This window comes from Enhydra lutris, unplaced genomic scaffold, assembly GCF_002288905.1.
Source record: "Enhydra lutris kenyoni isolate GAN:26980312 unplaced genomic scaffold, ASM228890v2 scaffoldscaffold45, whole genome shotgun sequence".
NCBI classification, from domain to species: Eukaryota; Metazoa; Chordata; class Mammalia; order Carnivora; family Mustelidae; genus Enhydra; species Enhydra lutris.
This window is the reverse complement of record NW_019154129.1, coordinates 7,398,584-7,470,672: the sequence shown is the minus strand read 5'-3', so window position 1 is coordinate 7,470,672 and position 72,089 is coordinate 7,398,584. Positions and strand designations below refer to the sequence as shown.

The window sequence follows — 72,089 nt, the reverse complement described above, 5'->3', positions numbered from 1 at the left end:
AGAGAATCTGAAGCAGACTCCCCACTGAGAGTGGACCGTGATGTAGGGCTTGATCTCACCACCCTGAGATCATGACCTGAGCTGAAATTACCAGTCCAACATTTAGCCAGCTGAGCCACCTGGGCGCCCCTATAATCTTGGCTTCTAATGTTGTACTTTATGCCTACTAAAACTCTCCAAAACACAAAGTAGTGACAATGTGTTTATGTCTTTTTCTAATCTTCTTTTTTTTTAAATTAAGTAGGCTCTACATTCAACGTGGCATTCAAACCCACAACTCAGAAACCAAGAATTGGACATTCTACCAACTGAACAGTTGGAGCCCCGATGTGTATATGTTTTTAAGGTAGGAATGTTGATGGTAGGTTAGGAAAAAGAGAGAATAAACTGGTTTTGGTAGTACCCATTTGGTAATCACCTGAATAGCCCTTTACAAAAAAACAGAAATAAACATCTATTGAGCACCTACTGTGTGTTAAATGCTTTATTAAACACTGTACATGGACTCAACTCATGTAATTTGATTCATGCAATAATTCTGAGGTTACCTTTTTTTTGTCTTTTTCTAAGAGGTTACTTTTTACCATGTTTCTTGTGTTATTGGTAATTTCCACTCGACAGATAAGGAAACTGAGGTATTGGTTAGAGTACAGTCATGAAAATAGAAACCAATGTAGATATTTCAAGCATAATGTTATTTAGTACAGAGAATTAGGGGCTTAAAAGCCTTTTGGGCAGGGGCGAGGGGGTGGAAACCCTATGGAAGGGCTGGAGGAGCTATTGTCACAATGGTTTTCATTTGTGCCATGGCTTCTGCAGTCCAAAAAGTAGGGAAGTTGCCGCTTCTGTCAAAAAAGTTCAGAAAAAACACTGTTGATTGTCACAGCTGCCTTATATCACTGAAGCAGGGTCGGGCAGGGAAGAGAGCCAAAGCTCAAACAAAATACATAGAACAATAATTTATCTTTCTTCTTCCAAACCTCAGGAAGTACATCCGACTTGGCAAAATATCAATGAACCCAGAACACTGGCCATAGGGCATCTGGGAAATGTAGCTCCCAGGATTCCAGGCCAGCCTTGGGAATTGCTGAGAGGAGTAGGAGAAAGAATGCTAGGATTCATTTTCTACTTTTTCCACAACGAGTTTCTACAAAGTTAGCAGCTTAAAACAACACTCAGTTGTGTCATAGTTTTATAAGTCCAAAGCTCAACGGACTCAGCCCATAGAGCATGCAGCTCCTGGCATGGAGCTTACTTTAAAGGGAAGGGAAGAAAAAAAAAAAAAAAAACGCGCAAGATATACTATTACCCTAAATGAAAATGACATTTCTAAAGTCTACTTCTCACTGGTATTAAGTCTAAATTCTCATCTGACTCCAATTCACTTGCCTCCTACACCTTTTCTCTCAGCAACTCTATGTACACCCTTCAACCATATTAGAAATTATTTTCCAAGCAAAAAAAACTTGTGTAAAAAACAACAACAACAACAACAACTTGTGTAAATACTGGCATTGTTTTACATTTTTGCCAATTTCCTTAGTGTTTGACTTCATACAGTTGGATTCGTGTATCTGTTTCTGCGTTTGACATGTTGCAATATCACAGTGACACTTTTCCAGAAGTTTCTGGAAAATTCCAGGAACGCACCTGAGACCAACAGAATGAAAAAGGCAAATAACGTCTATTATTAAAATAATATTAATTTTGCGCACCCCTCAAAATCCCCGGACCACAGTCTGGGAACCCACTGGGTACGTTATTGTGTTCATGGCCGAGTTTTCTGGAATGTATGGCCTCCTCTCATTCTTCTCATAGCCAACAGCTCTTATAAAAGCCCACAGCACTCCCCTCAGCAACCAGAAGGGCTTTATCTCACAACTGACGGTTGAGTTCGTTCCCTGCCTTGAGCACAGAGAGGGCACTCAGAACTGACTGAACACACAGCAATCACTACGCGGGCCAATATGTGCCTCACGAAATCTGACGCAGCCCAAGGTGACAGGATCCCAGGACAATTTAGGAAAACTCAAGAAAACACAACTGGGCTAGGCCCACTCGCCTGGGTCGCAAAATTTAAGGAGTCGCCCCGGAACTCTGTAATCCAGGTAACTGAGATTTTAAAGGCAATATTCTGAAAATTCAAGTCGGTTTTTGCAAACAAAGTTTCCCTGTTCACGACTTTCGGAAAACTTTCCACCGCGTCGCGCGAATCCCTCAGATCAACGGCCCCGGCTCGCGGCGCCACCACCGGGCGAGCGCGGGCGACAGCGGGACAAAGAGGCAGCGTAACCTCCGGCGAGATCTCCGCACCCCGCAGCCGACTGCCACTTACCGGCCGCTTTTCCCCGCCCCCGCCCGGCCCACTCCACCAGGGCGCCCGATTGGCTGGGCCGCCTCAGGTTCACGCTGCCATTGGCCGAGAGGCCGGCGGGGGCGGGCGCGGGTAGACTTACCTCCACAGGTCCTCGCGGGAGCGTTATTGTGCGCGGCGGTTGCTGTGCGTTGAGCTTCTGTTGAGAGAAGCGGCCGGCGCGGCGCCGCCAGAGGTACGTTGGGGCCGGGCGAGAGCCCCGCGCGAGCGGCGGTTGGTCGAGTCGGCGGTTACGCGGCGCCGCGCGCCTGAGGGCCGAAGCCCCGGGACGCCGCGCAAGCAAAGCGGTCGCGGCGGCGGGGCCGACCGAGAGGCGCCCGCAGAGTGGCTCCGGGGCTGCGGCTGGGAAGACGCCCGCGACGGGCGAGAGCACGCGTCCGCGGCGCTTCCCAAGGGGGGCGGTGCGGGGAGCGGCGGCGGCGTGCGCCCCGCGTGGGGGTCGCGGCTGCGAAGGGACACGGCGACGGCCGCCACAGGGTTTTGTCCTTCCGAGTAAGTACCGGATCGGGGCCCGGCCGGACTACTTTTAGCGGCTCCGGGGTTAAGTGGGACCCCGCGCGGCGCTGAGCGGCTGGCTGAAGATCCAGGGGGCGGGAAGGCTGTCGTGGCGCGGGGGGCCCGGGGACAGAGGGGATCCCCAGAGATCCAGGGACCCAGGTCCTGGGGGGGCCCGGCGCGCAGACGTGGGCCGGACACCTGTTGGCGCTTAGGGGCGTTGGGGATGCTGTCGCCGAGTCGTCCTGGAGGTGGCTTTCCCTCTCGGGCCCAAGCTTGAATATAGGTGCGTATCTACTTACGAGACCGTCTTCTCCTTCTGACCGGCTCTCCCTCCCATTTGGGCAAAGTGGGAGGATGTGTGCGGTAGAGGAAGCGTTTAGTTTGCTTTTGTCTCTCCGACTCCAGTCCGACTGTACTTGGAAAATTGACCTCTTCCAGCTTTGCCTGCTACGGGGCCTGAAGACCAAGCTGCGGACGTGGTGAGCCGGCATCTGCCGTGGGCTCCAGGACGAGCTAGCTTTCACTGCCCTAAAGACGTCGCGTGGTCAAGATCTAGAAGAAGGAGGGTGCTCGGTGGCCCTGTAAAGGAAAACGTTGGACGAATTTGCGTCTTGTCCACTGTAAACTTCGTTTACGCCAGCCTGGGATTCCATACACTTACCGTGAGGATTTTGTCCTGTGTTTACTGGTAGCCAGGAACCGATCCGAGACATGGGTATTTGCAAAATGCGGTGAAGAACAGTCAAGACAAAGATAACTTGTGTCACAGGAGAGCTACTGAAAAATGCAAAAATGAAGCCTCCGAATCAAGGAGTAATTACGTCGAGTTCAGCTTTTGTCAAATAAGCCTTCGTAGTTTATCCTTCAGTCCGGCGTTTAGAGACGCTGAGTCTCACCCTAATCAAACTAATCTACTTAATTCTCAGTCTTACCTGCAGATTTGTACAGACCACATCCTAAGACTGACTTCTGCCTCAACAGAAATGCAAGAACAGTGCCCTATCGGAAATGATTTACGTCTCTTAAGAACTGGTGTGTCTACTACATCTGGAATTTTCTGCTCTGTTTGGCTCTCGTACCTCACCTCAGCTCTCAGTTCACTGTATTTCCTTGATCCTTGTATCTTGAATTCCGGTATGAAAATACTGTGTGACCCTCCCATCTTTGTGCATATCCTGTAATTCTCTTTTAGTGGGTGTTTACAGATGTATTTCATTTCATGTAATCAAATTTTAAGTAATATACTGGGTAGTTGTTACCAATAAAAATAAACTTTATAACTTTAAATGTGCAAGAGTGTTCTCATTGAATTGAGTGAGATTACATTAAATATAAAACTATCTTATTTTGTCTCATATTGCACCATTTAAATGCTCTGCTCTCTGAGTCTTTTTTTTTTTTTTTTTTTAAGATTTCATTTGAGAGAAAGAGCACATGAGCAGGTGTGGGGGGGAGTGACAAGCAGACCCCCCACTTAATGCTTGATCCTATGACAGGGAGATCATGACCTGAGCCAGAGTTAAGACTCTTTAACTGACTAAGCCACTCGGGCACCCCTGTTCTAAGAGTCTTAAACCTTGATAGATACCTTTAAAATGCATTACTATAGACTCAGGTACCTAATTTCTTATCATTCTTCAGCTTTACCAATCTCAGTAAGCCAGAAAAATTGTAGTCAGGCTGTATTTGGAGAGAAATAACTGACTCTCTGAGTAGGGCAGATACTCGGATGTAGTTGGCATTTTTGAACTTCTGATTAAATTTCTTGGGATGTAAGGGATGTTCTTATGAACAGATCTTACTAAATTTAACAATTATGTAGATGCACTAAATGTATCTACTAAATACGGTACCATTAAGGTACCTCTGTGACACTGTGTATAGTGCTGCTGATATGAAATAGCTTAGAGATAACTATGGCAAAAGTTGCTGAGGCCTGTTTTGATACTTTAAGGAAAGAATGACCCGGGCTGGCTTTCCAGAAGTTAATTTTTGTAAGTTGGGTATACATTTAAGCAGCATCTTATATAGCTATATGAAAGTCCTCTTCCTGAGGATATAAAAGTAAACACACATCTCTGCCCTTAAAGCTCATCACTAAAAATATATGTTTGTAATAGGGTATTCAGATAAAGTTATTCTCTTGACGGGAAGCTTTTTTAAAGAGGTGATCTTTAAACATGACCTTGAAGGAATGAGGAAAAAGGGAAAACATCGATAGATGACAGTTCTGATAAATTTGAAAACAGTGAAAGGTTTATAGGAAATAATGAGATAAAATTCAATAGCTTCAGGAAAAAGAAAATAAAGGAAAGATAATTCAATCATGCTAGTCTGATTATGTAGAAAATACTTGCCTGAAATAAGTTAAATACTGATTTAGCTACAAATCTGATAAAAAGGTATAGAGAGCTAAATCTCATCTGTAAGTATAGAAATTTGATAATGGTTAGAATTTGTAACGAATAACTAGTGTGAACATATTACTTCAAAATGCTGAGCTATTAAAACAAGTTGCTAAATTAGTTAAAATTGTCTGCCACTGGACATTAAGGAATGCTGACAAGCATCTACTTCATTTCATTATGAGCACTTTATAATGTTTCATTTTATGGTATTCCATTGATAAAAATGTTTAAAAGCAAAATTGTACTAGCACTTAGAAGGTGGCTGATGGCAGCTGGCCCATGGACCACTGAGAGGAGTAAGGATTAGTTCGTGCTCATTATGAGATTATCACCTGGCACATGATCAAGTTTTGTCATTTTGTTGATCATTTATGTACCCCTGAAGATAACCCTGTCTCTTCATAATTGCTTACCTGATTTGTACTTGTGGTACAAGATTTCTTTGTGTCTTCAGATCCTGAGTTTAAATGCTGGCTCCAAACTGTGTTTCCTGGAACAAGTTATATAACGTAGTTCAGGTTGGTTGGTTTTTAAGTTTCACTTTTAGTAAAGGTAAAGTAAAGATCTGGTTCTTGGATTTTTTAAAAATATAACGAGAATTGCCATTTATTTAGTGCTTACATGTATTAAGATTAACTGTCTCAACAAGAAGCATTATGAGAGATTTTATAATGAAGAAAACCAGTCCATCACTAGGAATAGAGAAACTCAAATCAGTATCTACTCAAAGCTTCAAACTGTATAAAGAAAAAAGCACAATGATTAAATCAAAAGAAATAGACAAACCCACAATCAGTGTTTTGAATAGCTGGAAGATTGTGAACAGCACAGCTAAAAACAATCTGAACTTGGCATTTTCATATAACACCACCACACCCAACAGTGTTGAAAGACATGTTCTGCTCAAGTATACGTGGAGCTTTTGGAAAAATTGGCCATGAAGCTAGCCTCAACAAATAAAAGATTGAAATCACTTGGGAGGATATTCTCTGACTACAGTGCAATTAAGCTAACTTCCAACAAAAAATATAAATGGGAATCTGCAATTGCCTGGATATTAATGTTTTAAATAATTCACAAGTGATAGAAGGAATTGTAATGGAAATGGGAAAATAGTTTGAACCAAATATTAAAATTGAGGTAGGGTTTATCAAAAGGTATAGAATTCAACTAAAGCAGAAGTAGAGGAAAATTTTACAGCTTTAAATGCAAAGTGAGAAGGGGAAAGGAACTGAAAGTTAAAGATCTGCGTTTTCATCTCAAGCTGGAAAAGGAACAACAAATCAAGCCTGAAGAAAATGGAATTAAAATGCCAAAAGGAAATGATGAACACTAAGTACAACAGAAAGTCAGAAAAGCCAGAAGTCAGTGCTTTAAAAACACTGATTCAATGGATAAGTTTCCAGTAAGAATGATGAAGAAATCATTAATATCGAGATTAAAAAGATCACTACACAAAGCTCAGAGAAGCTTGGCTGGCTACAAGGGCAAAGAAGGAGCAGTGGGAGCAACAACAGCGGACAGAGTCCCTGTGCCAGGCAGCCATGGGCCAGAGTGACTTTAGCCTCCTGGACCACTGGTGCCAGGCTTGCCGCAAAACCAACTTCCAGGGCCAGTGGGTGCCCTGGAATGGGTCCTTCACTCACCGTTCTGACATCTGCCCGGATGCGCTTAGAAGCTGGTGCAGGTGCTGAAACAGCTGGAAGCTGAGCCTGGCCTGAGCTGCCATCACCCCCATACATTTTCTAAAAAGCAAAGTACTACAGATCTTGCAAGTGTTACAAATATAATTAGAGAATACAATGAAGAACTTCATAAATTTGAAATTCTGTTGAAAGAGAAAAACAACTAAAGGTAACAAAGAGATGTAGAAAATATGAATGGCCCTGTGTCTATTTTTAAAAATTCAATTATTACTGAAAAGCTTTATCATCGCTAAGTTAACTCCAAATCCAGATGGCATTATGGTCAATTATTTCTCACCTTTAAGGAAGAAGTAATACCATTTGCAAACAAACTGAAAGAATTTCCAGTTTTATGGAGCCACCATACATAACCTTGGTGTCAAAACATGATAAAGGAAAATTATAGGCTCTTCTCTCATAATACTGATACAAAATTCCAAACAAAATTCAATTGAATTGAATTAAAAATTGAATCCAGAACATGGGAGAGTATCTAGGAATAAGCTACATTAATATTTTAAAATATCAACATGATGCAAATTAATAGAAAAAAATGAGATTATGTGCTCTTCTAAATACATATGAAAAGACATTTGATTAACTTGAAAACACAATCATGGTAAAATCTTAACTGGGAATGAAAGGATAATTATTAATAGAATAAAGTGTATCTCTAAAAATTATTACAAAAATCATATTTAGTGGTGATATAATGAAATACCACACCTTACCCAAGTTTGGTAATGAGAGAAGCATGTGCACTAACAGCATACCTACTCATATACTGGAGGTTCTAAATGTAGGAAGACAAGAAAAGAAAAAAATAAGGATTAGCAAGAAAAATCATGACATTGCCTTCATAGAAAATTCAAACAAGTGAATCTGATGACTTAATTGGAGATGTGATCAGTTAAAACAGTGCTTATATTTCTCTGTAATAGGCAGACGTGAAATTTTAAGAATGTTTTATTCATTTGAGAGAATGAATTTGTAAGAAGAGTACAAGTAGGGAGGATAAAAGGGAGAGGAAGAGGCAGACTCTGCGCTGAGCGGGAATCTCAGTCCAGTGCTTGATTTGATCCCAGGACCCCAGAATCATGACCTGAGCCCAAGGCAGATGCTAAACCAACTGAGCCACCCAGGTACCCCATAAGTATGAAATTTTAAAATGCCACTTATAAAGCATTTTAAGCTGATACCTAGGGCATTAAAGGAAGGAATAGAGGATCAAAAGATACAAGGCATATAAAGTAAAATGTAGACATAAATTTAACTATCAGTAATGTCGAATGTGAATGGATTAAACGATCTAGTCACATAGACATTTTCAGACTGGAGGAAAAACATCCAAGTATGTGCTGTCTACAGGAGATACACCTTAGTTTGAAAAATACAAATATGTTGAAAGTGAGAGGATAGAAAAAGATCTGTCATACAAAGAGGAACCATAAGAAAGAGTGGTTATACTGATGTCAAACAAAATAGACTTTAGAATAAAAATTTTACTAAAGGTAAAGAGGGATGTTTTATAATAAAAGGACTAGTCCCTTGGGGCGTCTGGGTGGCTCAGAGGGCTCTGCTTTCAGCTCAGGTCATGGTCTCAGAGTTATGGGATGGAGCTCTGCATCGGGCTCTCTGCTCAGCATGGAGCCTGCTTCCCTCTCTCTCTCTGCCTGCCTCTCTGCCTACTTGTGATCTCGCTCTCTCGGTATGTATATATATGTGTGTGTGTGTGTGTGTGTGTGTGTGTGTGTGTGTGTGTGTGTGTGTGTGTGTGTGTGTATAGGACTAGTCCCCGAGGAAGTTGTAACGATTACATATATGTCCATATATGTGTGTATGTATACGTTATATATACATATATATATAATAACAGCACCAAAATACATAAATACATAAAGCAAATATTGACAAGAATTGAAGAGAGAAATAAACAATTCAGTAATAATGGTTGGTGACTTCAACGCTTTCATAATGGATAGAAAACTAGGCAGGAGATCAGTAAAGACTTGAGTAACACTGCGAACCAAGTAGACCTAGGAGACATCATGCAGTCAAAATAACAGCAGAAAACACATTGTTCTCATGTACGTAGAACATTCTCCGATATAGATATACTAAGCCATAAAACAAACCTCAGCAAATTTAAAAGGATTGAAATCAATGAAGTACATTCTCTGATTACAGTGGAATGAAATTAAGATTCAGTGCCAAGAAGAAATTTGAGAAATTCACAACTGTACCTAAATTAAAGAACTCCTAAGTAACCTATGGGTCAAAGAAACTCCTCAAGAGAAATTAGAAAATACTTAATGACATAACATCCCAAGACTTTGAAGTGAAATTAAAGCAATTGTTTGAATGAAATTTGTAGTCAGGGAGCCAGGGTGGTTCAGTCGGTTGAATGTCCAATTCTTGGTTTCAGCTCAGGTCTTAATCTCAGGATCGTGAGATTGGGGCCCAGCAACAGCTCCACATTCAGCAGGGAATCTGCTTGAGATGCTCTTTCTCCCTCTCCCCTACTTGTGTGTGCTCACGCTCTCTCTCGCTCTCAAATATTTTTTTTCTTAAACAGGAAACTTGTAGTGATGGACACCTATTTTAAAAAAGAAAGTCTCGGGGTACCTGGGGGGTTGAGTGTCCAACTCAGTCTCAGCTCTGGTATTGATCTCAGGGTTTTGAATTCAAGCCCAGCATGGGGCTCCTACTTTAAAAAGGATAAATAATAAAGAAATAAGATCTCAAGTCAATAACCTGACCTTTAGTCTTAATACAAAAAGAAGAGCAAACTAAACCCAAGTCAGAAGAATGAAGGAAATAACAAAGATTACAGCAGAAAGTAATAAAATTAAGAAAGAAAGAAAAAAAAACAGAGAAAATCAAGGAACAAAAAAGTTGTTTTTCAAAAAGACTGACAAACCTTTACCTAGACTGAATATGAAAGAGACTCAAATAACTGAAATCAGGAATGACAGAGGGAGTATTACTACCATCCTTCCAGAAGTTTAAAAAAATAAATTGATGAGAATACTATAGAACAATTCACTTCATACCAATCAAATAAATGGTTGAAATAGACAAATTTCTAAAGAGACCCAAATGAACAAAACTGACCCAAGAAGAAATAGAAAATCTGAACAAGCCTATAACAAGTATAGGAACTGAATTAGAACACAGAAAAGGCCAGTATCAGATGGCTATATTGTTGAATTCTACAAAACATAAAAAATACCAATTCTTTTTTTAAAAATATTTTATTTATTTATTTGACAGAGAGAGAGATCACAAGTAGGCAGAGAGGCAGGCGGCGGGGGCGGGGGGGAGTATGCTCCCCACTGAGCAGAGAGCCTGATGTGGGGCTCAATCCCAGGACCCTGAGATCATGACCTGAGCCGAAGGCAGACGCTTAACCCACTGAGCCACCGAGGTGCCCCCAAAATACCAATTCTTTGCAATTTTTTTTTTTTTTAAGAAACAGAGAGGAAGAAACACTTCCCTAATCATTCTGTGAGGCCAGGAGGCCAGTACTCTTCTGAAAACAAAATCAAAGACCTCACAAGAAAACTGCAGAACAGTATCTCTTACGAATATAGATGTAAGAATCCCCAGCAAAATACTAAAAAATTCAATCCAGCAACCCAGGAAAAGGATTATACACCATGACTATGAGATATTTATCCCAGGAATATGTTATTGGCTGTTCTATCTTCTGAATGGATTGACCCTTTTATCAATATATAATGTCCTCCTTTGTCACATGTAAAAGTTCTTGACTACAAATCTATTTTGTCTGATATTATTATAGCTACCCCACTTCTCTTTCAGTTGCTGTTTGCCTGGAATATCTATTTTTATCTATTTTCAATCTACTTGTGTCTTTAGATCTCAGCTGAGTCTCTTAGACAGCATATAGTGGGATCATGGTTGTTGTTTTCTAATCTGTTTTGTCAAACTAGCTCTGCTTTTTTAAAAAAGATTTTATTTATTTATTTATTTATTTAGAGAGAAAGGTGGGTGGAGCCAAGTGAGAGGAAGAGGGAGAGAAGAGTCCCAAGCAGACTCTCTGCTGGCCCAACCTGGGACTCGATCATGAGCCTGTGATCATGACTTTATCCCAGGAATGCAAGGCTGATTTCCCATCCAAAAATATATTAATGTAATCTACCATATCAATAGAATAGAAAACAGAGCCATATGATTTTGTTAATAGATGCTAAAATATTTTCTAACAAAATACAACGCTCCTTTACAATAAAAACATTAAACAAAGTAGAGATAGTTGGGAAATTCCTTATCCTGAAAGGTTATCTGTGAAAAATCCAAAGCTAACGCCATACAGAATGGTTAAAGACTAAAGATTTTCCCCCTAAGTTAGAACAGGACAAGGATGTCAACTTTTGCCACCTCTGTTATTATACTGGAGTTTCTGGTCAGAATAGGCAAGAAAAATTAAATATAAGGCATCAAGACTGGGAAAGAAGAAATAAAACTACCAACATGTGACAGGCTCTTATTTGTAGATAATCCTAAGGAACACCCCCCCCCCAAAAAAAGCTAGAGATAAAAATAAGGTCAACAATGTTGCATGCAAGATGAATATACAGTTTTCTATTGTATTTCCATGTATTTGAAATGAAAAACCCAAAAATGAAATCAAGAAAAATAGTTTCATTTACAACAGTATCAAAAAGAAGTGCAAAACTCTAAATACTACAATACACCTTTGAAAGAACTACATACCAGGGTAAATGGAAAGACTTCCTTGTTCTTGGATCAAAGTACTTGATAAAACTGAGGTAGCCATACACCCTAAATTGATCTATCTAGGTTCAACAAATCCCTATCAAAGTCGAGTAGGCTTCTTTGCAGAAATTGTTAATCTGATCCTGAAATTCACATACATATTTAAGGAACTCAGAATAGCCCAAACAATCCTCAAAAACAAAGTTGAGGACTGATATCCTAAATTTAAAACTAAACAGAAAGCTACAGTAATTGAAACCTACATATCAGTGGGATAAAACTGAGAATCCTGAAGTAAACCTTAAGATTTAAATTAATTGGTCTTGACAATAGTGCCACAACAATTCACAGGGGGACAGAGTAGCCTTTTCATATGGTGCTGGAACAACTGTCCACATATAAAACAATAAATGGATGATCTTCACACTATTTATAATTAAAATGGATCAAAGCTATAAGCCTTGAGACAGGAGTAATCTTCATGACCTTGGATTAAGCAGTGGTTTCTTAGATGTGACTCCAAAAGCTCAAGCTACAAATACAGAACTAGGGCACCTGGGTGGCAGTCAGTTAAGCCTCTGATCCTTGGTTTCGCCTTAGGTTGTAATCTCAGTGTCATGAGACAGAGCCATTTGTTGGTCTCCACACTCAGCTCAGAGCTCCTTAAGACTCTCTCTTCCTCTGTACCCTCCCTAAGATAAATAAGTAAATCTTCTAAAAAACTAAAAACTGTAATTTTTCAAGGCATATGACCAAGAAGTAGAAAAGACCCACAGAATGTGAGAAAAGGTTTGCAAATCATAAGTGAAAAGGGACTGAAATCTAGAACATATATATAATTCTTACAAGTCAATAATAAAAAGGCAAATAATTCAGTTTTAAAGTGGGCAAATGATCTGAATAAATAAGACAAGTGGCCAATAAGCAGCATCATAAACCATCAAGGAAATGCTTATCAAAATGACAATGACATACCACATCATTCTCACCAAGATGACTCTTTTGGAAAGACATAATAATGAGTGTTGGTGAAGAGATTAAAACAAAATCCCTCATACACTCCTGTTGTGAATGTAAATTGGTCCAGATGTTTTTGAAAACAGTTGTTCCTCAGAAGGCTAAATAAGGAGTTACAGTATGATTCAGCAGTTCCATATAGGCATGTAACCAAGAGAAATGATCACACAGAAACTTACAAGTGAATGTTTATAGCAGATTCATTAATAATAGCCTGTTTTGGCTCTGAAGTAGATTTAAATATCCAAAATTATTCTTGGAAGTATATCTAACATAAAAGTAAGGTAAAATCTGAGATGTAAAGTTCAAATCCTTTTTGTTTACTTAAGTAATTTCTATACCCGATGTGGTGATCCAACTCACAACCCAGAGACTGAGTCACGTGCTTTTCTGACTGAACTAGCCAGGTATCCCTTGAACACTTTAAGATAATATATATTTAAATAATCTTGGTTTACTCTTCAGTAGTTACTGAAACATTGGCTGAATGCTTTTTTTTTTTTTTAAGATTTTATTTATTTATTTGAGAGAGAGAGAGAGAGAGCATGAGAGGAGAGAGGTCAGCAGGAGAAGCAGACTCCCTGCTGAACAGGGAGCCTGATGTGGGACTTGATCCCAGGACTCCAGGATCATGACCTGAGCCGAAGGCAGTCACTTAACCAACTGAGTCACCCAGGTGCCCTGGCTGAAATGCTTTTAGAAAACTTCTAAATATACTAGAATTCATGGAATCGTGAAGCATATGTAGACTGTATAAAAAGGACATTTTCATGTTTGGGTAAAATGTGGAGATAACAACCAATAGAAAGTAAATATAATAGCAAAAAGCTATGAAAATTATAAGGCATAACACCAAGTATAAGTTAAAGCGTTAGTGGCAATATTAAATGTAAATGGATTAAATTCTATTAAAAGATTCCTTGGGCTAAAATATTTTCAATAACTTACAAGAGACCTCTAAAATTGATGGGATGGACAACAGTATGGTCAGCAAGATTTACATCATCAGATAAATGAAAGATAACATTTTTAAAGTTCAAAATTAACAGGATACGGTCTAACAATTAATTATACACATGAGGGCAAAATGAAATTAGATCCCTTCCTCTCGGTATATTTTGAAATCAATTCTAGATGGATTAAGGACTTAAATTATGAAAGACAGATCTTTAAAACTTGAGAAAATATAGAGGACTTCTCTTTCCTACCTTGTGCTGCTGGACAGTACCATGATTCTAAAGATCTGTGTGAAATGTTGCTTATTTGACAGCAAAGGATTCAAGCTGGTTGGAGAGAGTCAGAAGTTCTGATGATAGCAGGGATCCCCAGTTAGACTGTCTTTTTCTTTTTATTCTCCCAATAATAAATTTCACTAAACCTCTCTACAATATGTCAACTGTCATTTGCCTTTTAGGCAGTTACCAGTATTTAACTTCCCTTTTACTGGAAGTTTTACTTATTTTTCCCTAAGCATACCAATGCAGAGGTTTTCCAAGTGAAAGACCTCTCCATAATGCCCTGAGTTTTACCAACTAACAAGTTGTACGCTGTTATGACCAATTTTCTCATGTTTATAAACTTAAAAATAATTCTTTCTGAGCAAGTACTCCTATCAGAGATTCACTCATGTCTGCTTTTATGTATTTTTTATAATTGCACATCCATGGTGCAAGTCTGTGTCCTGAGATAACTTAGATCAGAAGGCTTCTGTACCACCAGTCGGCCTCACTATTTCACATATTACCTAGGGGTGGGGAAGGATTTCTCTAGAGAGATTAAACTTTAGCCATTAAAGAAAAAAAAGAAATCTCTCTATATTAAAATTGGGAAGATCCAAAGACAAGCCACAAATGAGAGAAGATACTTGTAACTCATACAACAAATGATTGACAGAGGATTATTATTCATAATAAGTTCTCTTAAAAAGTAAATTAGAAAAGATAACCCAATCAAAAACAAAATAAGCAAGATAAAACCAGGAATTTAGCAGATAAGGAAATATGTATAGCCAATAAACATAGGAAGATGCTACTAGTTAGGGAAATGCAAATTAAGACTGTGAGATATGTATCTATATCCAAGTAGATTTGTAAAAATTCAGTCTGGCAACACCAAAGCCTTGAGAGCATGTGGATAGTGGTAACTCAAACATTGCCCATAGGGATGTAAACTGATCACCTGCTTTGGAAAATAATTTATCTTGAGAATTTAAACATTTGTGTATCTTATTGCTACCCAACAAATCCACTCAAAAAATGTTTGTAGACTTGCTCCTTGAAACAGTAGTCATAGCAGTAATGTTAGTAACACTTACTGTTATTACTATCAGCGTCAAGTGGTGACAGCTATGTTGAGTCTATACTTTCACGATTTGAAATGTTAGTAAGAAAAAGAAAACTGAAGTGACTCAAATATACTTTATAGAGAACGAGATAAGTAACTTTTTTTATATTGGCCCAATGGATCATTATGATGCCATTAACATTGTATGAATTACTGCAATACACAATTTTATGAATGAGTCTGGGGATATGTGTGAAGACATGTTAGAAAACTCTATAGTTTGCTCAAAAGTAAGCAGAATAAAACTTGATTGTTTACACATCACATTTATAATGAAACTAATGTAAAACGTAATAGAAGTATAAACTCAAAACTCTTGATCTGGGCTTAGGTCTTGATCTCAGGGTCATGAGTTCAAGCCCTTCATTGGGCTCCACACTGCTGGTCATGGAGCATACTTAAAAAGAAAAAAATTAATCAGCCATGCCAGAAGAAAAACTTAGTTTGTTCATTCTCTCTATGGGAAATACTGCAAAAATTGTGTTCATGAAGAGGCAATCAAATATGTAGTCCTAGAGGGAAAAACCTTATATTGAGTCAGGCCTTAATTAATGAAGGTATGCTATTTTTTGGATTTTGTGATTTTAATACATGACAGGTCTGTTTTTCTTTTTCGGAGTTAGGCTACAAGCCCAGCATGGCGCCCAACACAGGGCTTGAACTCATGACCTTGAGTTAGAGTGTCAGTGCTTACTAGCTGAGTCACCCAGGCACTCCTAGACATGACAGACAGGTTTCTAAAATTTGAATTTGTTGTGATTTTTTTTTTCTTGTTCTAAATAAATATTCACCTCAATTTCAGGTCTCACAAATCTTAGAACTGTTCCTGATCAAATGACATGGTAAATTAAAAGGATATATAGTAAAGGAAAGCTTCAAGTAAGATATAGTGATAAATGAAAAAATTATTCAGGTAGCCTTTGACTGGGTTATTTGTGCCTTCAAAGGTCCTAGATTCTGTCTTTTCAGTTTAGTAACTTCTCTATAGTTTGTTAGATAACTGGCCTATTATGCCTGTACCTATGTATTTTTTTCTTTTTTTGTTGTTTTTATTATGCCTTTGATTGCCTTGTAACTTTATTTCCTTTAAACCATTTACCTACCTAGCTACAGCTTAGTTCAGACTTGATATAAACAGTAAAATATTTTTCTCTGCCATGTAGATTTTTATTAAATTATGAAAAATAATTAAAAGCTAAATTAGCTTTCTTGTTGTGTATCTTTAAGCTCTCATTTTATACTCCTAACTATTGGGAATTACGCCTGCAGTACCATTTATTTTGGAAATTTGAACATTAGGAAAGCTTTATGAAGGTGCCACTAGGTGTAGAAAATGCAAAACTCTTCACAAAACCTTGAGTTTTGTTTTTATGAAGAAATGCAGTTAAATCTTTAGGTTATGTAAGGTATGGCCTGCTTGGATAACTGAAACCAGACTTTAATGGTTATGGCAGTGAGGTGATAAAAAACGTGGCCAGATAAAATTAAAGGCTTAGTATCAAGTAGAGGCTTACTGGTGATATAAAGTTTGAATTTATATAGAATAGATTTATAGAAAAAATTAAAATTACTTGTACATTTTCAGTGACCCATGAAAATGGATGTAATTTTCAAGAAAAATAATTATCTAAATCTCTAGAAATAATCTGAACATTAATATTACAAATAAATAGGCTTTTGTCTGTTAGAGAAGTGCACTTAAATGTGGCATTTTAAATTCTAGGGTATAAAAGATGGCAAGTCCAGATAGAAGTAAGCGGAAGATACTAAAAGCCAAAAAAACAATGCCTGCAAGTTGCCGGAAGCAAGCAGAGATGCTGAGTAAGTCAAAGAATGCCGAAGCACTGAAAACAGCAAACGGGAATAATGTGTCAAGTGGTAATCAGAATTCAAGTACTGGTGTCATAAACAGCAAATGTGGACATTCTGAAAATGATGCTTCTTTATTGGACTCTAACAAAAATTCAGTATGCTCAGAGAAAAGTAAAGCATCTTCTCAAAAAGTAAGGAAACCACTAGAAATTGTTGATTCAGGAACAAGATTGGAATACACTGAAGAACAAGTTGTGTGCCCTTACCAAAAGCCAAGTAAAACAGTAGAATCTTCCAAGAAACTCTTTACCCAAAAGGCAAAAGATTCACAAAACACTTCTGAAAATGATACTGAATGTCAGACAGATGTAACAAAATCCTGTTTTGAACAACACAAAGAAGACTGTAATCTGAAATCCATTTGCTGTCCATCCAACGTATTGAGTGGTATGGTTCAAATGCCCAAAACTACGGTAAACAATACTTTGGATGATAAGAGAATTGACAAGATAGTTTCCTATTTAGAAACAAATTCCAATTCTGAGTCGTGTGATAAAAGACAACGTGACATTTTAAGTTCAGATACCCGTTTTGTGTCTGTTGATAAAATACCCAAGTTGGTGAATTCAGTCCTTTCCAGTAACTGTGCTACCGACATTTTGAAAAGTGAAGAATCCCGTAGAACCTGTCATTCCAACATTTCAAATTGTGAAAGTATAGACTCAACACGGCTGTCAGCACTTGACGCTGATAGTAATAACAGTAAGTGTATACTTAAGCATATTTTGGGGAAACTAAAATAGTCATAGTCAACTTTCCTTTTGGGTTCTTTTTTTTTTTAGCCTCAGATATAGAAACCATAGAGTATATAAAGCCAGGAAAAAAGTAAATGATGACAATAATCGTTTTAGAGTGTCTTGTTTCCAAACCGTTTAGGGTGAGGAGGGGGAAATGGTATCCTCCGTATCTGAAGGGAAGTAAATTCTGCCAAAGAAAGATTCAGTCGTTTTCCCTTGAGAGTACAGAAAATCAAAACATGACTTACGGCAATTGTTTGATTTATTTCATCTACATGTCTTCTTATTTTGAAGGTTTATTTATTATATTAATAAGGAGGCGAGCTGAAAGAGTGTTTTTTTAATTATTAGTAAACTCATTTCTTTCCATAGAATTGACCTGTATCATATGCCAAGTGTAAGCTGATAGATAATATGTATATTTATATACGTAAACATACATACATGTAGGCTTGGAGTGACAGAAACATCAAATAGTTAACCAATGAAATTCTAGAGTTATAAAATCATTAAAATAGCAAAAATAAATTTCAAAGAATATTTTTTGTAAGTTAATGATATAAGAAAAAACATTTCATGGGATAAATTTTATTTGTGTTCTTGTCTAGGCTACATAGTGATTATTTAATAAGATAGATTTAAAATTGCTTAAAAATAACAGCATCACCTATTAAAAATATGTCAGACTGCCTAAGTAACTGTATAAAAATAACGTGAGAACACTTAAGTAACTAGAGGTCTAAGTGCTATAAGTTATTCAGTTTTTGTCAGAATTAAATAGGTATTAAATAAAGTTGAAAGGGAGGTGTATCTGATACCAGAATCCTACCTATGAACCTAAGATAATAATTTTTGTTAAGGTTAGGTTTATCACAGTTTTTTAGACAATTACATTTCTTAAAAATGCTGCCTTGGTCACATTTTAGTTTTTCTATTTCCTTAGAGAGTCCCTGGATTAGAGAAGTCCCGATTCCTTCCTTAGAAGGAATATTTTTACTTTCTGATCTTTTCATTTCCCCAAGGCCATAATCAAAAGAAGAGGATGTTTTCAGAAAACAAAGAAAGTGTTAAGCGCGTGAAAACTTCAGAGCAAATTAATGAAAATATTTGTGTAGCTCTGGAAAAGCAAACAGCATTGCTGGAACAGGTAAAACATTGGTGCTTATATATTTGCTTCAGAAACTTCTGATTAGTATAAAATGATTAAAGTTCATAGACCTCCATGATGATTTAGTACAGAAGATTTTCACTTGGTGCAAAGGTGATACATACATGAAAACTGAATCAACCGATAGAGGTATTAAAGAAAGATAATTGTTTACATTACCAACACATATACAGAGTAACCTAGAGAATCATGTCAAGTAGAGTGCTATAGTAGAAAGAGAATGGACTTTTTAGTCACTATTACATTGAAATCTCCCAGAAAGTCAGACACTTCATGACCTGAAGCTTTGCTGAATAATTCAATCTCTTTTGTTCTGGTCTTGGGGTCCTCTGATCTGCCGCTACAGCCGTTTTGTGTATCTCATCACAACTGACCTCTACTTCATAGACTCAGACAACCCAGAAGTCCAGCTGCATTCGGACTTACTTGCCCTAACTTCCGGGTTTACAGAGAGAGGTTGGATTTTCTGATACTTCACTTTATAGCATCATCAAATGCACATTTTGCTTTCATTTTGCCCTATTTTATTTCATTGTCAGACAACCTCCCATGTTTGATCAACTCTTGAGTTTAAGTGTAATGAACTTCAATTTTAATAGGTCCTGTAATGACCTGTTTTAATGATCATGTTTTGCTATTTTACTACCACTAGAATTATTCAACTGAAAGTTATTACGTGGTAGATTAATGTCTTATCAACATTATATAATGGACTTAAATGTCTGAAGCCAAACTTCCTGCTGTTTTAGAAACAGAAACACTACTGTTTTCTAAAGCAGACCCCATTATAGTTATATAGTTACATATTATATGAATATGTATTCACATAATAATTAAATGGAAACCTTTTTGAAAGAGTCATGCAGAACCAGCATGGAAGGTGAGTCAGCAGTTTTTCCCTTTCTACTTTGTCTTTTCTTCCAGGAAGACCAAAGAAAACACTTAATTTAAAAAGATGTAAATATTCTGTTATTGGCAGGAAAGGGGTAGCAGAATTATGGTGAGCATAGATTTAGCTTAAGAAAGAAGTTGGGGATTCCAGCTGTGTCTTATTCCCACTGATTAGTAGTTGAATTTAGAAATAAATTCTGATAGGGACATAAAGACAACATTTAATCTTTGAGTATTTTGGTGTCACCGGCGTGGAAAAATCACTCTTTTCATTCGTTACTATAATCTGTCTCACAAAACACTTGGTCTGAGTTGACAGAGAAAATGGTCCCTCCAACGAGGCTTAAGGAATGTGGTTTATTTTGTTTTCTCAACCACCACCTTCCCCGTCCACGAAGTTTCTCACACATTCCTCAGAGACATCTTGGTTTTTAGCTAATTACTATGGTTTTACCTATCTCCAAATAGCTAGCTTCCCATCATTTGATATTTTAATTCCTATGCAGTTAACTCTCTAAACCACATCTATTTGGGTTTGGTTTTGTTTTGTGGTTTTAATCCCAGTGGAATAGGGCCTACCATTCTGACATTATTGTTCCCTGAGAGAGTCCCAGAGCCGCTGACTCTTCTTTTTTAAGGTTTTTATAAGGATCTTGGCCTCATTGATTCCAATTAAATTACTGAAGTGGAGGAGTTTTTCTTGTAAAGTCCACGTTACTCACTCTACCCACCATCTTAGAAAGTTGAGGCAGATTGAAAATATATACTTGCTAGTCTTTCTCCAATCTTTAGGCTACTTTCACTGCCAACGGCAGATTGTACCTAGGATTTCCATCAGCTACCATAATTTTGGACACAGTACCATCAGCAGAAGACATATATGAGGTATTTGGTGGAGGTTATTGTGTCTTCCTTCTTTATGAGTAACACTGCCACTAAATGAGAACACATGTCCACTCTAACCAAAAGTAACAACCTATGAATGGAGATTTAGTCCTCTTAAATAACCAAGTTTTAAGAGTCTGCCTCCATCTGAATCACCCGGAGTACTTACTTATTTAAATTGTGGTTTATTGAGCTCACTAATAGTTGAAGACTGTTGTTTTAGGCTACTCTTTTCTCAAACTTACCTAATAAAAATTTCTGGTGGTACCTGTTAATTAGACAGCTTTCTCGGCCTTTTTCCAGGAAATTCTGTTTGGTGAATCCAGGCTAGGGCCTAGAAATCTGTGATTTTAACAAATACCCCATGTGTTACCAGGGAAGTTTCATAAACCCTGTGTGATCTCTGCTTGTTAGCAAAACAGTATTTCCACATTCAAAATATTTAGAAAGTTTCTCCAAGATTCATCTGAGTATGAGCTTTACATATTCACCCCAGCCACTGAACTGGCAAGTCTGGAGTACTCCATAAGAAACACACAAGGGCCACCGGTGTCACCTGTCAGTAAAAATAGGATGTTATTTTGAGCACTTACTAGTTGCATCAAATACTTAAAAGTTTGACAGTAAAAATGGTGATCATGTCTAATGTTGAGAAATCACTGAAGAAATGTTAAGCGTTACAGAAGAAATCAAGTAGATGATAATGTTGGAAAGCAAGAACAATTGAAAATGAGAAGGAAGAACCTGGGGAATAATCAGAATTGCCGAATACCCCTAATCATCCCAATGATAACCAGTATAAAAGAGTTAGAAACTCTGTGTTCCAATTTCAGACTCCGAGAAGCATGAATTTAGGGGAAGGATACAAATATTGCTAATAAATACCTTGGGTGTATCATGACAGGTTTTGTTATTAAGAGACATTACCTACTATGTTACAAAAGCAGCTTACTGGAGAATACCAATTCAGCAAAAAATTACAGTGGATATTTCTGAATAGATGGCTCAAGAGAGCTATTCATATCAGTGGGCATTGAGATTAATTATGTTTCCTGAAAACAGTCCTGTCTATTCTCTAAAACATAGCCAGATAATGAAATGCATTAATGTTTCATGTAATCACTACTACACACTGTTAGAACAGCATGCATTATACCAAATAGCATTAGTCACTACCTAATTAGCCCTGACTTCCCTCCATTTTAGCAATAAAAAAGTCACCCCCTAAAAAAAAACCTATGCAAGTAAAGCAGATTATCTTGCACATTTATTTCCTTTATATTAATTCACTATTTTCTATTTTTTGGAGCTCTTTCCAATATTAATCTTTTATACTCTTATAAAAATCTTATGAGCATCACATGTTCAAAATGTTGTATTACCTCCCCATATGTGGACAAGGAAGATGAAGCTGAGAGGTGTGACTTCCCAAAGGTCATAGAGCTTTGTTAATGGCTGGGTCAAGGCTCAGACTTTCATAATTTGCTTCATATCTACTATAGGCCAACCAACCATTTTCAATGGGCTTTGGCTTTCAGATAAGTAGAGCTCCTTTTGATGGAATACTTGGTTTCAGTTATGCTCATTAAAAAATACAAATGCAATATAGGCTTTAACCTTTTCTTTAATATGTATTATGGAATTAACTGAAACGGTAGCAAATAAAAATTAGCACTGGGAGAATAAATGTATGTTCTAATGTATCCATATATTTAGATACTGGGTGTGTTTCACTAAATTTGATATTCAGACTACTGCTAACATAAATATAAACATAAAAATGTGAAAAATGTATATTTTATCGATTACAGTAAATCCAGAAAAGAACAAAGCTATTTTTAAGGAGTAGAAAATAAAATTGCTTTTAAATTTGAAACATAGGGTGTTCTGGTTTTTATTTTAACATTCTAGGTCAAACATTTGATTCGACAGGAGATCTGTAGTATAAATTACAAACTATTTGATAATAAGCTGAAAGAATTGACTGAACGCATTGGGAAGACACAGTGCAGGAATAAACATGAAGCCATAGCTGATGAACTCTTCGTAAGTTTCTGATTTCATTTGAAGTAGAATCTGGTGATATTTTACGTGTTAGGAAAGGAAAACAATAAAGCAGACCCACATCATCCTTGACGGCAAGCTTGATGTACCATGCCGTAGAGTCTATTAGCGATATTTTTAGCAATACTTTTGGACCGTGTTCTTCTGTTATCAATATTCTGCGTCAGTTTAATAGGCTTAATATATAGACAGTTTCTTTTAATTCGAAATATGTTCTATATTAGAGCTTGTATGGTGTATTTCAAACTGGGGGCTTTTGTTTTGTTCTATGTTCCTAGGGCTACTCACTGATTGGTGTTTCCACCAACGTTAATTTTATTATGGCTCAATTAAAAGTTTGATATTTTTATCTTTCATTCTTGTATGCCATACTGGCATCAAACATTTAAATCGTTGCTTCTATAAGAACTTCTCAATTTTTAAAAAAGATTTTTATTTATTTATTTGACAGAGAGAGAGATCACAAGGAGGCAGAGAGGCAGGCAGAGAGAGAGAGAGAGAAGGAAACAGGCTCCCTGCTGAGCAGAGAGCCTGATGCGGGACTCGATCCCAGGACCCTGAGATCATGACCCAAGCTGAAGGCAGAAGCTTTAACTCACTGAGCCCACCCAGGCGCCCAAGATTTTCTCATTTATTTGGGTAGATGCTTAAATCTTACAAGACTCCGTTAGCAGATACATAGTTTTTCCTCCCTCTTTATATATTATTTAGTACTCTGGTTTTGTATTTGTTTTTCTCTTTTTCTTCTAGGCAAAAATATCAAAACTTCAAAGACGTATTAAAGCAGTATTGCAGTCTCAGAAGAATTGCTTGGAACCAAATGTATTAGCCAGTAATACAGCCTGCAAGGTTGGTATAAACACATAGGAGTTTTAATTGCCTCATTGACCCACCGTTATAGGTAGTTGGATTTTAAAATATGAAATATATTTCCAAACTAAGAAGGCTTTAAAGAAAAATTTATATTCAGAATGTCCTGTGATGCTGTCTCTGGAGAAGATCAGCTTAGGTGGCCAAAAGTAAATGCCACTTGTATTTCTTTCATCAAGAGAGTAGAGAGGTGATTTGTGATTCCCACAATTTTATCATGATAAAATGTTTTGAACAGATACTACAACAAAGTTGACAAAATTTTACAGTGAACATTTGTATACACAGCACCAAAATTCTACCTTTACTTTTTTTAATATGTTTAATATTTTTGTCATATATGGGTCTATCTGTTCATCTCCTAAGCCATCTTTATGTTTGGTGCATTCACAAGTACTAATGTATTTTTTGTATCAAAATACACTTTGTAGCATACACTTCTAAAATATTTCAGCAGGGGTATTATTAGAGTTTGGTATCTGTTAATATTTTTATATAAAATGTAAGTATAATCTTTATTATACATTCACTGAATTTTTTTTTCTCGTAGTGTCTTTATTTGCTTTGGCACCATATTTATGCTAGCTTCAGTAAATGAATTGGGAAGCATTCTCTCCCGTTTTTTGAGTCTGTGTAAAATTTTCTTACTTCCTTAAATGTTTGATAGAATCCATGTCTGAAGACTATCTGGGCAGGGCGCTTTCTTTGTAGGAAGATTTTTTCTTGAAATTCAGTTCTTTAATAGGTAAGGGGCAATTCGGATTTTTCTATTTCTTCTCGTATCAGTTTTGTAAATTATCTTCACAAAGAATGTGTTCCTTTTATCTAAGTTGTTGAATTTGTTGACATAAATTATTGACAAAATTTTCCTGTCCTTTTAACATTTGTATATCTATAGTGATACACTATTTCATTTCTGATACCAGTAATCTGTGTTTTCTTTTTTTCTTGATCAGTCTTGACTAGGGTTTTAAAAATCTTACTCTCTCTTCCATGTCTCTTTTCTGTTTTTTATAATTTCCTTACTTTTACTTACATTGGATATGATTTGTTCTTCTTTTTCCAGCTTAAGAGAAAGAGCATTAATTTTTAATCTTTTCTACTAGAAAACATTTAAAGCTATGAATTTCCCTCTAAGCACTGCTTTTTCTAAGCATCTTCTCAGTGACTAGACATTGCACCTTTTTTTTTTTTTAAAGGTTTATTTATTTAGAGGGATGCCTGGGAGGCCCCATCAGTTAAGCGGCTGCCTTCGTCTCAGGTCATGGTCCCAGGGTCCTGGGATCGAGTCCTGCATGGGGCTCCTTGCTCAGCAGGGAGCACGGTTCTCCCTCTGCCTGCTCTGACTACCACTCCCACTGCTTGTGCTCTCTCTCTCTCTCTCTCTGACAAATAAATAAAATCTTTTTTAAAAGATTCATTTATTTAAAGAGTTCATGAGCATGTGTGAGTGGGGGTAGGGGCAGAGGGAGAGCACCTCAAGCAGAGTCCATGGTGAATATGGACCCCAGTTTGGGGTTCAGTCTCACAACCCATAAGATCACGATCTGAGCTGAAACCAAGAGCCAGGCTGTTAACCCACTGAGCCATTCAGGTACCCCTAGGCATTGCATTTCTAACTACAGGTATTATAATCTTTGATGTACTGGTTTTTGTTTTTTAAGATTTTACTTATTTGAGAAACAGAGCAGAAGCAGGGGGAGGGGCAGAGGGAGAGGGAGAAGCAGACTCCCACGGAGCAGGGAGCCTTACATGGGGCAGATGCTTAACCAACTGAGCCACACAGACATCCATTTGGTTTTCATCAATTGAAAATAATTTATAACTTCCCTTATGGTATAGTTCTTTGACCCATGAATTATTTAGAAGTGTGTGTTTAATTTCCAAACATTTGGAACCTTTTTAAATATCTTTTATTGTACCTAATTTAATTTTATTTTGATCTGAGAACACACTGTGTAAAATTTCTGTGTCGAGAGTTATTGACACTCACTTTGTAACCCAAGATACGCTTTCCTTGGTGAATGGTCCTTGTATCCTTGAATGCTGGATATAATGTGTAAATGTCACTTTTGTGTTAATTTTGCCACAGAGGTTGATAGTGGTGGATAATGACCCCCAAAAGAAATCCATGGATTAATCCCCAGAACCAGTGACTGTGTTGCTTTATGTGCTAAAAGAAGCTCACACAGATGGGGAGATTATCCTGGTGGGCTCAGTGTAATCACAAGGGTCCTTACAAAAAGGAGTCAGGAAGGTCAGAGGCAGAAAAAAGAGATGGGACAGTGGAAGCAGAGGTTGGGCTGACTGCGCTGAAGACGGAGGAAGGGGCTATGAGCCAAGGAATTCTGGCAGCTCCTAGAAGCTGGGAAAAAGGAAACACTCCCCTGAAACCTCCAGAAAGGATGCAGCCCTGCAGCAACGCTGGTACTTCAGTAGTCCTTGCCCCTGGCTGTCCCAAATGAGGGATGATGGTCCTACTGCTGTTTCAGGTGTGGAGTCCTGGGGCTTGGTCCCTGGCTGGGCGTGGCCGATACTGCTACTGCAGCCGGTTACATCTACCACTGCCCCACGTGTCTGGTGGGGACCAAGATGACACTAGCACTGCAGTGAATATGGCTGCTGATTTTGCAGTGTGGAGTGGAGCTTCAGCCACCCCTGCTCTGGGTTTGGGGAGAAGAATGGGTCCCTGGCATTTGTGGCACCTGTTGCAGAAGATACATGGACAACAAAAAGAAAACCGAGGGGGCTCCCTGTGCTTCCTCTCCGCAATCTCAGGATCCTCGGGCAGTCTGCCCTTTTCTTTCCACCTTTCAGAGGCATTTTATGATTATCTGTTGAATTATTTCCAGCGTTTTTCATTATGCTTAGATGAGAGTAGCAGGGAAAGGTGAGCCACTTTGTGCCGGCACTGAAAGGATACCAAATATTTTTTGCCATTGTTTTCCAGTGTTGTTTGAACCTATTTCTACATATAGAATCTGCAGCCTTAATAACATTTCAGAAGCCTGTCTTTGTGTACAGGCATCTTTGTTCACATTATCCACCAGAAAAGCTCATGAGTCGGGCAACCAGTTTGACCCTTTTGTATTGTTTAAGATACACGTTATTTTTTTAAATACTGCACATTCTCAAACAAAGCATAGACTAAAACGTCCAAGTTTTAAACAAAACTCAACTGGAAGAACAAGTTGGAAGTTTGATTTATTTCTGGTCTTCACTCATTATTAGGATAGTGAAAGTAAAAGTGTGCTTATTACAGTCGAATGTTTCTGAGTTCCTCAAACAGTCTCATAGGAACAAAATGTTGTCTAACTACTTCAGTATTTGTTTTTCCTTTCCACCCAAGCTAGGAAGTTGATTTGTGCTGTCATTGTTTTTATTTCTTATAAATATTTTTTAAATTCATGTTGGCAAAGACGCCACCTGCGTTGTCAAGAGCCATTGGGACACATGGAAATTAACATATGTTTTGCCATATGTGTCCAAGAACATTTTGAGAACATTTTCCAAGTGAAATTTTACCTATCAAATTTGTGTGGAAGAACACAAGTGTTAACAGCCCCTTTAACTGCATTTTCTTCACCCAATTAACAGGCTGCAAGTTCAGAGACCATGAATTTGGATAAGAATTCAGAGTCAGTCAGCAGTCCAGATGAAGGAAAGAATTCTGTGAGCTCTGGACCTTCGAACCCTTCAGAAGCAGCAAGTGAAAAGGTTAATTTATCACGGGATCACGATGAGGCTGTTTCGGAAAGGTAGGCCTTTCTACAAAAATGCATGAAGTTACCTAACGATGTGCTTGTAAACATACCATTTCTCAGTTAAGAATGAAACAGTTTAAAGGTTCATGTTCATTCTTGTCTGTTATGAAGGAATGGAATTGGTTGTCCAGAGCTTATATCATGGTGGTTTTGACAGTAACGAATAGAGGCGCCTGGCTGGTCAGTCCGTAGAGCATGTGACTCTTGATCATCTGGGCAGTGGGTTGAGCCTCACACTGGGGGTAGGGTTTACTTAAAACAACAACAACAACAACAAAACCCCACCAGTACTAAATAAAATTTTGAATTGGCTAGGGGATTGGGTTTTCCACTGTGGTGTATTCCAACTTTGGTATGGTAAGCAGAGTGATCCCTTGGTCATTCCCATGGTTTGTGATCTATACATGGAAAAGTCAAGGTCCTATAACATAGTGGCTTACAAAAGTTACAGAGGAGAGTAAGGCTAGGAAAGTAAGGGTAGGAAAAAAGTGCCTAAAAGTATTTGATTCTTATAGGCTGAAAGCATTATCATGAATCATAACTTCACATGACAGTGAACAGGTTAATTTATTTGTTTAATTGAGTCGAAAAGCAGCCAAGACCTCTAACCTCTGATCTAGTCTAAAAGATCCAGGGCTGTTAGGGAAGAAGTCATTTAGTTTAACAGAGAAATATGAGTGGTGATTCCTGCCTTGATTAATGTTGGGGGAGGGGCATTTTAATGAGTTCTTTTCTTTGGTCTGGTGATTTGCAAGTTTTGGAGCTTTAGAGTATTATTTTATTTTTTTATTCCTACCATTAACTCCTTAAAATGTCCTCAGGTTTTCCTTTTATGTGATAAATTGTACTCCAGCTTTTAAAAGGGGAAAAATACATAACTCAAAATAAGAAATTATTTGAAGAATACCACCCTTTCCCCAAATAGCTATGCATACTCAAGGAGGCCACAAAATGAAGGAGAGGCATTACAAATCTGTACCATTTGCAGTGGATCCTTGGTTTGGGGGAATTTACATGCAGTTTTGACTCTTCGAAGAAGCCCTAATATTGCATGATAGTGAGTCCTGCATTTTAGTTTTGAACCAGGAAGCTGCTATGAAGAAGGCATTTATTCAGTTTGTGAATGCAAGAGTCACATTTCAGTGAGTCTTTGTTGTTACCCCTCTTCATGTGTGTGCTGAAACTCATGAAGTGGCAAAAAGGAAAAATAAAATGGTAGTGATAAAAGTGAAAAAGTGTCCTGATGATTCACAGGCCTGTACCTCTGGGACAAATAATACATTATATGTTAATAAAAAAGTAACAACAGTAATAGCTTACCAAAAAAAGTGGAAAAGTGGAGACCCCATTAAGATAGCAGTATTTAGACTACTAATAAGTCAAATTTATCAATGGCTTCTATCTATGACATGAGCAATCTACCTTATGTTCTATAATGAAGGAAAAATTTATGAAACTTTTGCCAGGCAACCATGCTAACAAGTATATATAGCTTGACCATGATGGGTGGATTCAATGGTGAGTTTTACAAAACACAGAATAAAGAAACAATACCAGTTTTAAATAAATTTCCAAAAAATAAAAGAGGGAATATTTTCCAGTTTGTTTTATGAGACTAGATACTAAAATCTAGTATGACTGTGATATTCTGGTATTAAAATCAATTTTAACATTTTACAGAAATGGGAAATTACAGTCCATTTTTACCCATAAAATAGATGCAGGTATCCTAAACAAGATACTAGTAAAGCCAAGTCCAACAATCTATAAAAGTTGAGTTTGTCTCAGGAATGCTACAAGGTTAGTTCAATAGTTAAAAAAAATCAATTACTGTAATGTACCAGAATAAGAATCATTATTAACTCACAACAGAGGTAGGATTTGATAAAGTATCCTGTTTATGATTAAAAACAAATTCTTTGCAAACTTGGAATAGGTAGGTAACTTCCCTGATCTGATAACGAGATATACAAAAACTCTAAAACAGATCTGATGGCCAAATATTGGAAGTATTTTCTTTGAGATACAAAATAGAAGGATGCCTGCTCTTACCACTTTAACATTATACTGGATCTCTTGACTAATGAAAGAAAAAGAGGTCAGTATAGAAAGGATTGAAAAAGAAGGAAGAAATATTACTATTCTTGGATGATTGGGGTAGGTATATAATGTAGGAAATCCAAAGTAACTTACAGATAAATTATTAGATTTAACAAGAAGTGGGACGCCTGGGTGGCTCAGTTGGTTAAGCAGCTGCCTTCAGCTCAGGTCATGATCCCAGCGTCCTGGGATCGAGTCCCACATCGGGCTCCTTGCTTGGCGGGGAGCCTGCTTCTCCCTCTGCCTCTGTCTGCCTGTGCTCGCTCTCTCTCCCTCTCTGACAAATAAATAAAAAAAAAAAATTAAAAAAAAAAAAAAAAAAAAAAAAAAAAAAAAAAAAAAAGAATGCTTTAAAAAAAAAAAAAAAAAGATTTAACAAGAAGTTAATAAGATTGCCAATCTCAGACATGTAAGAAATTATATTCTTGTATATCAGATACAAACAATTAGGGAATTAAAAGATATTTTTTAAAATATCTTCAAGATAAAATATCTTGAAGATATTTTAGAAGATATGATACCCATCCAGCAGCACCAAACCTAGGAATATATTTAATAATATTTAAAATTATTAAATAATTTTATTTAATAATTATTTGTTATTAATATTATATCTTATTAATTAATATTATGTTATATATTATTATATATTAATATTATTAAATAATAATTATTTAAATTTTAAAATATTAATAATATCTTAATAATATTTAAAAGTAAAACATTTTAAAATCTGACAATACTAGGTGTATTGGTGAGGTTTTGAAATATATATAATAACTGAAGAAACTTATAAAATTTTGAGAGTAAAGAAGAATTCAGTGGAAAATGAACAATGTTTATGGGTTGGACAATGCCGTATTTATAGAATATTTTCACTTTTGTTTAAATTAATTTATAGAATGCAGTTTCAATCAGTTTTCCAGTCTATAATTTTGTGGAACTTGACAAGCTGATTTGATTCTAAAATGTGTATGTAAATACAGGAGATTAAGAGACCAAGACACCCATCAACTAGTAAAACAAGAAGGAAGGAATTTGCCATCAGGTATCAGGGTACTACAAAACCACCGCACTTAATAATGTGATATTATTCAATTCAAGTGACAGACAAATAGAGCAGTGTCCCAGAGAATCCAGAAATCCATGCATATATGTATATGTGATATGTGATGGAGTTTTTATGTCACACCATCTGGGAAATGATTGACTTTTAGTAAATGGTGCAGTTACTCTGCTATTCATGTTGAGAAAAATATGAAAGACATTGGCTCTCTGTCAGATGGCACATAAAAATCAATCTCCTGTGGATTAAGGAACTCAATATCTAAAGGAGAATTACAACACTTTTAGAAGGGAATATAAAATGTCCTCATGAACTTGCACTAAGGAAGGATTTCACAAATTCACAAATACCTTTGCAATAAAATAATAAAGATCCATTTTACCATATTAAAATTAGAAACTTCTCTCAAGCCACTAAAATTTTAGTGAGAAGATAGTCCATCAAGTGGGAGAAAACACTTGCAGCACACAGAACCTCTAGGGGCACAGTACCAGAGTATATAGAAAGAACTTCAGATCAACGAGTAAAACCCAGATAACACGAAAGAAAAATGGGCAAAAGACTTGTACATCTACTTCACAAAAGAGGAATTCCATGACCAATATTAAACATAGAAAAGGTGCTCAACTACATTAGTAATCAGAGAAATGCAAATTAAAGTCACAAAGAGATACCTTTTCATATCAGATAAGGAAAAGTAAAACATTTTAAAATCTGACAATACTAGGTGTATTGGTGAGGTTTTGAAATAAAAGGAATTGATTTTATTTAACATTTTGTTGTTACAAGGGTAAATTGGTATAATGCTTTAGAAAAAATCTTGGCATTATCTAAAAATACTGAAGATCTGAATATCCTTTGACCTCACAGCCCCATCCTTTGATATGTACCCTCTAAATGTCCAATGGGACATATGTAGAGGAATGTTTATTAGCATTTTCTGTAATAGTCGAAAACCAGAAGGACAAAAAGCCCATCTACAGTTGAAAAGAATAAATTGCAGTAAATCCATACAGTGGAATTCTGTGTATTAGTGGAAACAGAAAAACTGCAGTCACGTGCAGCTGTACAAGGTACTCCCACAAAAATATTATGGAAGAGCAGATGCAAATAGTAGGATTCCATTCAAATAAAGCTCAGAAATGGCCAGAAAAAAAAACAAACAAACAATATAGGAAGTCAGGGGTAGATGGTAAATCTCAAGACTAAAACAAAGAAATTAGCACTACAAATGCCATTTATGGAGGAGACTTATGATATAGGATAGAGGCATGTGGGTTTTTGAAGTGCTGGTCATATAAAATGTATTTACGTGAGCGGCGGCTGCATCCTTAGTAGTTACTTATTAACTACACATGGTTTTTGGTTTTGTTTTTAAGATTTTTATTTATTTATTTATTTGAGAGAGAGAGAGAGAGAGCATGAGAGGGGAGAAGGTCAGAGGGAGAAGCAGACTCCGCATGGAGCTGGGAACCCAATGCGGGACTTGATCCCGGGACTTGGGGTTCATGACCTGAGTGGAAGGCAGTTGCTTAACCAACTGAGTCACCCAGTGCCCTACATGTGTTTTTAATCTAATTCGAAAATAGCTAACTACTTATTAGAAAACTTAGGGGTTTTTTTAAAGATTTTTTTAAAAATTTTTTTATTTAACAGATAGAGCTCACAGGTAGGCAGAGAGGCAGGCAGAGAGAGAGAGGAGGGAAGCAGGCTCCCTGCTGAGCAGAGAGCCCGATGCAGGGCTCGATCCCAGGACCCTGAGATCAGGACCTGAGCCGAAGGCAGAGGCTTTAACCCACTGAGCCACCCAGGCGCCCCAGAAAACTTAGTTTATATTTAATGTAATCCTACTGAAATACGTGGGCTCATAACTACAATCTTACTACTTGTTTTCTTTTATCCCTTCTATTTAATTAGGCCTTTTCCCCTATTTGTGTCTGTGTGTCTATCTCTATTTTAGCCTTCTTTTGGATTAATCTTTTTTTTTCTTTCCCCATTACCTTGCTAATTATATATCATTCATTGTTTCTTTAGAAGTTGTCCTAAAGATCATGATTTAGATTAATTAGAATCCAATATGAATTAGTACTTTTACCATTTTTGTAGGTAATGCTTGACCCTAGAACCCTGTAACTCCACTTACCGCTCCCCCTCCCTCTTTTGTGTTTTCACACATTTTAATTTTACATTACAGTTGACTGTCAAATAATGTAGCATTTACCCCATGCACGATCAAAAATTCACACATGACTCTTGACTCCCCCAGATTTAACTATTAATAGTCTACTGTTGACTGGAAGCCTTACTGATAACATAAAGAGTCAATTAAACATTTTGTATAAATATATTATATACTATATTTTTACAATAATGTAACCTAGAGAAAAAATATTGTTAAAAATCATAAGAGAAAATACACTTAAGAGTACTGTATTTATTGAAGAAAATCTATGTGTGAGTGGACCTGTACAGTTAAACCCTTGTTGTTCAAGGTCAGCTGTATTGTAATCTCACAAAATGAAACCACTATCTTGTAGAGTCATTATTCGCTGAGAGCTACCCACATATTTACCCCTCCTGTTGCTCTTCCATTTATTCCTTTATTTCCATCTTTCCATCTGGGAAAATTTTCCTTCTGCCTGAAGAACTTTGTTATTTCTTTTTTTAGTTTTGCTCAAGAAAAATTGTCAGGCTTTTTTGGTCTGGAAATAATTCCTTTTTGTCTTTATTTTTAAATGATATTTTAACAGGAGCATTGAATTGTAGGTAATTTCCTTTCAGAACTTTCAAGATGTCATTAAATGTCTTTTGATTTCTATAATTTCTGTTGAAAAGTTAGCTTCAGTCTTATTGTGGCTTCTTTGAAGATAATGTCTGTATTTCTGCTTTTAAGATCTTCTACTTCTCTGGTTTTCATTAGTATACTATATGATGCTAGTTGTGGAGTCTTGGGTTTAGTGTTTGTTTTTTAAGTTATCTTGATAGGGGCTCACAGTTTTTCATGAGTCAGGTTTTGTGTCTTCCATTATCTTTGGAAAATTCTTGGCCATTATCTCTTAAGAATTCCTTCAGCACCATTCCATCTCTTCTCCCCTGCAGTTTTTCCATTACATGCATCTTGGTACACACCATCCTTCAGTCTGGATATTTTCTACCAACCTATTTTCCAGTTTATGAATTCTCTCTTCAGCTGGATCCAAGTGGCTGTTAAACCCATTGTATCGAATTGTTAATTTCCGTTTGCTTAATTTTCAGTTCTCCCCTTTCCTTATTTTTTAGAGAGAAAGGGCATGTACATGCATGAGCAGTGAGGGAGGGACAAATGGAGAAGGGAAGAAGGATTCTTAAGCAGGCTCCCACCCAGTGCTGAGCCCAACACTTGGCTCCATCCCCCAACCCTGAGCTCATGACCTGAGCTGAAATCAAGATTCGGACTCTTAGCTGACTGAGCCACGCAGGCACCCTGCCTTTGTGTTCTTTTCTGTAGACAGAGGTGGTGAAATTCTTTATCTTGTTGTCCATGTGTTGAACATTTTAATCACTGTATTTTCTGATCCATTTCTCATGACCCTTGTATGCAGGTCACTTTGAGCTCTGTTTCTATTTGCTGTTTTTTTAAATTTTTGCCCTGTTTGTTATCTTAATTGCTAATTTTATATGTGAATCTTGGACACCGTGTAATGAAAATTTTAGAGATTCTAAATGATGTTAATCTTCCATCAGAACAGATTCACCCTACACTCTGGCAGGCAGCAGAGAGAGGGACATAGGTTCTGTTGATGGTTTTAAAATATGGATACACATTCTTCAATATACTCTTCCTTTAAAAAAGTGGAGTCTAATTTTTGTCTTAGGCTATACTTAGTGACAGCAAATAGAATATGGCAAAAGTGGCAGTATGTAACTAGATCATAAAAAGCATCATAGCTTCCTTCCTTACTCTTGGATTGCTTGCTCTAGGGCAAGTTAACTGCCATATTAACATGGCAGCAAGCATAGTTTAAGAGGACATCAGGCAGCATGTGCAGAATCCCATATGGTAAGGCGCCCTGCCAACAGCCATGGGAGTGAACCATTTTGGAAGTAGGACCTTTAGCCTTCATTGAGCCTTCAGATGACTACAGCTCCTGCCATCATCCTGACTGCGGTGACAGATCCTGAGCCAAAACCCCCAACTATAGTGCTCCATACTGCCTTACCCACAGAAACTGAGATAATAAATGTTTATTTTTTAAGCCATTGTGTTAGATAATAAACTTAAATCTAATCAGGAATTGAGCACAACTGAGGCTTATTTGTAGCCCTTATAAGACTCGGTCTGTTTTGATTTTACTCCATCTATGGCATAGCCCTCTAAGACTTCCACCAGAAAGACTGGAGTGTTTCCTATGGTTCCTTTTGCTGGTTGTATATTCCAATTTTTGTCTCCCTGATACAATCCACTGTGCTATCAGCCACCTTCTGCTTGGCTTCTCAGTATTCCTGAAAGGTTTCATTGACAGATGCCCTAAGAGGAACACCATTGGCAATTGTCTAGCCCACTTCTGTATACCCTCTTTTTCTCTGGGATCTCAGTTCCCTAAGTCCTGGATTCTACCACAGCTTTCTGATGTCTGCAAAGATATATATATCAAGCAAACACACACACACACACACACACATATGTATATGTATATATACATATGTATATATTAAATTTCTTAAGATTTTTAAAAATAATAGCTTCTTAAATTGTTCAAGTGTGGGGGTTCTGTCATAGCTGTTCTACGTAGCAGTTTATGTACTTCTTTATACATATATTTAAAATTTTTCAAAAAATATTTAAGAAATAAAAGAACTTTATTTTTTTTAAAAGATTTTATTTATTTATTTATTTGACGGAGAGAGAGAGAGATCACAAGTAGGCAGAGAGGCAGACAGAGAGAGGAGGAAGCAGGCCCCCCGCTGAGCAGAGAGCCCGATGCGGGGCTCAATCCCAGGACCCCGAGACCACGACCTGAGCCAAAGGCAGAGGCCCTAACCCACTGAGCCACTCAGGCGCCCCAGAAATAAAGGAACTTTTAAAAAGAAAGCAAAAACATGTTGCTCCCACTATTATTAAAACTCTAAAGAAAGCCAGGAGGTTTTTTAATTGTTTTTTTCTGTTAATCCCAAGTATTGAAGGAATTAGTGCCACAACTAACTTTCTATGTCTATAGTAATGGTTGGATTTAGAAGTTTAAACATTTTTCTTTTGAGAATATGTAGGAAATGGGAAAGGCAGTAACAGCTGAGCTGAACAAGTTCATAGAAGAGAAGGCTTATGGACCAGAACACATGTTTGAAGAAAAGGAACTTGTTTAAATAGGAAGAAAATGCCGTTATGTGCAATCATTTCCAAAAGGGAAAGGAAGCTTCAAGTTGTAAGGCACCCAGGAACAGACTATTCCACCAATCGTGATTGAATGAAACATTAATTATGTCTAAAACATAAGCCTGGCATTGAACTTCATGTGAAGAACTATTTGTAGAAATCAAAGGGGGAAAAGCAGTTACCAGCCACGGTATTTTAAGAAATTTCCTACAGTGTTGCATGTGCTCCTTCCTACTCATTCTTCATTAACATTAATTTAATCTTATAAAACTTCTCCGTCTTTTATAGATGAAGAAACCAAGGCAGAGTTTCTTGCCCCCAAAACCCTGTTAGTAAGTAACCAAGCCACTAAAGCCACCAGTGGAATTTAGACCCAGACCCAGACAAGTTTGTCTCCAGAACCCATAAACTGAAACTACTATATTATAACATTACCTGGAGAATTATAATTAGTAATTTTAGACACAAATTTTTTTCCAAGGGCAAAATGCATGTAGAAAACATAGGTTAGGTACATCCAGGTGAACATGAAAATCATCGATGTCTTCAGTTTCCTCCCAGATATGGTTCATTTAAAAAACAGCCATCACTGGGGCACCTGGGTGCCTCACACTTGATTTTGGCTCAGGTCATGATCTGAGGGTCGTGGGATCTTGCCCCCCCATCGGGCTCCAAGCTCACTGGGGAAGTCTGCTTGAGATTCTCTCTCTCCTGTTCCTTCTTCCTTCTGTCCCCCTTTCTCTAAAAGCAAGCTTTTAGAGAGCTTGCTCTTGCTCTCTAAAATAAATTTTAAAAATCTTAAAAAACAAAACAAAACCCAGCTATATCGTTGGTAGCAACCAGCGGAACAGTTTTATAAAAGTAATGTATCAATAAATGCTCACAGAATTTCAATCTTTAGTTTGCAGATAGGTGACTTTTTCACAGTAAGTGAAACTTACCTACTTAACTTACCTACTTAATAACTTACCTACTTAACAACTTTACCTACACAGACATGCCCTATCTATGTATATATAATCTTTTTTTTTTAAAGATTTTATTTATTTATTTGACAGAGATCACAAGTAGACGGAGAGTCAGGCAGAGAGAGAGAGAGAGAGAGGGAAGCAAGCTCCCTGCTGAGCAGAGAGCCTGATGCGGGACTCGATCCCAGGACCCTGAGATCATGACCTGAGCCGAAGGCAGCGGCTTAACCCACTGAGCCACCCAGGCGCCCCTGTATATATAATCTTTAAGTAAAGTTAAATGACATAATGCCTTGCCCACTGAGACCTGCACAAACAAGTGTATTGCTTGGCAAATTTGGACAAAGTAAACACATTTTGTAAGTATTTTCCAGATCAAATCAGAGGCATCCAGACTGCCTCATGCCTCACCCTTGGTCACTAATCCCACCCCTAACACACTGACCTGAGGAATCACTATCTGAACTTTTAACACCATAAGTTGTTTTTGTTTGATTTTCACGTTTATATAAATGGAGTCATACTCCATGAACTCTTCGGTGTCTTGCCTCTTTTGCCACCATTACGCGTTGTGAGGTTCATCTGTGCTGTTGCTTATCCATTTATCCATGTATCCATTCTTGTGGCTGTATGGTGCTCATCACACAAATGTACCTCATTCTACTTACTCACAACTGTTAATGGGCATTTGGGCTGTTTGCAGATTGGGGAAATTATGAGTAGTGCTGTTATGAACATTCCTTTACATGTTTTTTGGTGAATGTACATACATTTCTGTTGAACATTTGCCTGGAAATGGAATTGGTAGGTCATAGAGTGTATGTATTTTCAGGTTTAATAAGATATTACTAAACACTTTCCCAAGGAGGTCATACCAAAGCTACATTCCCATTAGGAAGTATAATGAAGTTTTTGTCCTTCCATATCCTTGCCACCGCTTGTTAATACCTGCCTTTTTTGCTTAACCACACAGGTATGTTTACAGCATCATGTGTTGGTTTTAATTTTGTATTTCCTTCTAATAATGAAGTTTAGCACATTTTTATGTTAGTTAGCCTTTTTCATACCTTTAATGAAGTTTCTCTAAGACTTTTGCATGTTTTCCCTTTGAGTTGCCTGGCATAAGTTTTTTGTCAGATATGTGTACTATAAATATCTTTTTCCACTCCAAATCTTTCCACTTTTGTAATAGTGTGTTTGTATGATTGACTTCTTAATTTCATTATAGTCTTTTTTTCATGGTTTCTACTTTTCTGATGAATGTTCCATGTGGTTTAACTATATCCATCTTTCCTCAATATTCTAAAAAGTATTAATCATAGTTCTTTTAATGTTTTTGTTTTATAACCCCAGCATCTGGGTCATCTATATAACTGTTTCCATTGTTTTCTGTCAGTTTCTGATCATTTGGCTATGTCTTTTGGCCTGCTTGATAATTTCTGAAAAACTGGTGAGGCTCTGGAATAATATCATCTTACTGTACACAATATTTATTCTCTCTGGCTGAGCAGGACCCGGTCACCTGATATACTCAGAGATTGGTAGAGATTGAGGCTTGTTAATGTGGTAAGGCTCCTTCTGTCTCTAGTTAGTTCACTGTGTTTCTTAAGATACAGACCTCTATGGATTCCCAGCTGAAAGCTTGGAGTGTTCACTAGGGTCCCTCCACCTTGGTGGGTCCCAATTTGTAATCTTTACTGCCTCATCCCAATGAGAAAGCCAAAAATCCCACTCTGCTTTTTAAAGTCTTTCTGCTTGGTTTCTTAAACTCCTGAATAATGCTATATTTGATGTACTATAGCAGCAAGGAGAAATACTTAAAATATTAGAAATATTGGGATGCCTGGTTGGATGCCCGATTGGCTCAGTCGGAGGAGCATGTGACTCTTGATCTTCAAGTCATAAGTTCGAGCCCCATCTTGGGGGTGGAATTTACTTAAATACATGAACTTTTTAAAAACAAAAAGTTAGAAATATTTTAGAAATGTTAAATGAAGAATTTTTAGATTGATAGGAGATTTTGACTCTAGTGTAGTGAACATCTGAAAAGAACTGCTTATGGTTAAGTAACAAAACTAAATACAGTTATCAATCTATGATGACTATTACTAGTAGGAAAAAAATATACAAAATAAACTCTTTAGGTTTTGTTAAAGACAAAAAAATGGAAAGAAGAATGAAATACTCTTGATAAAATTTAGATCTGAACATTTGTTTTTGTTTACTGAACTTAGTAATAATGGCTGTTAGAATCTCTTATCGATAAATTTGGGGAAAACTGTTGAATTAAATCTGTTCTAAAATGTACATGAAAACAGTTCCAAAATGAATGTGTAGGAAATGTCTGCTTCTGCCCATGAAGTATGAATTGCTACAGGAATTGTTCTTTTGTTGTCAACAAACAGAAGACCAAAGTAAAAAAGAAAAAGAATTGTGTGCAGACATTGTTCAACAGGGAGCACAAGACTCTGTCCTTGGGAGAAGGGAAACAGGTGACGTGCACCTACCATTGTTCAGGCTTAATGCCTGCAGGCATTTTGCAGCTAAAGGGCAGGGGCAGGAGGAGCTCAAACAGCCTCTAGAGGTCTTGCTACATTTAGATCAGAGACTGGGGTCTCTGAGTTGGCTAGAATTTATGAGGCAGAACAATAAAGAAAGCAAATTGTGTAAAGACTGAGCTCTGATGATCTGCAGAGGGAACCTCTTGAATCATAGGCTGAATGCAGATCTGTGCCTGCAGAGGATGAAACTACAAGAGGCAGGGGAGACCCATTGGAAAGAAGACCAAACACTTTTGGATATTGTACAGGGCTGGGAACATTTTGCTTTCCCACGGACTATAATGAACAATGGAATAACAGGTAGAGAGTCCTTAGGTGGGTGTAGCTGTAGTGAGGCTGGCTTGGTCCTAGACTAAAAACTTCAATGGGCCTGCTCCCAAAAAACTAAAAGGACACAAAGGATGCGAGTAATCCTGAGTAATTTAACTGCATTCCACAGTGGTCCAACACTGTTTTTCTTTTCTTTTTAAGATTTTATTTATTTATTTGACAGAGTACAAGCAGGGGGAGCAGTAGGCAGAGGGAGAGGGAAAAGCAGGCTCCCCGCTAAGCAGGGAGCCCAACTAGGGGCTTGATCCCAGGACCCTGAGATCATGACCTGAGCCAAAGGCAGACACCTAACCAACTGAACTACCCCCGTGCCCATGGTCCACCACTCTTTGAAAGAATGAAACATCATCCATCATTCAACAGTGTAAATTTTACAATGTCTGACATCTAATCAAAAATTACCAGACATGCAAAGTAGCAAAAAATATAATTCATAACAAGGAGAAAACTAAAATGCTAGAAACAGACTTGGAAACAGTATGTTTGATGGACAACAACAACATAAAACAGCTATTATATCATTGAGTGTTCATGTCCCAACAATATAAAGGAAAATATGAAAATAACAGATTTAAAAAAAAAAACCCAAGTTGAATTTCAAGAAATTTGAAAGACAATAACTGAGTGTGAAGAGTACACTGATTAGGATTAACATTAAAATTAGGATAATTATTGATTTTTAAAAAAGACAGTAGAATAGCAATAGTAACTGTTCAAACAAAGGCATGGGGAGAAAAAAGACTAACAAAGAAGATGGACAGAGCATCGGAGACCTTTGGAACAGTATTAAGTGGTCTAATATATAGATATATATATCGCTGTAGTTTCACCAGGCTGTGGGGGTGGGGAGAGAGGAAAGATGTAACATCTAAAATTTTTCCAAATTTGGTGAAAATTCAAAACCCATAAATGTTTAAAAAGGAAAAAAAAGGTGAAAGTAGTGACTAGAAAATCTTAAAAACAGCCAGAGGAAAAAAAACCTCATTACATAGAAAGGAACAAACAAATACAATCAGGAGACTTCTTGCTGCGTACTTTGCAAACTAAAAGGCATCTCTAAAGTGTTGAAAGAAAAACTATGTATTAAAATTTCTACACTCTGTGAAAATATCTTTCAGATTGTAGGGGAAAACAGACATTTTTCAAACTAAAAAATGTTGGGGTGGGTGTGGAGAATATATCAGCAGCGGACCTGCACTGCAAGAAATGTTAAAAGAAGTTTTACAGTCAGAAGGAAAATAAAACCAGAGGAATTTTGGATCTGTCCAAAGGGAAAGAGATGAAAGTACTGGCTATAATAAATATGTGTGTAATATAAAATATTTTTCTGTCCTTCTACATAGGGTACATATGTGTATATATCTCATACTGTTCCTCTTATGTTGTACATGTGTGTAAGTATGTGTGTGTGTATATATAAATAACAAAGTCATACTATTTATAGTGTTTCTGCATATGGGCAACAAACAGAATTTCAAATTTAAAAATCAATACTGTTTACAATAATGTCAAAGAACATGATATACAAAGGGATATGATTACCAAAACATCTGTAAGACCTAACTTCAGAACTACGAGGTACATTTCAGATTCATGATCTAGCATGTAAGGAGTCATCACTCCATTCTAACAAGTAAAAAGCTCAACAAACAAAAAATCAACACCTCTTCTTAGATCCATTAGAGAAGTAAGGCCACAGAGCAAAATACTGCTCCCCAAACCGGAGAGACGAACAGGCAGAAGTGGTAATCACAACATTGAGGAACTGGAGCAGAAAAGCAGAAGCTTCCGTGGGAACCAATGCCAGTTTAGGAAAATGTAAATTGTAATTGCCGGAGGCTCAGAACAGACAAATCAAGAGTTAAAAACTACAGGGGGAGACCCATAATTTTGTGTTTTACCTCCAGGAACTCTACCAGGTCCTGATGGTGAATATTGGAGAAAAGTCCCTTCATGCTTGCAGTAGCCAGTTGGCAAAAGGAACCTTTTCGAATATTCCAGACCACTCTGTTCTTAATAAGGCCTTGTCCTAGGGAGAAACCACTACTAAACCGACCTGGCTGAATGAAATTCCCAACTCCTGCTCTCTCTAGCTTTCCATATGGAGGAAGTGAATACCCAACTTCAGCTGCTCCAGCCATCTGTACCACCTAAAGGGGGTGACTGACTAAGTAGTGCTAGTGAAATTCACACTCTAGAGGCACAGGCTTACTTGAAAGACTGAGAGCTAGTCATAGTATTAGTAAAACCACTTCATTACTAACGGCTTGTTTATCACGGGTCCTTTTACGCAGTACATCATGTCCACCTGTCAACAACAACAAAAAAAATCACAAGATGTACTAAAAGGCAAGAAACATGATTTGAAGAGACTAAATAAGTATCAGAAACAGAGTCAGATATGACAGAAGTGTTCAGCTTAGCAGACCAGGGATTTTGAAAAACTATTTGCTAAAGGCTTCAGTGAAAAAAAAAGTAGAAAAAAATGCAAAAACGGGTGGATAAATAGCAGAGAAATGGAAATGCTTGAGACCAAAACAGTAACAATGAAGAATGCCTTTGATTGACTTAGTAGAATAGATACCTCTGAGGAAAGCATCACTGAGCTTGAAAGTCTGACAACAGAAACTTCAGAAGAGTAAACAGAAACAAGACAACAGCAAAATAATACAAGAACGTGGGACAAACTACAAAGGAAACAACTTAAGCATAATGGGAACACCAGAAGGGGAAAGGGTGTGGATGTGTAGAGAGAAAGGAACAAAAACTGTTTGAAGCCATAATTACTAAGAATTTCCCCCAAATTAATGTTAATACCAAGCTCAAAGAACACTAAGCAGGCTAAATATCAAAAAACTACATTTAGGCATAAGATATTTAAAATTCAGAAAATGAAAGAAGCCAGAGGGAAAAACACCTTACCCAGCGTGGAGCGAAGGTGAGAATTGCATCCAACTTCTCCTTAGAAACTATGCAAGCAAGAAGAGGGTGGAGGTGAAATATTTTAAAGTATTGAGAGAACAAAACCACCAGCTTAAAATTCTGTACTCTCTGGCATTGTCCTTCAAAAGTGAAGGAGAAATACACTTTCTCAGACAAACAAAAATTTAGGGTATTTGTTGCCTGTAGACCTACCATCCAAGAAGTGTTAAAAATTCTTCACAGAGAAGGAAAATAACTCAGAAAATCAGATTTACAGAAAGACAAGAAGATCTTCAGAGAAGGAATGAATGAAAGTAAAACAGAAATACATTTCTTTTCTTGATTTGACAAGAGTTTGTTCAAAATAATAGCAACAGTGTGTGTTTGTGTGTGTGTGTGTGTGTGTGTGTGTGTGTGTGTGTGCTTAAAATAAAAGAATAACAGCAATGATACAAGGAACAGGCAGGAGAAATTAGGAATATTTTGTTATTGTAAGGTACTTGTACTACTTGTGAAGCAGTATAGTATTATTTGAAAGTGGATTAGTTGTAAATGTATATTGCAGACTTTAAGGGAACCACCTAAGAAAAAAGTATAATTGATAGGCTAAGAAGAGATAATAAAGGGGCGCCTGGATGGCTCAGTGGGTTAAAGCCTCTGCCTTCAGCTCAGGTTATGATCCCAGGGTTCTGGGATCAAGCCCCGCATCGGGCTCTCTGCTCAGCAGGGAGCCTGCCTCCCCCCCCCCAATCTGCCTCTCTGCCTGCTTATGATCTCTGTCTGTCAAATAAATAAAATAAATAAATAAAATAAATAAATAAAACCTTTTAAAAAAGGAGAAGAAGAAGAGAAAATAAAGTCATATACAATGCAATTTTATTCATAATTGCCAAAATGTGGATGCAACCAAGATCTCCTTCAGTAGGTGAATGGATAAATAAATCATTACGTTCAGACAATAGGAATATTATTCTGTACTAAAAAAGAAATGAGCTTTGAAGATTCCAACTACATGACATCCTAGGAAAGGTAAAAACATGGAGACAGTAAAAAGATCAAATACTTCCAGGGCTGATGAGTAGGGATGAATAGGCAGAGCACAGGAATTTTAGGGCAGTGAAACTATTCTGGATGATACCGTAATGATGGATATGTATCATTACATATTGTCAAAATGCATGGAATGTACACCACTAAGAGTGAACTGTGTTGTAGACTATGGACTTCGATCGTGATAATGATGTGTCAGTGTAGATTTATCCTTTATAACAAGCATACCACCGTGCTATAGGATTTTGGTGGGGAGGTGTGGGTGGGAAGGCTGGTTAGGGATAGTAAGTATATGGGCAAGTTCATTATTAGTGTCACTTCACCGAAATCATTCTGTACATTTAATGCAGTCTCAATCAAACTCCTGGCAGCCTTTTTTTATAGAAAATAACAAGCTGATTGAAAACTTAAGTGAAATGCAAAAGACCTAGAAGATGAATGCAGTTTTAGAAGAACAAAGTTGGAAGACACACATTACCTAAGTTTAAGAGTTCTATAAAGTTATAGTAATTAAGACAATGGTGTTGTCTTAGGATAGGCCCATAAATTGGTGGCCAGATTAGAGACTATTATATATCGTCTGTTGGTTTTCAGCAAAGAGGCCAAGGTAATTTATTGGAGAAAAGACCATCAACAACTATTACAGGAATAGCCAGAGGGGAAAAGCAAACCTGCCCTCTTCACCTCACACCATATACAAAAATAATTTGAAATGGAACACAGACCTAAATGCAAAAGCTGAAAATTAAAATAATCTATAAAAAAGTGGTATAACTGTGCATAGAAAATTCATTTAGACATTTTATGGGCTCAAAGAAATGTGTGTCAAGATCTTAAGAAAGATTTTGATGTAAATGTCAAACTCATGAAAGAGGAGTCAAGGTCAAGTGGGAACAATAACCATGATGAGTGTCATTTACCATCTTTTTCAGTTTAGTCAATGTATGGTCAATTTTTCTACTACAGTGATTAATGTAGAATCGTGGCAGGACTAATTTTTTTTTTTAAGATTTTATTTATTTATTTATTTGACAGAGATCACAAGTAGGCAGAGAGGCAGGCAGAGAGTGAGAGGGAAGTAGGCTCCCTGCTGAGCAGAGAGCCCGATGCGGGGCTCGATCCCAGGACCCTGGGATCGTGACTTGAGCCGAAGGCAGAGGCTTTAACCCACTGAGCCACCCAGGCACCCCGAGGACTAATTTCTTAATAGCCTTATTTGTTACAGTCCTATATCCGTAAGAGTCCAAGTGTCTTACTGGTATTTTATTCAGTTATACTTTTCATTTTCATCAAGGCGAGTATATGTTCTAGAGTGACATTTATATATTGTATATTTATGTATATTGTATACTTATAGGTTATATATTTGGATTCATTGTAAATGGGTCTTTGGTAAGTTTTAAGGATCCATTACTGGGTCAGAGAATTCTAACCATTGATTGCATGTTTCAGCCTGGTAATGCATATTTAGTTTATTTTTGTTTTTAATTTTCTTTATCATTTTAGTAACAATGATGATGTTATGTTGATTTCTGTGGAAAGTCCTAATTTGACAACTCCAAATACATCAAATCCAACAGGTATCTTAAGTTGATTAAAATATGATCTATGAAATTAGAAAGCCTCAAATCAGTATTTGTATTAAAATGGAGAATTGAATATTATCATTCAATAAAATAAAAATTTTAATTCTACTTTCAGAAATGTTTCTATATCCATAATTAATATTATCTGAATAAATAAATGATTTCTTAATTTAACTGAAGTTTCTTTTTAACCTCGTGATTTTATTTTATTTATTTAATTTATGGCCTTTTGTTTGTTTTCAGTGTTTAATGGATTTGTAAGTTACAAAACTACTTAACCTTTTATATATTTCATTACATGAAATATTTGTTTGCCCTGGCATGTGTTGGTGGTAGTGATTTGGTTTTTGTTTTTTTTGTTTCATCTTAAGATTTAAAGTTTGGCTATTCTTTAGCATCTTTGATTTTTTGAACTTTTTGGGTTTTTTAGTTGTTCCTCTTTAGAGTTTCTGTCTTATTCAACTTAGGTAAAATCTTTACCCTCAGATCTCAAGTAAAGTTCCTTTCTCTTGAAATGGCTATCTTCTTGGCCTGTAAGTTCTCATTCAAAGCTCCCCATTTCCTGTTCATGTTTTACATTTTAGTGTATTTGCATCTTGATTTCGGAAAGCTTTGCCTCCACTTACACAGCCACTCAGTTGCCCCCAGAGCTCAGACTGTTCAGATTGTGAATCAGATATTTACAAGGGACAGTAAGCATTTATCTGAGGTTTTCTCCTGTTCTGAATTGAATGCTCCTCAGTCATCTCCAGAGTCTGGGTTAGAGGTACTGTGAATAAAGAATATGTACATTTATTTCCAAGTCTGTTTCCTCAAATGCCATATCTATTTACAGATGGATTTTCAAAAAAGAGTTACTAATAGTTGTAAAGTTACAGAAGGACAAAATCTTTTGAACCCAAATTAGATTTTTTTTATTATTTGAATTGGTTCCTCGGTCTTTGGAATGGGTTATGTCAATTGAGTTCCTTTTTTGTGATTATGTTATAAACGGTTAATGAGCATCGTCATTGTGTTGAGCACTCATATGTTACAAAGTTCATAAATATCTAATAGTTTAATACATTTGTCAAATGTTGGTATTTTTTTTCAGATACTGGAAAAAACACATCAGGAAATTCTAGTACTTCACCTGGTGCTAAAACAGATGTTACAGTAAGTAATAAATTTTGTCTCTCAATGTTGTTCATCTGAGTATGTTAGTTCTGTGAACTTAGTGTTGCTGCCTGGTGGGGGTGGGGGGGTGACTTAGTTTTGTCATTCATTCTCTGTAACATTAATGCCTGATTAGTTAGCATACCCAGATTTCCAGTCTAGCTTAAATATTAAAACAGTTAGGGACAAACATATTTCACAATCCTACTTATTTACCAAACTAACTCGGACTTTGCTTAGTCATATTCTCAGAAACCATATAGTATTTCCTCAGCCCCTCACTCCTAATAATAGAGTTCAATTAAGCTATAGCGTTTTCTTTTTTAAAAATATTTTCTGCAGGGCGCCTGGGTGACTCAGTGGGTTAAGCCTCTGCCTTTGGCTCAGGTCCTGATCCCGGGGTCCTGGGATTGAGCCCCGCATCGGGCTCTCTGCTCAGTGGGGAGCCTGCTTCCTCCTCTCTCTCTGCCTGCCTCTCTGCCTACTTGTGATCTCTGTCAAATAAATAAATACAATCTTTAAAAAGAATATTTTCTGCTATGGAGGCAAATCTTTGTTTTCTAACAATTTTTCAGGCTGTAGAGAAGAAGAAATTCGATTCTGTGATTGATCTGACGAAAGAAGCCCTATCAAACTGCAACACAGGTAAAGGATTTGTCTTTCCCCTTTTTTTTTTTTAACATATAATTTGCCCCAGGGGTACAGGTCTGTGAATCAGTAGGCTTACACATTTCACAGCACTCACCATAGCACATACCCTTCCCAATGTCCATAACCCAGCCACCCTGTCCCTGCCCCCCCACCCTTTCCTTTTTAAGAAAGAGGGAAAAGAACAGTCCAGAAAGCGTTTGACCCATTTATAAAGTCTGTTTTAGTGTGTTAGTGTGTATATATAGCTCAATGCAATTTTATCATGTATTCATGTAATGGTCACTACAATCAAATCACAATTATGCGTGGGTGTCATGTGATGATATAGTATGTATCTTTTTGAGACTGACTTCTTTTACTTAGCATGATTCCCCTGCGGGTCATCACAGCTGCCTATCAGTAGTATTGCTTTTTATGGTCGAGTGGTCTTCCATGATGCAGATGTATAATGGTTGATGTTTTCACTCACTGAAAGATAGCTGGGTTGTCTGGGACTATTACGAATCTCTTTTCCAGTACACACCTTTCTTCTTGGTATCAGTAGCCCTGTGAGAGGGTACTAGGGCAGAGCATGGAAATGTAGAGGAAGAATGACAGCAGTGCCCTCTTTCTCAGATTTAAACAGGAAGAAGTAAAATGTAGTCATCTGGGGCTAGTCATCAGTTACAAATAAGTTTCAACTCTTAATAACTGCACTTGAATGTTCTTGTTACTCTTTATAAAATCTGGGAATGTAACTTATTTAAGCATTAGAAAATTATGTACTATTTAAAAACGGGGAGTAGCATAGTAAATATATAGCCAGCTCCTTCTCCCCTTTCAACTGGGATCCAAACAAAGGTTAGAACCATTGGAATCTCCAGGTACCCCATGATAGAATTAAAAAGCCCTTCCATTTCCAGTTCCAAGATGAAGATTAGAAATATAAATTTGAAAGATGAATTGGGAACCTATAATAATCAGTTACTTTTTAATTAAGATTATTAAGTCATTTCTAAACTATAGGGTACAGGATTTGAGATACAGTAAAATAAAAAGAACACAGATTCATTCAGTGCTTTAGAAAGTAAGTCAGACCTCTAAGGTGGGGGGGCTTCAGTTTCAAATCTAGCAGTTGGACATATGGACCATGCTCATTTATGCTGCCAACTCATGATAATGTGAATCTGTTCATCTTGTAGAGTGTCCAGTTCTGAATAAAGGTATCAGGTCAAACCTGGACTGTTTCCCATTATTCCCAGCCTTAATGAATGGTATCACCAGCTCACCCAATTTCCCAAGCTAGACATGAGTCGCTTTTGACTTGGGTCTGCCTCATTCTACTGTGTCTCCCCAGGTATGTCTGATGACCCCACTCTTCATTCTTTCATATTCACTTCAGACTCTTAGGCTGGATTTTTCCTTCCAGGCTCCCCTTACCATTGGTATTTGGGGCACACCTGTATTATAGCTGTATGTCATTGCTCTGTCATTGTTTCTTTACATATCACTTCCTGAAAGGACTCCATTCTCTCCGGCCAGCGTCAGTGGCTTTATTAATCTGTAAGTCTCCATCCTCTTAGCACAATGCTTAACACATAGTATACATTCCCCCCCCAAAATACTGAATTAATGCATATTTTCCACTGAAGAGTTTTAAAGGAAATGTAAGTTCACATACTGTGAATGGGAGTATAAATCTTTCTGGGAGACCTTTTGTCAACATCAAAAGCTTTACAAATATGCAAGGCTTTGACCCCAAAATTCTGTGACTAGTAACCTAAAGAAACTAAAGTTAAGTATAGAGGGAAGTATGAAAATGCTCATGGCAGTGCTGTTTGTGAAAAATAAAAGTCTGGAAATCCTTAAATTTCTAGAAATAAAGGATTAATTGCGCAAATTAGATTCATAAAGTATAACAGTATTCAGCCATTAAAAAGAATGTAGTAGAAGTGTGTGCTGATGTAACGTCTTAGTAGTGTAATGAGAAACAGGTCATAAATGCATATAGAGAGAGTAGTGATGGAGTCAAGGGCCCAGGCTTAACTTTTAAAAAATTCCAGATACTGCAGTATAGGACTACAGTCCCTTAGAGAGGGGGATGAGTGAGATGAGCTGTACGGACTGCCCCAGCTTTCTTCCTAGACTGTGGTGCAGCACAGGAACTCCCAAGCAGAGGATGGCCGTCTTGCCATTCCAGGTGAGGAGACAAGAGACTCATTCAGAGAGGCTGAGGCCACCAGAATGAAGGGGAAGAATCTAGTGGCAGAATGAGGAAGCCACTCAGAGAAAGGGCTCCGGGACTCTAGCACAGAGTCCTCTTGAGTCCTTGCTGAAGTATTACGCCACACATACATAGAGTAAAACCCCATAAGCCTTGGCAAAGAATGACCAAAGAGCTTTATGCTCAGAGGTGGGAAATGTTTCAGTTCTGACCAGCTGCAGTGACAGCTGTAGTGACAGTTTCTTACGGACCATCTGGGTATAAACTCATCTTAGAACAGAGGCAGCTGTAAGCCTTACCCTAATAAAACTGAAAAGCTTTGAAAGGATTGAGCTGAACTACGTATAACTTGATAGCTTATCACACAAAGCCCACTGTGTTCTATCAAAAGAAGAGAATGGAATTCAACACACAACTATTTAAAATTTATGATACCCGGGGCACCTGGCTGGCTCAGTGGGTTAAGCCTCTGCCTTCGGCTCAGGTCATGATCTCAGGGTCCTGGGATCGAGCCCCGCCATCGGGCTCTCTGCTTGGCGGGGAGCCTGCTTCCCCCGTGCCCCAGCCTGCCTCTCTGCCTACTTGTGATCTCTCTCTGTCAAATAAATAAATAAAATCTTTTTTTAAAGTTTATAATATCCATCATCCAGTAAAAAAGAAATCATGAGAGATACAGAGACCAAAAAATGGAATCCATAACCAGGAGAAAAATCAGTCAATAGAAATAAACTTAGAAATGACAGAGATGACAGAATTAACAGACAAGGACTTTGAAGGAACTTACAGAAATATGCTCAAAGTGGGGCACCCAGCTGGTTTAATCAGAAGAGCATGCAAACTCTTGATCTTGAGGTCATGAGTTCGAGTCCCACACTGGGGGCAGAGATTGCATAATAAATTATTACATAATAAAATTTTTAAAGTTAAAAAAAAAGGAATATGCTCAAAGATAAGAAGTGAACAGGAAAGAATAATAGAAATTAAAGATACAAAATAGAACCAAATTTTAAAAAAGAGAACACTTAAAGTTCCATGGATGGAATACAAATTGCATATTATACAAAGAAGGAGAAAAAAATGGTACACTGGAGGAAACAGTACCTGACCCAATAGTCTGGAAAGAAACTACCCAAATTAAAGAAGGATTTAAAAGAGAAGGAAAAAAAAAAAAAGACTGGGAAAGAGGAATCAGATTTTCAATGAACTGTGAGATGATATCAAGTGGTCCGACATACACATATGGTCAGAAGTCTTCTAAATTTAATGAAACATACAAACCCACATAATTAAGAACTTCAGTAAATTCCAAGCAGGATAAATGCAAAGAAAACCGTATAGAGGTATACCATAATCCATTCCTGAAAACCAGTGATAAAAAGAAAAATCTTACAAGTGAACAGAAAACGAAACGTTTTTCAAGAAAAAAATGTTTTATATCATAAAATATAGAGAAGAACAAAGAATTCAGTTTTCTCAGTTGGAACTATGCAAACCAAATGTCAGTCAAATGACATCATTGAAAGGCTGGGGTAAAAAATTCCTTAACCTAAAATTCTATATCCACCAAGTATCATTCAAAAGTGGAAACAAAATTAAGACTTTTTCATATAAAAGTTGTTGTGGGCAAACCTTCATTATCAAAAAAGGGGGCCCTGGGTGGTGCCATTAGTTGAACATCCAGATAACTCTTTGCTATAGAAGACGTGGGGACAGCGAATATTTTACATAATCCAAGAGAAGCCACAAGAAAATTCAAAGAACAAATAAGGCTAATGGAGAACAGAGGCAAGATGGTAGATTTAAACCCAACTAAACTGATAATTAGAAAACCATAAATGGTCTAACATGAAAAAGCAGACATAGTTGGACTGGATAAAAAAACAAGACCAAATTATATGATAATTATATGATGCCCTTTAAGTATAAATATACGGGTAGGTTAAAATTAAAAGGAGGGAAGAGGACAACTACGCAAAAGCGCCCAAACACTAATCATGACAAAGCTGGAGTGACTGTATTATCATAAAACCCTTCAGAAGAAGGAACAGTACCAGAGGCAAAGAAGACCATTTCAGGTGGCCAAGAGACATATGAAAAAATGCTCCACATCACTCAGCATCAGGGAAATACAAATCAAAACCAAAATGAGATACTACGTCGCGCCGGTCAGAAAAGCTAAAATTAACAAGTTGGGAAACGAGATATTGGTGAGGATGCAAAGAAAGGGGAACCCTCTTACACTGTTGATGGAAATGCAAATTGCTGTGGCCACCCTGGAAAAAGTTTAAAATGGAGCTACCCTGCAACCCACCAATTGCACTGTGGGGTATTTATCCAAAGGAAACAAACATAGTGATTCGAAGGGGTGCATGCACAACAATGGTTATAGCAACAATGTCCACAGTAACCAACTATGCAAAGAGCTGAGATGTCCATCAACAGATGAATGGTAAAGAAGATGTGGTCTGTATCTATAATGGAATATTACTCAGCCATCAAAAAGAATGAAACCTTGCCATTTACAATGACGTGGATGGAACTTAGTATTATGTTAAGCGCAGTAAGTAAGAGAAAGACAAATACCATATGATCTCACTCATATGTGGAATTTAAGAAACAAAACAGATGAACAGAGGGGAAAGGAAGGAAAAATAAAATAAGAGTAAAATAGAGGAGGCAAGCCATAAAGATACTGAACTCTAGGGAAAAAACTGAGGGTTGCTGGAAGGGAGGTGGGTCGGGGGAAGGGATAACTGGGTGATGGGAATGGAGGAGGGCACGTGATGTGATGAGCACTGGATGTTACATGCAACTGATGAATGACTAAGTTCTACCTCTGAAATTAATAACAGAAAAACCTATTTCATAATGATAAAGAAGCCATTTCATCAGGAAGACCCAAGGAAACCTACATGTGTAGGCATGTTATTGTAGAATTTCAAAATTCCTGATGCAAAAACTGATAGGATGAAATGATTAAAAAATAAACATTTATAATTGGAGGTTCTGTCACTCCCTTCTTGGTAATGGATAGGGCATGTAGACAGAAACAGAAGGTGTAAAACCCGAGCAACACTACCTACCCAACAGAACCTAACTGACATTTTTTTTTTAAAAGATTTTTATTTATTTATTTGACAGACAGAGATCACAAGTAGGCAGAGAGGCAGGCAGAGAGAGAGAGAGGAGGAAGCAGGCTCCCTGCTGAGCAGAGAACCTGATGCGGGGTTCAATCCCAGGACCCTGGGATCAGGACCTGAGTTGAAGGCAGAGAGAGGCTTTAACCCACTGAGCCACCTAGGTGCCCCCCCTAATTGACATCTGTAGACTGCTCAACCCATAGTTCATATTTAATTACCACCTAAGGCGTAAACTAGTTTTGCTTAAAGGCTATGGAATTGATTACATTTCAGATAGATTTTACTTCTCAAATCTTGTGTTCACAGGAAGTTCAGCATCCGCCGTGGAGTCACCTGCAAAAGCTGCTTTGATGTCAAAGGAGACAACCCCCGTGGCACAAAATGCAGCCCAGGTATGGATCGGAGCCGCTCTGTCAAGGAATACGCATTCCAGATTGAGTGGACATACCCACTGTACTCGCACCGAAACACCTGGGTCACATTTCAGCTTGTACTTTTCCAAGATGTGCTATTGTGCCTCTGCTTACTTGTGGAACCAAAATAATTTAATTGAATTTTCCAGAAACTCTGGAGGTTAAATATGTATTTTTTTTTAACCCAACAAAAGATTTTTAAGAGTAATAGCCATGGTCAATGAGGGTGGAGGGAAATGGGTGTTGGACACTCACACTTTTCGTGCAAATTAGCACAACGTTTGGGGACACAAATGGAACGTTTGGAAATGATGGAATATTTATCCAGCATGTCTGGGACCTAACCCATTCTGGATCAGTGGTTCCAGAGCATGGAGATCTTAATGCCAAAAGAAGCTGATGGTTAAGAAGACTGGACCCAGCCCCACATAGTCTTGAATGTTCTCGTGATTCCGGTAAATGGGTCAGAGAACAGGCAGTGTATTTAGAACTGCAGTTGAGAACTTGAATCAAAAACGGCCAGTCCAGCTTGCTAAACTTTATAAATGTCTTTCTAGGTTCTTGAGTCCTTTGAGCACTTGCCACCTCTCCCAGAGCCGCCACCACTACTCCCTGAACTGGTAGACAAAATCCGGGACACGCTTCCTCCCCAGAAGCCCGAACTCAAAGTGAAACGGGTGCTGAGACCCAAGGGCATTGCCCTGACTTGGAACATCGCCAAAATCAACCCCAAATGTGCTCCCGTGGAAAGCTATCACCTCTTCCTCTGCCACGAGAACCCTAGCAATAAGTTGATTTGGAAGAAAATTGGAGAAATTAAAGCTCTACCCCTCCCCATGGCCTGTACTTTATCTCAGTTTTTAGCTTCCAACAAATATTATTTTACTGTCCAATCAAAAGACATTTTTGGGCGATATGGACCATTTTGTGATATAAAATCTATCCCTGGGTTTTCTGAAACCCTTACCTAAAAAAAAAAAGGCTTTGGTAATTACATGGTACCGCATTGTTTTGTTTTTTTCATGTTTGAGTTGTTGGTTTACGATGTTCCTCTAACACTGTTTGCCATCTTCAAGGGCCAGTCCAGATTGTGAACCCTTTGTATAGGGACCGTCCTCTTCCCTGTGTCGAAAGTGGCCTCTCGTTTCATGAGTTTCTGATTTGCACCCCGTAAGTACTTGCAGTGGGTATGTTCTACAACATACTGTTGCGGGGCAGTGCTGTGCACAGTACCGCTGCCCACGAACTCTGGCGTGTGAGCCGCCCCGGAGCCTCGGCGGGAAGTCCGCTGTCGGGCACCTGCGTCTGTGGTCAGTGCAAGATGGTGGAAAACCCGCTCTTCCGAGGCGGGCTCGTCTGTGGGGTTCATCTCCCCCAAGATCTTATGTAAATAAGTGTCTTCTCATTCTGTTCAAAATCTAAGGGCCATGAATTTGCCCTCTCCCTTGTTTTTCTTTTTTGGCTACCCAGTCACTTGGAAAACGAGTCTGGAGGTTTTCCCTAAATCTGTTTGTATATTTAGGTACATAATAAAATCAGTTAAACAGCATGTGCTGTGTACACAAAACCCGGAGTATGTCTTATAAAACCGTCATCCAACCCACTGTTTCAGCTCCAGACAACGGAGTTGCTTGCCGTAGGTTTAAGGCTTTCGTGTGTTGATTCTTCCGTGCTGCTCTGTTCTTCTCCTGGTGCCGCCGTTCCTCGGAGGAACAGAGCAGTAAAGGCCCCGAGAGCGGAGTCCCGGGCACACGTCTGCCTGCGGCGCACGGGACGGAAACTGTGGCTAGCCCGGCTCGCCTGGGAACTCAACGGGCCAGCAGACTGGGTGAGTGTGAGTCGGGCGGGGGGCTGCTGAGCAAAGGGAGTCACTGCTAGTGGGAGGGACATTCTGCTCCCTAGAGGCGGGCTTTGTGGGTCCGTGGTGAGAGTGCAGTCCTCGGAGGCTCCGAGATTGCAAAAATTGAACGAGGAGCGTTTTTCTTTGGCATTTTATGAATGCCTTCACAGCTTCAGTCCAAAGTAAAGCTATTACTTCTCAGTCTCCCGTGTCTTTCTAATACACTGCCCCTGGAAAAGCCAGACTCTGACTGAATGGATGAGACGAGCGGCCCTCCGTGAGGCCCGGTTTCCAGCTCAGAGCAATGGCGAGCCCCCTGCGGCTCAGGACAAGGGCTTCACTGGGGAGGCCACTGCACCCGCTGCGGGTGGGGGGGGGCAGACCAGATACTCAGGTGCATGCCAAGTGAAGCCCGAAGACTTGACACCTTAAACAAGATTTGGGTGTACATCACCAAAGTGAAACTCCGTCCCCAGCCGGCCCGCTTCTGGAATGGGGTGGGTGCACAGGTCTTAGGAGCTTTCAGGATACCAGGATGAGGGAGGAAGGCTGACAATAAGCATTGGGGCTGGTGCCTCGAGCAGCACTGTTTCTTGCCTTTTGCAAAGTGTAGGGGCGAGATCCTCAAGTGTTATCCCCTCGGTGGCACCAGCAGAGAGCCAGCCTAAGGACGACACAGATCTGGTACCTAATACGATCGCATCGTACACAAAGGGAAACGGATGCCCTAACTTTGGGCAGGAAGCGTGAAAGCACAGAGGTACTCGGTGCCTGTTTCTCGGTGGCCTTTGACTCAATGTGACCCTCATGCCCAAGCACATCTGGATTTCCTCCAGCAAGTGGAAATATCAGGTAGTTGCATCTCTCCCGACGGAACTCTCATATGAGGCCGAAAGACAGGAACTGATGGAATTGGGCTGGCTGCACGACAGTCCCAATTTCCCTCCATCCTCTGGATTTTTGTGGTAGTGGGTCAAGTGTAAAAGTGTCGATCTCTGAATTTCTGTCACCTCAGCTTTTGTAAAGATTGCAGTAAGGCCGATCTCAAGGGACACAGCTATGGTCTGCCGTTAGCAAGCCCTGGGCCAAGGACCCATCTGGAAGTTCTTTTCCTTTCTTCGAGAGAAGGAAGTAACATCTGATCTGTGAAGATAATATTTCTATACTCAAGAGTAATAGTTAAAAACTATTTCCAACCCAGTTCTCTCTCCCTGGATTAGTGTGTGCAGTTGGACAGGAGGCGTGGAACGGATTTAGCCAGGATAACACAAGAGGCAGAGGATACTTAATTTTTGCAATCGTGCGTTTTCACTCCTTGGATGCAGGGGAGTACTCGGTTTGGGGGAGGGAGTACCTAATGGTAGGCACAGCCTGTGGGACGGATGTCCACAGTGGCCTGAAGAGAGGGTACAGGTACAGCAAGGGGAGGGGGCGGGGGGAGCCGCACATGGGGGTAATTACTTGGGGTCATGGGGTATTTTCTGGCCTGTCTGCAAATGAACCCGATCACCACAGCCCAAGGTCAGCTCCCATGGGTGAACTATGCTCTTTTTATCCATGAAAAAGGAATTTTCCCATAGCTAGGGACACACCTGTCTCTTGCTCACAGATGGGGACCCACGAATGGCAAGCAGAGATACCTGGGTGGTTCAGCGGTAGGATATGACTTTGTTTCAGCCCAAATGGGCTCTGTATAAAGCCAATTTGGTAAATTTATGGGCAGAGGTTATACCTCTGAGCAAAGCAGAGGGCAGACATAGGTAGGCTGGGCGATAGCCCAAGACAGAGTAGAAATTCTTAGCAGCCGTGCCAAGAGGTTTATGACATGGTAAAAAGGTTTGGGACATGAAGCTCAGCCAACCCAAAATTGTTTTCACCAATTCATTAAATTTTCCCCATGAAATACTCATGTATTCATTCAAGGAATTACTGAGCATCTGCCGTATGCCAGACACCAGGCCAGGGACTAACAAGGAGAACCAGCAGATACTTTCCCGGGTGCCTGGCTGGCCCTGTCAGTTGTGCTTCTGCCTGGGACTCAGTCATGATCTCAGGGTCCTGGGACCGAGCCCCACATCAGGCTTCCTGCTCAGCAGGAGTCTGCTTCTCCCTCTCTCTGCCTCTCCTTCCCACTCGTTTTACCTCTCCCTCCCTCTCCCTCAATCTCAAATAATAAAATCTTTAAAAAAAAAAAAAAAGTAGATACTGTCCCTGCCCTTTTGGAACTGACCTAAGGACATTAACAAGTAAAAAGTAAACACACAAGATTTTCAGAGAGCAACACAATGCGATCCATGAGGAAACTGAGCAGGAGATACGGTAAAGTATGATGGTGGCGGGGGTGGGGGTGGGGGGGCTAGTCAAGGAGAGTTTCTTGGTGGGGGAGGCACTTGGGCCTGAAGGATTAGAAGGAACAAGGCATGAGGATGTGTGCGGGAAGGGTCTGTGCCAGGTCGAGGGGTTTAACCCTCACTCAAGAAAAGTCTTCTAAAGCAAGAGAATTTGGGTGTAACAGGGGATCCCATGGGCCAGTGAAACCCACTGCATGATTCTTAGTGGATCCTGATTCAGAAAAACAGCTCTAGAGGCCATCATCTGGACAAGAGGCAAAGCCCCAGCTACAGACTATACAGGTAATATCGCCACGTTCACATTAAATGACGGACATTTGACTCCATGCCTTGACGCCTGTGACTCACAAATGGTTCAAAAAGATTTGCGTGCGCGCACACACACGCACACACAGAAAGGCCAAAATAAATATTGACCACAACGTTATTAGTTGGAGAATCTAAGTGGAAAGTCTGTGGGTGTCATGTCGCAACATTTCTGTAGGTTGAAACTTTTCAAAATAAGTTGGGGGACAAAACAATGGGTCACTGGACTCTTACAGTCCATGGAGGGTCTGGAAATCCTGATTCAGGGGAGATCGGCAAAACGGGTAGAGCTCACCAGGTTAAGAACACAGAGAACATGTGCAAGAGGCAGGGGCGCCAGGATAGCTCAGGGAGGCCCGCGGAGGCTGCGGGGGGCTAGACCGTGGACAGCAGAGCATAGAGGACCTCGCTGGTCTCCTGCAGCTCGGTCTGGCCTCCCTTCCCCGCTCCCCCGGCTCCACAATTGAGAGGGACAGTCTGTCTCTACCCCTCGGCTCTGGGCAGGTCTAGAACTGCTCTGACCAATGAAGCACAGGGAAGCGACGCTGCGGCAGCTCCGGGAGCTGGCCTGGCAACTTCTACTTTCTGAGTCTTGGAAGCCAGCCACCGTCTAAAAAGTGCAAGCACCCTAAGGTCACCTCGCTGCAAGAAGCCCATTCAGGAGACCCTGGAGGACACGATGTCACATGGTGGCAGGTGGGAGGCCCCCCGTGAGTGAGGAAGCCGTCTCTGAAGCAGATCCTGGGTTTCAAACGCCCCAGCGGAAGCCAGGGGGATGGGACAAACAGTTCGGCTGAGCCCCACTCACTCAAACTTCCAACCCACAAAACTAAGCAAAACGAAAGTTATTCGAGGCCTCTAAATTTGGGGCTGTTTTTGAGGCAGCAACCGCACCTGGGACAGTGTTAGAGACTGAAGCTGGGTCATTATTGTAAGTAATGCTGCTAAAACCTAGGGGTACATGTATCCCTCTGAATTAGTGTTTGTATTTTTAAGGTAAATACCCAGGAGTGCCATTACTGGATCACAGGTAGTTCTATTTTTACCTTTTGGAGGAACCTCCTTTCTATCGCAGTGTTATTTTCAACAGCCGGACTGTGCAAACAGCCCAAGTGTCCACTGATTGGTGAATGGATAAAGAAATGCATTACAGGTATATAACAATATTATTCAGCCATAAAAAGGAATGAAATCTTGCCATTTGCAATCACAGATGGAGCTAGAGAGTACAATGCTAAACGAAATAAATCAACCCAAGAAAGACAAATACTGTAGGATTTCACTCGTGTACAATTTAAGAAACAAACAAGCAAAGAAAAAAAAAAGACACCAATCAAGAAACGGACTCTTCTTCACTATAGAGAATAAACTGATGGTTCCCCGAGGGGAGGGGTTGGGGGGATGGGGATTAAGGAGGGCACTTGTCATGATGACCACTGGGTGACATATGGCAGTGTTGAATCACTACATTGTACACCCAAAACTAATATAACGCTGTATGTTAACTCTACTGGAATTAAAATTAAAACTTAAAAAAAATTTAAAAAAAAAGTTGGTGAGTATCTTGGGCATTATGGAGAGCCAGCGAAGATTTCAGTCAAGATGGTAACAGGGGAAGACAAGGTTGAGGAGATCACTCCCGTTGCCGTGTAGAAACTAACCTAGAGAATGGGTGCGGGTGACAGGTAGACCAGGAAACCGGGTCTTGTGATTAGTCAATTACAAGTCTATTGCCATGTTCAGAATAAGGGACGGCAGCTGGGCTGGGGTTGTGGAAGTGATGTCCAGGGGCAGGAGAATCAAGAACCCTTTCCTGGGAACCTTGAAAGCACATAACCAGGCAGACCTCAGGATCCACTTACTCTGCCCTGAGGCCAGTAAGGAGGGCAGAATAAACACGCACACAGTCCGTCCTCCAGGAAAAATAACTTGGCAGAGGAAAATGCCAAATGACCATGAAAGAAATCACTGGAATCATTTCTCTTCCTTGGGGACTATCTGATTTTTAAAAAAAGAATCTTTACCAGACCAAACCAAATTGTTTTGGCTCATAATGAAGATTTTAGTTGAATATAGAAATATATCTATCCCAGGTCGAGAGCCAAGGTCTAGATGCCCAGGTCTAGGGCATTGGAATTTTTGCATTTCACCTCCTACATTCAATGTCACAAATTGCTTCCCTAAAAGGCCCCAGCAAACAATTTGGAAAATTGGCCACCAGGTGGCAGTAGGCCTCTTTCCCACCTTTCTGAAACGGCTGGTAAACTTTTTTGTCCTTTTCACGTTGAAGCCAAGAGTCACAACACTACAAAATAACATACTTGAAATATGGTGCCAGTGTGGCAAGTCTCTTACTTAATATCTAGATACGACATGGTCCTTACCTCCCACACCTCCACATTGATTCTGCCCGGGTTCAGAGCAAATCTCCCCCCAAATGTGCCACTTTGGTATGTGGACTATTTTGAGCTGAAGGCAATTAAGACCCAGCTGACTCAAGAGAAACTTTTATCTCTTCCTTAAACGACGTAAGAGAATTTAGAGAGGGAGCCTGGCCCAGAAAGAGAGCTACTACCAAGAGACAGCTTTGTAATCAAAATGACCTATCTGTATAGCAAGTCAGCCCCCTAATTACCAGACATTTGCCCTTTTTGTCCTGTGAGTCACCCTCCTCCGCTTTGAAGCCCCAGGACCTAGCTCATCCCTTAGCTCCAGATGACATGTGAGCCTCAACTGCCTGGGTTGTCCTTGGGTCTGACTGTCTTTGTGGGGCTCCGGTACGTACTAATTAAATTTGTTTCGCTCCTGTTCATCTGTCCTACGCTCATTCGATTATTGGACCAATCAAAAACAAAACAAGAAGGGCAGAGGGAAAATGCTTGCTTTCTGGCAGTTTTCAGTTGATTTCAATTTTGAACTTCATTCACAAATTATTAAAAAAAGCCAAAGTCACTTGGTTTTTCAAAAGCCCTTCCCTGTTTTCGATTTTAGAGCTTCGGTTCTACTTAGAAACAAAGCCCTGGAGGGTGGATTTTATCATCTTTCTGGTCTCTTCCTCCTCCCCTTTTGTCACATTAGCATTGATTGATGTAGATTAAAACTAATTACCTTAAGCTGAACCCAACACAAGGGGAAGAAGACTCATCTCAGGAAGATTCTAGAAGCAACTTTCTCTATGTTGTCTGCCATGAAAATGGGACCCTCTTCTGGCGGACTATGTTGAATAGGGCAGAGGAATCGCACAGCAATGATTCCCATTATCATCCCCACCCCAGCTCCTCCCCTTTCCCACGACAAGACAAAGATAAAAACAAAACGAAGCTTTCCAGAACTTTGCAGCTGCACCCAGATAGAGATAACGAGAGAGACCTTCAGAGTTGTCAAGTAGACCAAAACTTGAGGAGGGGGATTTCCAATTGGCTCAGTTGTGGTGTCGAATTAGGGAAGGCTCAGAAGGGGGCGAAGATAAAGACCCACCTGCTCCAGGGAACAAACACCCACAGGGTTTTCCACCCTCCCCGAGCCCAGGAGGTTGTCTAGAAAGAAAGGTTGATTGGTCTGGTGTGGGTCCCATAGCACAAGACATCTCATTGACTTGCCCATCAGATTTGCCCACAGGGAAGGAGAGACGATTCTCCAAAAGGAATTTGGGGTTTTATTACCAAAGTGAGGGGGACTGCAAACTAGCCACACACACACACAAAAAAAGGCAATAAATAGCCACACAGTTACTAGGTTTTGCGACCATCAGCAGACCCTGCATAGGAGGGGATATTTCCCTTTTTTTTCTTTTCTTTTTTCTTTTTTTTTTTTTAATTTCTCAGTTTTGGTCGGACCACGTTGAAGTCAGGTCATGGCACTTCCAAACCACCTTTAGCTGCATTTCTCCTGCTCACTGAGAGCAGAGACCCGGCAGAGAAGAAGGAAATTCCAGCAGGCTGGGCCATCTCAGGGCCACAGCACTGGCTGCCTTAGCAGACCCAGCTCAACAGTCTGTGAAACACTCCCAGTTGAGCCCCACCACTGCCACCCTGCCATCGCGATCCCTGCAAGGACTCCTGGGCCCCACCCCTGCAGGGACAGACTCAAAGCCTGGGGTGCAGCTGAGGAATGTGCAGCTCAGCACGCTTCCCCCAGCACGGAGTTCCAAGCTAGCAGCGAGTCTACGGACCCTTTAAGAAAAGCTCTTCCCCACCTCCCACCCCCATTCACCGCCCCCCCACCCCGCCCTGGGCCATTATAAAGACTTTTTCCCATACAAGGAGGCAGATGTGAGCCCAAACTTGAAATCAGGGAAGCTGCGGGCACCATCGGGCTAGTCACACATTTTGCCCCATTTGGCCCCATCTTGCCTCCTGGGCCTCTGCCTCCCTTGCTGAAAACCAGCAGAGGAAGATAGAGGCTGGAGGGCGAGCCTGAAGCATCACCCTTCATTAGATACTCTGGTTACTGTGTCAACTCACCCCGAGGTGGGGAGGTGAGACCCGCAACTCTTCAGAGCTCCCATGTCTGGGTTCACACCGAAGGCTCCAGATCCCTGCTGGGAGCTCCCAGCAGCCCGCTGCTCCCATTAATTCCCTGGGAAAGCTTCCACTCCAGCGGGTGCTCGGCATGTTGGCTCTACGCTTTCCTACTCTCCCCGGGGGCGCCTCTCCTCCCTGAAGATCCATCTCCATGGTCAGCTCAGCCACCACCTCCTCCAGGAAGCCCCTTCCGATTCATTCAGTCCTGCTCCCCAGGGGATCTGCCCACTTGGGAGACTTTCACACTTCTTTGAACCACCCAACTGTTTAATCGTGGTGGAAAATAAAACAGAGGAGATCTACCTCCTTACAGTTTTGAGCGTCCGCTATCATTCACCATAAGCACACCGGCGATCAGGACATCTCTAGAACATTTTCCAAGCTGCATGAGCGCAAGTCCGTACCCCCTTCCCCCAGCTGCTGGCAATGCACATTCCACTGTCTGTTCCTGAGTCTGACTCCTAGAGGTCAAGTGATATCAAGAGGCGGTAACAAAGTAAAGGCCCATCCTCAGAGCCCGGTGGATAAAGCGAAGACGGGGTGTACACTCAACGGAGTATAATGTGGGCGCCAAGAAGAAGGAGACGTGGCCACAGGCCGCATTGTGCATGAACCTGGAGGACGTTATGCTAAGTCACATGAGCCCATCGCAGAAGGTCAAATACTCTAGCATCCTGACTTACTGCGTCACACCTGGGTTACAACGTGAACCAGAGATAGGTTCCCTGCCCCGAGCTACCCGTTAGAATCACCTGGAGAACTTGAACAACTTCCACTCCCAGACTGCTCCCCCAGACCAGTGAATGACCCCTTCTGTGGGATCCGGGCTCAGAAGCATCCCGGGGGGACTCTGGCACATGGCAAGGGCAAGAACCCGGGATCCAGGGTCAGACAATCTAGGTTCAAGCCTTGAATCGACCACGCACCAGGCAGGTGGCCCTGACAATAATAAGAGATTAACAGCCATCAGTGAGCACCAACTGTATGCCCCCTGCAGTTGCTGCCACCACCAGTCCCATTTTAGAAGAAGCAGAGGCCCAGAGAAATCCAGCAGCTGGCTGCAGGGCACACAGCACCGAGTGGCTGTGATACAATTGGGACAGAGGCAGCCAGCTCCGCGGGGTCACCCCAACCCTTGGTCCCAGAGAGCTACTTTCTCATGATCCGATTGTCACACCTTATCCGAAAAATGGCTGGGGGGCTTTCAGGATCCTTTCTCCTGGACCCAAGTCCACCCATCCCAGGCAGCCGCGGGAGGACAGAGGATGGGGAAGGAGGGAGGTGGCTGGTCTTCTGGCAGAGCTCTGGTCTCCAGCAGCTCCCTCAGCTGTCACCCGCTCCTGGACGAGGCAGCAGCCTGTCCTGGCAATTTAACTTCTCCTTCTGGAAAAAATCACAAAATCTGTTTTTCAAGGTAACCCCGTGCCAAGGTCAGGTCACACCTCCCTTTCCTCGCATGTGTCCAAGCCTCCGGCGAAATTACGCTATTATCCTTCTACAAACACGGAGCAGCAATTTCTTCCTGGTTCCTCCTGTCTCTGTTTGTTTCAGCTGATGACAAATATTGAGCAAATGTGCAGCTGCAGCCTGAGCACCAGGAACATCTTGTGCTGTTCTCCTGGGGGTTCAGACATGCCAAGGGCCACAGTGGGGCAGGCTGTCATTGGCTTTGCCTTGTTGTCCCAGGAGGAGCAGCAGCAGGGCCAGCCACCCTCAGAATTTCCAGCCCTTGCGACCTCCCAGAGGATTGCCCGTCACAGTATTTCCTGGTATATAAAACCCTAGAGCAGTAGGGAGTTCCCATCTGAGGGCAACTCTGCCTCCCCAGGGGACATTTGGCAGGATCTGGGGACCTTTTTTGCTGCCACAGTTTGATGTGTGTGGGGGGGAGTGTCTCCTGGCATCTAATGGGTGGAAGCCAGGCATGCTGGTAAATGCCAGAGAGGTGTAAGACAGCCCCTGCAACGGAGAATTATCCGGTCCCAAATGCCCACTGAGCCCACGCTGAGAAACTTTGGTCCATACTAGGGAGCTCTTACAAGGACAGATTTTGAAAGAAAACATTCACAGGTACTTTTCATAACAATTATTTAAAATGACTTCGAAGTGGTTTTGCACTGGAAAGATATTCTGGTCTCGTGTAAGAAGAGGTAACTTCTATACCGACATCCAGTTGTAAGCAGCAAATCTCTCTTAATGTGGTAATATCTTGCCAACTAAAAATGAGGGTACAAAAATCACATATGCAAAGAGCCCAGATGCGCATGGACAGATGAACGCATAAAGAAGAGGTGGTCTATATACACAATGGAATACTATGCAGCCACCGAGAAAAACGAAATCTTGCCATTTGCAATGACATGGTTGGAACCTGAGGGTAATCTGCTCACCGAAATCAATCAATCAGAGAAAGACAATTATTATACGATCTCACTCATATGTGGAATTTTAGAAACGAAACAGAGGAGCATTGGGGAAGGAAGGGGAAAATGAAACAAAATGAAATAGAGAGAGGGAGACATACCATAAGAGACTCTTAATCATAGGAAACAAACTGAGGGTTGCAGGAGGGGAGGGGGGTGCGGGGGTGGGGTAACGGGGTGATGGGTATTAAGAAGGGCACGTGATGTATGCGCACTGGGTGTTACATAAGACTGATGAATCACTGACCTCTACCTCTGAAACTAATAATACCTTATATGTAAATTAATTGAATTTAAAAAAAAATCACACAGCTAAAAATTAATGAATTGAGCTAATGAAAATCGGCACATAGCAATGTTCTGGTAGGATAGATTTAACTGTTCAGTAAGGAGGAATACACACATTACCTTTGATCGGCTCTGTAGGATTTGACTAAACTGAATGTTGAAAAAGAAGAATCTATCATTGCTGGGGGCGGGGTGGTGTTATTATGTTATGTGGTTATGCGGCCACTCACCACTAGGGGGTGGTAGTAGTACCTGCTTTTTCATTTTCTGGCCACTGCGCCTCCCGAAGTCTGTAAAGCAAACGCACTGGAAACAGGATACATCTGGGATACACATTTTTTTCTGGAGGGGTGAAGGAGATACTCATATACATGTTCTAGCGTTTACCTCCAAATGTAAAATTTAAACTCATCTGCTTTATACCTAGATCTGCTCCCTGAAAGCGACGATCTGCAAACTTTGGAATCACCCGAAAAACCTGAAGTCCTAACATTCAGATACTGGGCCAGTCCCTTTAAGATTTAATAGTTCTGGAATCTGCATTTGCACAAGTACGCCTTAAATGGTGTGTGCTCTAGGTGGTTCCATTCACACACACACACACACACATTCTCTATTTTATGGCCCCGAACAGAAGTCTGTGCTAACAGATTACATTAATCTGTTATATTAATCCTTTGCTCCCTCCCGCCCTCACCTTCTCACCCCCATCCTCCGCCAGGTGACTGTGTGGTCCTCTCCCTGAAAGAGGGAGCTGGTTTCCCCTCCTTGCACCAGGTAAGATCTGTAGCCCGTTTGGCTGATACGAGGCAGCAGGAGTGGCATCCCAACTGCAAGCCCGAGAGAATGTCTATGTTTCCCTTCACTCTCCTGCATCTCTGACATCACAGTGAGTCTATACCTGAGCCAGTCTGATCCAGGACACGAGAGCTACGGAACACAAGGCTGAGTGCCCCAGCCATCTCAGACAAGGCCAGTCTTCATCCACCAACACCCAGACATGGGGCCAAGTCCACCCAGGATGAGCAGAGCTGCCCAGCCCACCTCCCGCTGAGCCCAGACCCACGAACACCAAACACTAGCTCATCCACTCCCATCTTGCAAGGGGCCACCATCAATCAAAGGAGGTGGTTTGGGGGAGAAGAGAGACCAAAGGAAACCACTCTGCCTCCTTCCTGTACTTACCTGCTCTTCTCGCTTTCCCACCAGTAACAGGAGTGCACGGTGTCTGCTCTGTTTGACGGGTTGTCGTGAGAATCAAATGTAATGAATGATACAATTCATGGGAAGATGCTCTGTCAGCCGGGGTTCTGGGCGGCTCCGCGAGCTCTCGGGTGTCCTCCGCACCGTGTTCCGCACGTGGGCTTCCTCACTGAATCCCCACAACCCTGCGTAACAGCGGGTCCCGTAGCCCTGTCCTTTCCATCCTCAGACCCTCCTAACGCAGGTCTCAGTGTCAGCGTCACGCCAGCAATGAGTCCTCGCCTCCCGAGTTGCTGTCTTCCCATCACCCTGCCTCCTTCATGGGCTGTATCCCAATTTGTAATTTTATTTTTCTTGCTTGCGGTCTGTTTGTCCTCGCTACAGTGAAGTCTCCATGAGTGTGTGGGACCTGTCTGGTCCGTCCTTGTGTCTCTGTGCCTACCCCACTATACGGTGCATAGTAGGTGCTCAACGCATGGGCAGAACAGGAGACCAGATGGCCGGAGCATTACCCAATTTTGCAGATTAGGACACGAGGTCTGCAGCGTCTTAGTCACTTGGCAAAGCCTCCATGCAACTAGTCGCTGAGTCAGATTGGAACCTGGGCCTGTCTGGTTCTGAGGCCCAAGTGTCTTAGGTGGCCTGGCCTTGCCTTCCGGGGAGGGTTTAGTTGGTCGCAGAAGTCCGGGGCCATGGCCTTGGGTGGGAGGGAGAAATGCAGCCATCAGAGAAGACAAATCAAAGCTTCGGCCCCAGAGGCAATGAGTCAGAAACCTCAGCCCCTTAAAAAGCCAGACACGCTCCGTAATTAGCCATCTGCGGGGGATTACACATCGCCCTCCTGGGTCACTGCCATCCCAGAAGCTCGAGTGGGGCGTGTGGTCAGAAGCGGGGGTGAGATATGGGGCGTGTCGGGCTTCCTCGGAGGCTGGAAACCTCTGATCGTGCACATCCAGGTATGGCCTCACTGACATCCGTGTGGGATTGGGACGTATCATTAGGCCAGCTTGGAAGAGGAGACTCAGGAAATCGTGACTGGGAGGAACAAGGCGCACCTGTGAATTCCCTCACATCAGCAAGAGCATCGGTTTACGGTTTTCTATATTGCCATTACCAGGCAAATACCCACAGTGTTACCCAGCTAGATCAGGTGATACCTACAGTCTCACCGCGTGTGGGGCAGTCACCATCTTCTGACCGAGCAGCTATGGTCCCGACACCATTTTAAGGTCCCCATCTGTTCCTAGCCTCCCTTCTTCCTTGGAAAGGACCAGTCCTCTGGCTCAAAACCTCCACCAGACTACACACTTCATAGCATTCTCATCCAGGTGACTTGGGACAACCGATGCTGGTCTTCAACTTACCCGATACTTTCCTTCAGAATCAATGCATTTATGTTAAAAAATAGTTGCTTGGAAGAACAATGTTCGGCAAACAATAGTGCAGACTGTACATGTCTACCAGCAAGGAGCCGTGGCTGAGAGACGCGTCCATAAAGCTTGGGAAGCACGAGCGGGTAAATGGGGAACGGGATTCCGGCAGGATGCAGCAGGCGCTTCGCTCTGGGTTCGACCGCCCGGCATTGGAACTTCCTTCCTCTGCTGGGGAAGTCCCTTCCTTCCGAGTCTTGGTGGGTGGCCGACCTGACCTCCCCCTGCAGACGCTGACAATGCCCGCTGCCTATTTCCCAGCCTCCCTTGCAGCGAGGGCGTGGTCACATGACGCGGTCTTCACCAATCAGGTGGACGCAGCATGCCGCGCTCTGCACCGGAAGGAGTGAGGCTCGCGCGGCTAGATGGATGCCTTCCGGCCGAGCGACGGGCTGTGTAAGGTAAGGTCTCGGCGCAGGGCACCATCTTGTGGGGCCCGCAGTGGTCTCCCTGGCAAACGGTTCTCTGGAAGGATCTGAGGCAGTGCCCGGGGGCTTGGCTGCCTCTTCTTCTGAAGCCCGTGCGCTGCCTGATTTCTTTTTACGGAACTCCTGTTCGGGGTACAACAGCCGGAGTCACTGTGGCTCGCGCGACTAAGCGATGGGACTAAATGTGGGCGCTCCAAGCCACAGACGCTCTAGGGAGCTGCTGGCCGGTGGAGGCGGCAGAGCCGAGGGCGGCGAAGATCCGCGCTTCCAGGCTCTTTGACAACCAGATCATCTCTGCCGCTGTTCTTTTGTTTGGGTTTTTAAGATTTTTCTTATTTTGGGGGGAGAGAGTGAGTGACAGCACGAGCAGGGAGAGGGGCAGCGGGAGAGGGAGAAGTAGACTCCCCGCTGAGCGGGGAGCCCGACACGGGGCTCGATGCCAGGACTCCGGGATCCTGACGGATGTTGTCATATCAGGGAAAGTTTTAGAACCATATCGGGGCTGGTGCCCTGTGCAGCTTCCTAGAGTTTCCACTAAGCTCCTGCGAGAAAACGTCTATTTGAGACGAAACGTGGTTCATCTAATAGCAGAAGTGGAAGAAAATACGGCTTTACTGAGATTGTTTCTGCCTGAAGCCCACAGTCTAAAGTCCAAGGATTCAGAGATTGGCAGGGGTGGACGACTCCAATTCTAAGCCAGGAGTCGGCGCCTTGGCCTGTAAAGGGCCAGACGGTAAAGAGCTTAGGTGTCCCCGGCCACCTAAGGTCGTTGCTGCATTCTTCTCCACGTTTTTTTAGCACTCTTTAAGAACCAAAATGCGTTCTTCGCTCTGGGGACTTAAAAAAGCAGGCCTTTGGCCGGCGAGCCCGTTGTGTGCCAAGCCCTGCGCTAAACCACAGCTCAGGGGCGTGGAGGCAGAAAGCCGAACAGAATGGGGGAGATAACTAGAAAAGATAGGCCAGGTCCTAGCCTTTTCACCAGACAAAGGGCCAAGCCCAGGGTTGTAGCTAGGACGATGACAGCTTGACGTTATGGCCTCAGGAGACACAGCCATCGGTCGAGGAGACAGGTGTTCTCCAGCTCAAAGTTTACCCCACCTCCTAAAAGACCATAAGGCAGAAGCACCCAGCTCTGCTGCTACTGGAACCTTCAGCCCCTGGGCATTGATTCTTCTTCTTCTCATGCATTTTCCAAAGAGGATCGTTTATGATAGACATCCTGTTCCTTTCCCCCGTTACATGTTGGGGACATCGGGCCTCTAGGACTTAGCTTCCTGTCATAGGCTGCCAGGCCATGAGGTGCCACATCTGATAAAGAGGATAATCAGTGTCACCAAATGCCCCCCCACTCCGAGTTGGAAGTACTAACTAGTTTGGGCTTCAGGCTGTTTACCTCTTGGGAAGGGGTTAGTTCATTTCATGAATATATAAGAATGTTAAAAATTCTTACGGAGTTATGTGTGCATGTGGGGCAGCCCAGGGATGGACTGGGGCACACAGTGTCCGTCGCCTCTTCTCTTCTCTTTTCTAAGAGTGTGCTTCCTGAGTATATCCCTCACTGAAGGAATCTGATCCCCAGCTAAGATGTCACTGCTCTCAGTGTGGTCATTTTAATGACCTCTGCCAGTGTCTGGGTTAAGCATGAAAACTGGAATCCTCAGACCAAGGGCATCGGGAAGAGTTTGCCAAAGGGTTCTAGGAAAACTCTTCTTGTTCCTAAAAAGAGACACACAAAGAGACAGTTCCCTTCTTTTATTAGACCAGGGGATGGCAAACATTTTCTGGAACAGGCCACATAGTATTAGGGCTTTGCTGGCTGTGCGTGTCCTACGGTGACTCTGCTAGCAAAGCAAGAAGGCAGCCAGTGTGATAGTGAGACAAGAGGGCATGGCCGTGTTCTAATAAAACCTTATTTATGGACACTGAAATTCGAATTTCATATAATTTTCATGTGTCACCAAGTATGCCTCGTTTCACCTTTTTTTTTTTTTTTTCTAATGGGACTAAGGGAATTCTAGAGCAGGGCTGAGACAGTACCTAACATCGAGCACGACGCTTAGGCCATAATATACACATAGTTGGTGAATAAATATTTATGACATCCTCATGATGAAGTGATCCCTTTACCGTAAAAATGAGTGCACCATCATTAATGCAACATCAGAGCACCTAGACACGAAGCAGTATTAACAGATCTCAAGAGAGGGATACAGTAATAGTAGTAGACTTCCGAACCCCACCATCAGCAAGGGATACATCATCCAGGCAGAAAATCCCTAAGGACACATTGGATTGGAACCAGACTTTAGACCAAGTGGACCAGACAGACATCTCAGAACATTCCCTCCGAGAGTAGCAGAATACACAGTCTTCTCAAGCACATGTGGAACATTCTCCAGAATGAATCAGGCTAGGTCACCAAGATTTGGTGAATGAATGAATGACAAGCTTTCTTCCAAATGGAAGAAATAGATAAAATTGAGTTCTCTGGGAAGACCACCATCTACCTGCCACGTGGACCAAACCCCAAGCCAAGCCAACCAACAGGAAACCCTAGAAACACCAAGAATACAGACAGTAACCACTGAAGGTTTTAGTTTGCAACTCCCGTGTAGAGACAAGGGAACGTAGGTTCCCCAGATAGATTGCTTTTACTACCTTTGGCATTCCTTAGGTAAAAATTCAAGATCTCTCTCTCTCTCCTCATTTATCTATGTACCTACCTACCGACCTACCTTCCTACCAACCTACTTATCTACCTATGTATCCAGCATCATCTTCTTTCTGGCTGCATTTTTCATTTTTGTAGCAGAGTGTTCTGTGAAGATAGTCTGATTTTCATCATCACTCAACCCCTTTAAAGCAACAGTCTTTATCAAGCAAACTGGAGAACAGGGCTGTCTCTGCAATCCTTGGAGACCACTGCAAATACAAAATGGGGGGCTGCTGGCTCTGCTATCGTGGAGAACTTACAGATGGTACTACCAGATCACTAACCAAGCATGGGGTCCCGAGCCCCTGTGGGTCCTTCTTCCAGGAATCCGGTTCCATGAGAGGCAGAGGGCGCTGGAGGCTGTCCTGTGATGAGTTGTCAGACATCAGTTGCTCCCTGCAAAGACCTCACACGACTGTCTTGATGAGAAATCACATGGCGCCTTGTCACTCGAAACAGCAGCATTGTCCCCTGACTGTTGGGACGGTTGGAACACTAGAGGCTGATGGCCTGGGTGATCTGGTTCCAAACTTTGTCACATAGAGTTTCACATTATATAAAATATAGAAAATAGACTACTTTAAAGGCACATGAAACAGAACGTACCCAACTCTCCTAAAATCACAATTTGTCCCCAAACCAAGATTCAAATTTAGCCCTGAGGGCTTTCCCTCACATTTCCCCCCAAAACCACTGCCCCCCCCCCAGTACACAACTGTCACCTGTCGTATTGTGAAGTAACCTCTCAACTATTAGCAAGTCATTTCCCCATCCAGGCAGAATTTTTTTAATAAAGATTTTACTTAATCATTTGACAGAGACACAGCAAGAGGGAACACAAGCAGGGGGAGTGGGAGAGGGAGAAGCAGGCCTCCTATGGAGAAGGGAGCCCGATGCAGGGCTCAGTTCCAGGACCCTGGGGATCATGACCTGAGCCGAAGGCAGATGCTTAAGGACTGAGCCACCGAGGCACCCCAATCCAGACAGATTTTAAACGAAGCCACAGCTCCTGTGGCTTTTCCAGCTATGTTTACTGTGTGTGCCTACGGCCTCGGGATCAGGGTTTCTCCATCACCAGTAAATACAGAGCATCCCAGGACTCCCATACGCACAGGCACACAACCTACAGCAGAGAGGATGTGGCGTTGGGGGCGGGATGGGGGAGAGGGGAGTGTAGGGGGTGGGGGACATCCCCAATTCTCCTGTATTCAGGTCTGAATATACACATTCACTCAGGGCAACAAATCAGTCCTCCAAACTCATCTGAACAGAGACCCAAAGTAATTTTAATGCAAGTAACAAAACAAGTTAGTCTGTCTCCATCCGTAGCCCCTCCACGCGAGAATTACAGTACTTTATAAAAATGTTCTAAAAGGCGCAAACTACAGTTCCTTCAAATATGGTTGTTATGAGTAACATGTTTGGTCCTAATATTTGCTTCTTGGGTGTCTCAGCTAATTTGCTGTGTTGGGTAACGGATAACAAGCACCGAGGGAGGGCTGGTTCTACCTACAGGTCAGAAGTTCGGACAGTTTTGTCCTCCCCGCTTTCCCGGTGCAGGTCACGCCACTGGCGGGGTCGGGGGGTTGCGGGGGAAAGCAGCTCTCATATTTCACAAAACCTTGGTGTCACAGATGGATGTGGCGACCAGCTAGAAAAATCCATGGGGTCGTCACAGATGCTCAAGTTTGGGGGAATGATATTCACACACTGCCTGGCAGAGCAGGCTTTCCAGATTCCTGGCTCTAAGACTTTTTGTTTGTTTCC

The 72,089-nt window shown here is 40.6% G+C and overlaps 1 protein-coding gene across 2 annotated transcripts; it reads left to right on the top strand.

The window, feature by feature from the left end:
• The first annotated feature begins 16,783 nt into the window (after positions 1-16,783).
• Positions 16,784-53,788, top strand: LOC111156234 (activating transcription factor 7 interacting protein 2). 2 transcript variants are annotated; one of them, XM_022516984.1, is made up of 10 exons: positions 16,784-17,642; positions 18,700-18,824; positions 22,533-22,667; positions 23,436-23,534; positions 27,153-27,313; positions 45,176-45,249; positions 46,349-46,410; positions 46,995-47,055; positions 52,711-52,796; positions 53,375-53,788. In XM_022516984.1, exons 1-10 carry the CDS (start codon positions 16,802-16,804, stop codon positions 53,786-53,788), a joined length of 2,058 nt encoding a protein of 685 aa, XP_022372692.1. In that variant the 5' UTR covers positions 16,784-16,801. The 2 variants fall into 2 exon arrangements, with proteins under 2 accessions (XP_022372692.1, XP_022372693.1); XM_022516985.1 differs by lacking the exons at positions 46,995-47,055; positions 53,375-53,788 and having other exon boundaries at positions 46,349-46,404; positions 52,711-52,755.
• Positions 53,789-72,089: the final 18,301 nt, after the last annotated feature.

Bases quoted from the DNA above. Each gene is read 5' to 3' on its own strand.
- LOC111156234 (XM_022516984.1), top strand. From the start codon at position 16,802: ATGGCAAGTCCAGATAGAAGTAAGCGGAAGATACTAAAAGCCAAAAAA. The intron at 23,535-27,152 runs GTTGGTATAAAC...CCCAATTAACAG, and splicing joins CCAGTAATACAGCCTGCAAG to GCTGCAAGTTCAGAGACCAT. The intron at 52,797-53,374 runs GTATGGATCGGA...ATGTCTTTCTAG, and splicing joins TGGCACAAAATGCAGCCCAG to GTTCTTGAGTCCTTTGAGCA.